This window comes from Zingiber officinale, chromosome 4B (assembly GCF_018446385.1).
Source record: "Zingiber officinale cultivar Zhangliang chromosome 4B, Zo_v1.1, whole genome shotgun sequence".
NCBI classification, from domain to species: Eukaryota; Viridiplantae; Streptophyta; class Magnoliopsida; order Zingiberales; family Zingiberaceae; genus Zingiber; species Zingiber officinale.
Genome location: NC_055993.1, coordinates 33,785,867 through 33,857,955, shown reverse-complemented (window position 1 = coordinate 33,857,955; position 72,089 = coordinate 33,785,867). Strand labels below are relative to the sequence as shown.

Below are 72,089 nucleotides of genomic sequence, written 5' to 3'. Positions count from 1 at the left end.
GATGAACTCGAGTCAGATTCAGAAGAAGATCAGGAAGCATATATGGTAAGAAACTTTAAAAAGTTTTTTAGATCTAATAAGTTTAAAGAAATGCAGAATAAAAAGAATCCAAGAAATAGAAGAAGGATGTGTTGCTACCAGTGTCAAAGGGAAGGACACTTAAAAGAAGACTGCCCAGAACTAAAGAAGGACAAAGGCAAGATACCCAAGAAGCACAAGAATCTAAAAGCAACTTGGGACGATAGTTCATCATCTGAGTCTGAGATTCAAGAATATGTCGGGATAGCACTGATGACAAGTTATGAAGGGCAAAGTACATCAGAACCCAACATCGATAAAGGGGGAGCGACCTCAGATGAATGCAGCGAAGCAGGAGGAGAATCAGGCTTCAAGTCTGATATGATAAGTGAGGTATGCCTCTTACTTCAACTTTACTTTGATATTAAGGCTATGGCAAAATCCATGTATAAATTAGAAAATAAAAATAACAAATTAGAAAATGAAATTTTAGAAACCAAAAGAATTTTGGCAAAATCATGTCTAATAGAGGATTTTGATAAATTGAAACTTGAAAATAAAAAATTAAAAGAAGAAATAGAAAATTTGAAAAAGTCTACCTATTCAAATATTTCTTCTTTTAAGAATTATAGAGGACTAAACTGATACTAGGTTTCACCAGAGTCAAATTAGAAAAATATTAAAAGCTTATGTACCTAGGAAATACTTGGTTAACCCTATAGGTAGGAACCTCTATTGGGTTCCGAAAACATGTTTAACTTGAATTTAAAACTAAACTTAGCATCTTCAACGAGAAAGTTAAACAGATAATTTTTTTATGAGGCTTTGTCTAAGGAAGTGGTTATTGCTCCAATAACCAAGAAGGCCTAGTGCCTCGCCATAACCTGGAAGCCAAAATACTGAAATCAAATGTTTAATTAATTTTCTGGAAAAAGTATTAAAGTTAGAATTAAATAATACTTAAAAGTTTTTAAACATTTGTTTTGAAAATTGTGTTTAACTTAGAAAATGTTTATGTTGCAAATAATGCTTTAAAAGAGTTATTCAATTTGCTTTAGAAAATATATTCAAGAACTTAGAAAAAAAATTTTAGTTAGAAAATTTTTACGTAGCAAATTAAAATATTGTCTTAAAGTTTTTTTTAAAAAGATTTTTTGGTATCTATTTTGTCGCACAAAATTTTGTAGAAAGTCATTATTTTACTTAGAAATTTTTGCAAAATTTTTGAAAAATTAACACATTTTTTTTCTAACTAATTTTTTTTTAAAAAAACACTTAATTTTTTTTAAGTTAGAATTTACCTTAGACTTGTTGAAAGGAACCCCATTTTTTATGTGATCAAAGGGGGAGAAGAATGTTAAGGGGGCGTTTGGTTCTTTGTTAGGAATAGAAATCGGAATGGTAATCATTGTATTGTGGAATGGGAATGAGTATGAGCATGGATATCACACTTAAAAGCAATGTTTGGTTAGTTGCATATTTTCTATCGGAATAAATCAAAATTTCTTTTTTTACCCTTAAAGAAAAATAAGAGAAAAAATTAGATGTGAGAGATAGATAAATGTGAGAGAAAAATATAATGAAAGAGAAAGTGTGATGAGAAAGAATGAAGAGAGAGAAAGTGTGATGTGAAAGAATGAAGAGAGAGAAAGTGTGATGAGAGAAAATGAGAAAAGAGAGTGTGATAGGAGAGAGCATGATGAGAGAAGATGAGAGAGAAAATATGATGTGAGAGAAAGTACGATGGGAGAGGATGAAGAGAGAGAAAATGTAATGAGAAAAAATGAGGAGAGAGAGTGTGATGAGAGAGATTGAGGAGAGAGAAAGTATGGTGAGAGATAAAGTATGATGAGAGAGAAAGTGTGATGAAAAAAAGAGAACATTAAGTGTGATGGGAGAGATTGAGGAGAGAGAAAGTATGATGAGGGAGAAAGTATGATGAGAGAGAAAGTGTGTTGAGGAAAAAAAAGAGGGAGTGTGACAAGAGAGATTGAGGAGAGAGAAAGTGTGATGAGAGCGAAAGTGTAAATGAGAAAAAAAGATAAAAGGGAGTGTGATGGGAGAGATTGAGGAGAGAGAACGTATGATGAGAGAGAAAGTACGATGAGAAAAAAAAAGGAAGAGTACGATGGAAGAGATTGAGGAGAGAGAAAGTATGATGAGAGAGAAAGTGTAATGAGAAAAAAGGAAAGAGAGTGTGATAGGAGAGAGAAAGTGTGTGCTAAAATGATGAGAGAGAAAATATGATGAGAGAGAACAAGGAGAGAGAAGTGATATGAAAGAAAAAATAAATAAATATATTTTGATATTTGATATTAAGGAAGAAAATTTTAATTTTAGCTCAAGGGTATTTTTGGAATAAGGGAATATTTTGATTGATGAAAATAGGGTAATGGCTCATTGAAGGGGAGGTACATGGGAATGAGTTATTACCCAATTTCAAGGATTCATTCCCTTATTTGCATTCCTATTCCTATAATCCAAACATTAATAATGGGAATCAACGATTCCCATTCCCATTCCCCACTCCTATTCCCCTAAACCAAACGCCCCCTAAGTCTAGGGGGAGATATATATATTTCTTAAATATTGAAAAATCTTTGGACTTATTTGCAAATTAACAATTTTTATTACATATGTTTACCCTAACTTAACTTGGGTTGCTCACATCAAAAATGGGGAGATTGTTGGAACCTCAAGGTGTTTTGATGTGATCAAACAAGTTAAGTTAGGTTCTGTTTTGTCTAACCCTTGTGTCTAAGTGTGCAGGAGCTTAGAAACACAGGAAATCGAGCGGAAGACGTGGCTAACGAGAAGGACGGCATGGGGAGAGAGCCGACGGGCTCGGTGCGTTTGAGGGGCGAGGTGACCGCGGAAGAGTACACCGGTGGACGAGAAGAACATGCGCAGCGTTCGAGAGATGAGAAACTGGGAAGAAAGGCTACTCGAGGAGAAGGCCGGAACTTGGGTTCGGGTGAGCCCTATTCCGGATGGCCGGGATCACCCAAGCTAACAGAGCCGGAACAGAAGACCCGGACCGAGACGAGCTAAATCGGAGCAGTGGAATCAGACCATAAAAAGTCAACTGGGTTAACTTAAGTGGTCTGGGCGGCCGGAAGTGGATTTTGACCAGATCGAGTTTTGACTCGATCTGAACGTTGGGGGATAAAATCTTATCCCCGAGGGCGCCCGGATCCTTCAGGGGTGCCCCGACCAGTGCTATAAATATAACACTGATTAGCACAGATTTTTTAACTTACTTGTAATCAGTTTCTTAGTGCTTTACTTTTCTGTCTATGCTCTCAACGCTGTAAGAGGCTACTCCGCCCAGAGGAGATCATCAGATACTGCGCCTTCTTTTCCTTGGATTAGCAATCCCCTGATTGCAAACCAAGTAAACCCTCTGTGTCTAATCTCTTTTAATTAGTCTTGTCTTTTTTTTATTACAAGTGTTTGTTAATTAGTCGATATATCTGAGAAAGGTTAGATTTAATTTGTAGGGCAATTCACCCCTCCCCTCTTATCGGCCTCAAAAGGGATCAACACTTAGGAACCTAACATCTATAGTTTATAGGAACCAATAAATTCATAAGATGGGAAGAACATGCCTTCAACTCATTTTTGCTACTAAACCTCTTCTTCTTCACCTCTCCTTATGGCTAGGTCCGGCGGTGGTGGAAGCTAGGTCGGCGGTGGTGAGAGCTAGGGGTTGGCGAAAAGTTGCAAAACAATATTCGAGCCCCCCTTTTGTTTCTAAGGGTGTATATATATATTGGTGGTGCTAAGTCCATTCCAAATATACATTTGAATGATTCCATAATAAACTAAATTTCTATACATATTAATCTTTATATCAAGCTCCTATGGGAAACAAATTCAAATTTACATATATTCATATATCAATTTATTACATACCATATATGTGTGTAAAATTTTTTATACATTTGAAAGATACTAAAATTTTTTATACACATTAATTTCCATTCTTTTTTTTATCAATTTTCCTATGGAAAATTTGGATTACCATATCCTCATATTTATATTTATATACATATATATACACCTTAATAAAGTTTACAAAAAAAAAAAGAATCAATCTATATATATATATATATATATATATATATATATATATATATATATATATATATATCCTAATTAAATTTCCTACATAAAATTCCATATGTAATAAATTTTATACAAATTTATGTCCATGAGTTATTTAAATTTTTTATAACATGGGTTTTATAAATTTTATATTCTTACTAAGCCCTATAAATCTTATATATGCCTATTTGGATTTAAAATAAACTTTATACATATTTATATCCAACAGTTATAATTGGTCAATCCAAATTTCGTAAATGTGAACTAACTTAATTAATTTAATCTAACTAAATCTATTTATTTAAATTATTCAATTAAATCTGAATTAATCAAATAAATCCTCTTAATTAAAATGCTTTGGTTTCGGACACTACATACAAAAACCAAATCTTACTAGAACAATTAGAAATAGCACCATCAAAATCTAACCTCCTAGTGATAAAATTAGCATCAAGAGGAATGAAAGGCTCCAAGATCTCCATAAAATTAATATGATGCAACTTCTTCAAATACAACAACCTCCTAAGAGAGGCATTATTGCCTAACCTCCTTATATTCCATATTAAATATGGCATTTAAAAATTAGAGGAAGAAGGAACCTCAGGTACCTGTGATTTGCTTCTAGTAACCATTCGAGTAACCCCCAATGGTATATTAATAAAAGAAGTCTTCAGCAGATCCTTAGCATCAGAAGCCTGAGGAAAAGATGAGGATAGCTCTGAATCCACTGCTTCTTCATAATCTGAATCATCCTCATCCATAAAAGACTTAGACACCTCATTTGCTTCAGATTCATCCTGCACACCTGCATATGAAGAATTTTCCCACTGTCCAGAATCTAAATTCTCTTGATTCAGAGCACAAAGCCCCAATAGCTCCTTCGATTTTTTCCCAAACACCTCAGAACCCCTTGTAACAATATCTTGCTATTTGAACACCCTTGGCTCAGTACAAATTTTAGTTCTAACAGTTAAAGTGGCAGTCATCCCCACAGCATCTTGTATTCTTGCCAATCCCACAAAACCAACTTGACTCTTTAAAGAAAGAACACCACCTCCTGCTGAAACCTTCTGCCTGGGATTTAACATAATTTGCACCTTCCGATTTGCCACCTGTCCAACCAGTTTGGAACCTGCAGCCACCTTCAAGATTGGCTTGATCTTATTTTGAGCTGGAACATGACTCTACCCCTTCTGATTGTTTTTCCCCGCAATGAGATTCTTAACCTGCACAGCCTACTGGGATGCCTTCTGATTTACAACTTCAACCATTGATTTCCCCTTATCCCATCACTTACTACATTGCTTCGATTGTCAACAGGAACCAAACCCAAAATAGCAGCTAGATGAGCATCCGACTCATCTAAATCTTGTTCCTCTTCTTCCAAAATGCTTTCTATGACTATATGCAGCCCCTCTAAATCACCCTTACCTCCTTTTACACCAGAGCCCATTTCATCCACCACCTATTCCACTGTCTCTTCTGAGTTTCTCTTTTCCTCCTCCTCCTCCAAACCATTCAAAAGATGAAACATATTCTCTGTCACACCACCATCTTTGTTCTTCTTTACCTAATCAATCGAGTTTTCTTTCTTTGGCATCCAAACCTACTTTTCTACTCTCTGTAAACCTTCTGCCCTTGGCTCAAAAGAAGACTCAACATCCCCCTTTTCTGTACTAAATGGCTTTTGTCTATTTAACAACTCTCTTAAGTCTTTGCCACCAGCTTTAGTGTCGAAATTTACAACCCTCCATGGAGGTCTTTCATTGTTTCCTTTAGCATAGTAATCCTCAATAGAATGTCCTAGATACAAACATTGAATACAATAATTGGGATGCTTTTCAAATTCCACTCTTTGTAACCTCTTCTCTTCTCCTATTCCAATCCAGAAATCCTCAATCTTTGGTTTAAGCAAATCAATTTCCACACACACCCTTGCTACTGATAATCTCAAGCAATCTGTCTTAGCTTCATCTATTTTGATCGGCTTCCCTATAATGCTAGCAGCAAAGAAAAGGCTCACCTTGTTAAACATATGGACTGGAAGGTCTGAAAAGCGCACCCACACAGGCACTATAGAAGATTCAGCAGCATAAGAAAAGTGTGGCGTCCACTTGAAGATTCTCAACGACACACCTTCAATGAACCATACACCCTGGAGCCACACACGAGCCATATCCTTACTTGATGTGAGGTGCAAAAACACATAACCAGATCTAAGAAATAGGATGTTAAGGAAACTCGAAAGACCAAGATTTTGAAACGCTTAAAAAACTACCGCATAAGGTGGGTGAAATTCGGAGAATTTTCCAATCAAAGAGAACTCAAAAGGTTTAGCCAAAGATGAAACTTCTTCTTCCGTGTAGAAAATACTTGGCTTGTTATTGTAGATGATCGTTGGCTTGAAGTCCTCTCTAGCGTCCTCAAAATTTTTCTTGGATGCTCGGGGAGACAGTAGCCTTAGTACCGCCACATAAGAAACCTTAGGGGGAGCATTTTCCGCCATTTACAACTCTCTAGGAATCACTTTTCCAGGATCTGCCCCCACCATCGAGGGTATAGGAAGCAATGTAGTGAGAAGGGGGAAGTGGGAAGGGTCTGTAGCCGACGGCAAAGAGCTGTCGGCGGCCATTGCCTCCGGAAAAAGGCCGCCAACGTCCGATCACCCAAGAAATCGCCCAAAAAAGACAGAGACAGGAGAGAAACGGGGGTGATTTTGTTAGGAGGGGAGGAATATAGAGTTTAAGTTAAGAATTCTCCATATTCAAATGGGGAGAATGTGAAACTCTCATGTTAAAGAGGAGAATGTAGGAAATCTTCATTCATATTTTGACATGAAGAAGAAGTTGAGGTTAATATGGATTAGCCTAACTTAAATATATTATCAAATATCAAAAAGGGGATATTGTTGGTGTAATTATTCCTGGGTTAAAGTTGGCTTGTTTGACTCAAACTTAAGTTTTGATGTTTGACAATATATGGAGATTGTAGGTGCAATTATTCATTTGAAAGATTATTAGTATAATTCTCCACTGATCAAAGGTTGACTAATTTGATATAGGAAAGTAATCAATAAAGTTAAGGTTGATTGAATACTTGACTGGAAAAGTCCTAATTAGAGGTTAAGCAAGAGTAAAATTAACAGGATGGTTGGTAAAAGAAGAAAAACTAAATAGGTCAATGTTAACAGGACACTTGGTGTGGAAAGTTCTTCTGAGTGAAGTCAGGTAGTGAGGAGGAAAGTTCTGATAAGTGAAGTTAGATAGATGAAAAGTCTTAGTGAGTGAAGCTAGGTAGGTGATGGAAAGTCCTGATGAATGAAGCCAGGCAGATGGAAAGTCCTGGTGAGTGAAGCCAAATAGTTGAAAAGTCTTGGTGAGTGAAGCCAATCAGATAGAAAGTTCTAGTGAGTAAAGTCAGATAGTTGAAACGTCCTGGTGAGTGAAGTCAGGCAGTTGAGAAAGTCCTGGTGAGTGAAGCTGAGCAGATAGAAAATTCTAGTGAGTGAAGCCAAGCAACTGGGAAGCCCTAGTGAGTGAAGCTAGGCATTGAGGAAATTTTGATGAGTGAAGCAGAGTGGGAAAATCCTAGTGAGTGAAGCTAGGTAGTGAAAAGTCCTGGTGAGTGAAGCCAGACATTGAAAAATCTAGGTGAATAAAAGGTTGATTGGACACCTAGTGTTTGGAAGTCCAAGTGGATCATGGAAGACCGCACGTTGGCAAGGTAAAGTCATAACTGTGGTTAGGTAAGAGAAAAATCTAAGTGGGTCAAGGAAGACCGCACTTGGTGATCATAAGTCTAATGGGAAGTTAATAAAGTCCAAATGGGTCAAAAGGTTGACCAGACAAGTGGTGGAGAAGTCTAAATAGGCCACAGTTGATTGGAGTTTGGATAAGAGAACCCTAGATTGGGTTAAGCAAGTTAAGGTTGTGCAATGGATCAAGTGATCAATTGAGTGTTGTGCCAATTGATCAGGTTGATTGATCGCATTTCTCCGTGACACAGAGAAGTTCTCAGTCGATTAGGTGATCGATTGGGCACATTTTTTTCCTGATGCATAAAGGCGTTCCCAATTGATTACTTGATCGATTGGGAGGAGAAAATCGTGATGCACAGTGAGAGTATAGAGGCAATATGGATCGATTGGGTGATCGATCTAGAAGTGTTTAATCGATGAGATGATTGATTGGGAGAAAGGAACAAGAGTCGTTGTGAGGTTTAGACGGCTGGATATGCTCAGATGTGACTTGGTAATCAATTAGTCGATGGGGGAGCCCTAATCCGTGGGATATAAAGTCGACGACGAAGATTCAAACGCAAGTTCTTCTCTCCGATTCTCACCGCTGTTTCTTGGAAGATTCAAGGCAAAGTGTTGTTGTATATCTGAGTCTACAAGAGGTATCTACAAATTACAAGAGATCAAGCAAGGTGTTCATTGTATTGTTCATTTATTTCCTTATTGTATTTTCTTGTTGAGAGTTTGTATGAGACTTCTCCACCTCCAGAGTATTTCCAAGAAGGAGTATTTTCATAGTGGAGAGCGTACTCTATGTGGATCCTTAGATTAGTCACCTCGTTGAGGTGGATACTAAGTAAATCCTTGTGTTAGTTTTGGAGAGTTGTTCGGTTCGAGTATTCTGCTGCAAGATCATCTTTGTTGAAGTGAGTGAGCTATTCACCCTCCCCCCCTTCCCTCAAGTCCCCTTGGTCCTAACACATTTCATATCTCAACTGGAGATTCAATTAAATTGTAGAAATCCTAGAGTCTATTAGAGAGAGTGTTGAGAATGTGACCATGACATATCACCATGTCTTCTTCATGCTTCTTCCATGTAATCTTGACCATATCAGAATCATCATCTTTTGGTTTTATAAATAGCTCCAACTTTGGATCAAGAACATATGCAATCTTAAGAACAGTAAGTAGAAAGAATAATTTTCCTTTCTAGTGAGTAAAATTGGTGTCATCGAATTAATCGAGTTGAACATTTGGAATGAGAAATGATGTCATATTCTTTTCAATTTCCATTGCAGACATAAAACATTAAAGATTGTTGGTGTAATATATGAGTAAGAAAATTGGGAAAAAAAACCTCAAAAATGAAGAACTATAAAGGTCGAATGGATTGGAAGTGTATCGAAATGTTTGGATTTAGGTGTATGGAAAAATTTTACTTTAAGATTTTATTTGTCTTCACTATTCAAAGTTTACTAATGAGTTTTATTAGTAGATCACCTCAAGATACAACAACCATTTCAACACGATATCTACAAAAAATATCAAGTTGTTAAACATGTAGAAATCTATAGAAATCTGAATATTTATAGATAGATTGGTGTCTTTTCGTGAATCAATGTGTCTAAAATCAAATGATACAATCATCACAAGATACCTCTTCATCTAAATAACTGTCAAAGTTAATTATAGATGAAGTCATTGAACTAAGAGAGACATTGGTTCAAGAACAATTCAAATGAAATGACTCAACTGAGAGACACATTAGTTCAACTCAAACTTTCACATATATTATAATCTCTTACACTTTTAAAGACTAACAGGTACTCACATATTACGTATAATGAGAAAAAAAACTTATGGTGATGACGTGATGGATGTTTGAGGTGTCTTACTCACAAAGAGAGCACACACCAAGTATTTATTTTTATAATGACACAAATACAAAAGACATAAATAAATACCATAAAAATAATAATAATTGAAAAATATTATTGGTGCAATTCAAAGTCCTCCTAATTGGGCACCGGTGTTGAAACTACTTCCATTGACATGGATGGACTTGCGTAGATTAACACAAGTTAGAGAGCACGTGGAGTCTTCCAACAAAGCCCCTTTGATTCTTAAGTTAATCTCAAATGATGAATCTTAAATGACAAAATGAAATATAAAGAGAAAAAGTCTCATTACAACAATTTTCACTTTTTGGCAACCTGTTATTATATTATCTTTGATGCACATCACACGACAGCGTGTGGTGCACGTTATAGTTAAGATTATTCACGGCATACAAAGTGTGTTATTAATGATGTGCTTGTGTTAAGATTATTCATGTTGTGTGTGTTGAACACTGCAGTTAGTTTTATTCATAGCATACAAAGTGTATTGTAAATGTGTGTTTGTGTTAAGATTATTCATTGCATGTGTTGTGCGCTGTAGTTCGGTTTATTCACAATGTGTAGAGTGTGTTGCTAACATTGTATATTAATATCATGAACTAAAATTGAAACAAAAATAAAATCAAAACCTAAAAAGTTATCATATCACATTCAACCGTTAACACCACACTTAAGCAAAATAATAAGATATCACATAAAGACTAATTAATGTCAATTCTCCATTATCTAATAAGAGGGGAAAAAATTAATAAAGTAATAAAAATCACTTAGTAACATGATTTTTTTTCTTTAAAAAATATATGACTTTAAAGTAAGTAGAATCTATCAATCACATGAATTTATATATTTAGATCACTACAAGATTATTCATCGTTAATCGGTCACTAATTGAACATGGTGAGGGATTAACTATTGATTATTACCGTCGATATAAAATGGATCGCTGATGTCATTTAATGATGGGATTTAACTGTCTTTCGCTAATAGCAATAGAATTTAATGTCCATTGCTAAACTTAATGATAAAATTTTGTCGCTAAATTCATTAACGGTTCTATCATAGCTTTAGTCAAACTTGGTGAAGGATACGTAAAATTCCGTTGCTAACTAGAGACGAAAAATTAAAATTTCGTCACTAGTTGGTGACAGAATATTAAAATATCATCGCTAATTAGAGATGAAATATTAAAATTCTGTCTCTAATTAATAATGAAATATTAAACATTTGTTGTTAATTAACGACTAAATTTTAAAATTTCATCGCTAATTAGCGTGAAAATTCCAACAGAGCCTCCATGTTTTCACATTTTTCCATGTTTACATATAAATCAATCAACACCATCATAAACAATGATTTTCACAACACATTCACAAACATACATTACGCATTCACAAACATAACATAAGATTCACATTACACATTATAACAACACAACATAACAAATGATACAATCAAATCTAATCTAATCAAATATCAAATTCAATCCAACAACAAAATAAAGATAAATATCTAGACATCTCAAATTTTACTAATAAATATTTGAATCTAATAAATCAAAATACAAAACCTCCTAGCGAAGACAATCAATCCCACTCCAAAACTATCTAGTAGTATTCCTGCAGAAAGTATAATATATAATCAGAATTATGATTAACAAATTGAATTTAAACTAAACAAGTTTAAGAATTTAATAAAACAATGTAACTAGACAATATTTTTACAAGTTAAAAAAAAACCTAAATGCTAGTTTAGATATTTGCTGATGGTGACATATAAATATACTATTATCTAGAATGTTCTTAAAAAGATATAATACAATTAGAGATGCATCAAATATTAAAATTAATAAATCTATTTTACATGTTTCATGAGTTATAAATAAAAAAAAAAGTAAAAGGTTAACACATCTCTCAGTTAGCTACTGATCAATATCCTAAGGATCCTGAGTCTTTTGAAAGTCAAACTCATGTGGCGTTTGACTCATTCATGTTGGTGCAACCTTAGGTCAAGGTTGACCTGGTTGACCCGACTCGAGTTGACCTGACTCGAGTTGTATTTTGATGTTTGACGAGAATAGAAAAGTTGTATCTTGATGTTTGACAAGAATACAAACTTGGGAGATTGTGGGTGCAACCTTCGGTCAAGGTTGACCTGGTTGACCCGACTCGAGTTGACCTGACTCGAGTTGTATTTTGATGTTTGACGAGAATAGAAAAGTTGTATCTTGATGTTTGACAAGAATACAAACTTGGGAGATTGTGGGTGCAACCTTCGGTCAGGGTTGACCTGGTTGACCCGACTTGAGTTGACTTGATTCGGTAAAGTCCAAGCAGGGAGCTTGGCACGGGAAAAGCCCAAGTATGGAGACTTGGCACGGAAAAGTCCAAGTATGGAGACTTGGCACGGAAAAGTCCAAGCAGGGAGCTTGGCACGGGAAAAGTCCAAGTATGGAAGCTTGGCATGGGAAGTCAGAGAGGGCTCGGTAGCTCGTTCTCTGAACCGGATGTGGAAGTCGGAGAGGGCTCGGTAGCTCGTTCTCCGAACTAGGTCAGAGAGGGCTAGGGAGCTCGTTCTCTGGACCGGACGAAGTCGGAGAGGGCTCGATAGCTCGTTCTCTGGACTAGGTCAGAGAGGGCTCGGTAGCTCGTTCTCTGGACTGGATGAGGAAGTCAGAGAGGGCTCGGTAGCTCGTTCTCCGGACTAGATCAGAGAGGGCTCGGTAGCTCGTTCTCTAGACCGGGAAGACTTTAGGTTTAAGGCTGGGAAATTGGATCAGTCTGCAGACCGATCCAGTGATACTATGGGTTATCTGATCGGTCTGGTGACCGATCAGTAACCAAACAGTGGCTCACTGTAAGGTATCTGATCGGTCACCAGACCGATCAGGAAATAATCAGGAGGCAGAGAAGGTAGGGGGATCGGTCTGTTTACGTCCACAGACCGATCAGGCTTCGGAACCGACTCTCACAGAGAGTTGGGGATCGGTCTGGGGACCGATCAGCCTAGGGCCTGATCGGTCCACAGACCGATCAGGAGTCTCCCAGACCGATCAGGTTGGAGCCTGATCGGTCCAGGCCTAGCCGTTGAGATACAACGGCTAGATTCTGTGTCTTCTTTGTCTTCTTCGCAGGTGCAGGTTATAAGACCTCTACAGTAGACGAAGGAATTGGTTCCTCTTTCTCACGAGACTGTGATTTGAGCTTTGCTGAGCTCTGTGTTTTCTGAAGCTTCGTGTGAGCTTCCCTCGGCTGGTTTGCTGATCAGTTGCTGCTGGCATCGTGAAGTTGTTGCTTCATCGAACTCCAGTCGACAAGAAGGCAAGCAAAGTGTTGTTACATTCATATTCTTCTTGTTTTCTTGCTCTATCTTGTACTCCTTTATTGCTGTTGCAAAAGAGTTTGTGGTGAGGTTTCTCCACCCAGAAGGAGTTGTTGTTAGCCGGTTTTCCGGGGTCTCATCCACCGACGGATTGATAGGCTTCGTCCACCTTACGGACACGCCAAGGAGTAGGAGTATCATCTTCGAACCTCGTTACATCATCGTGTTTGAGGTTTGATCTTCTCCACTTTCGTTTCTACATTGTATTTCCGCTGCGCTAACCTAAATTGTAGGAAGAAACGATAATTTGAGGTCGGCTATTGACACCCCCCCTCTCTAGCCGCTATCCAAAGGTCCTAACAATTCAAGTCATAATTCCTATATTTCCCATCTAATTTGCTTATATCTTATTTGGGTTTACAGAGACTCTTCGAATTCTTTCTCTAATGTCATAGTCGATTCTTCAAATCTTGGTTTTCTTACTCTAAGACTTCTACTCTAGTAGATGATCCACTGGATGACCCCTAGGAGTCATCACACGATCATATACGACGCCTAGGACCTAAGACCATAGAGGGAGGAGATCTTTTTCTTTCCACCGACCATATCATAATAAATCTCATTCAACTGGTAGGTGGATAGAATTTGTGGCTCATCTCCCTCTCTAGCAAGCTGAAACACCTATGCAACTCTAGCAAGCTGAAACACCTATGCAACTCTAGCAAGCTGAAACACCTATGCAACTCTAGCTAGCAGTTATTTCTTCCTATTTAAATAAAAAATTATTCATATCAGATATATAATTAGAATAGCTAATCATTAATAAGAAAAGTTCAAGGTATTCAAGTTTATATTCTCACGTTTATTATCTTTGATTTACGATGAATAAATATGTCATCCTCTGACTTGTGTGTCTTGCAAAATATCTCCTAACAAGTAGGAGGACGTTATAGTTCGTCTGCCTAAATATTAAATAATATAATTAAATCAAAATAAATTCATTGATAATTAAAGAATTATTGTATAACTTTGTTAATTGTAAACTCACCTAGTTTATGGCATGCCCTATGATCGATCAAGATCCAATTGTATGCTTTGTGGATCTGATGTTAGGGCCGGCCAGCTCAATGTTTCTGTTGGCTTGAGTTGTCGCTGAATTTAACCGTAATCTTTCTATATCCCAGATGACTCGTCATGCATCCCAAATATCTTCTAGTACAGAAGATGGTTTTGTACCCTTTTGTCTACATTTTGTGAGGTTCTTGAGCCCCAAAACAACACAAGCATAGCAGAATAAATATAAGACCCTTTCTCGAAGATCCATGCGAAGAAAATCGTATACTAGTTGTGATGAGAGTTATACCTTTGTTGTATAAACATGAACTCTCGACAGCAACTTTGTCCTCGTTGGATCTCAACACGATCAGGTGTTCGCGCCCCTTTCGGTATCCACACAAACACGTTCCGTCCATCTTACAAACTCACAAACTCGGAGGAGAAAAATCACCTTAGATTGTACTAGCAACCAAACTAGGAGGTTTCGACCAAAGAGGAAGAAGAAGAAGAAGAAGAAGAAGAGCAAGAACACAAGTGTATCTTCATGAAATGAATCAAAAATCCTTTTGTATTCATTCAATCAATTACTTTAATGTTAATTGCCTTAATTGACATTAATATTTATCTTCATCCAATGCATAATCAATTCAAAATTGACCATCTTTTTGCTCTTCATCCAATGCATGATCAATTCTAAATTGAACACTTATCTTCCTTGATGAATTCAAATTCACCAAATCACTCAATGAGTCTAACTCATTAATCCTCATCAATCCGAATTGACTCAATTGTTGGGGTTGCAAGGTTGCAAACATAGTCCCACATTGAAAACACATGGGAAAGATCATGGGTTTATAAGAGAAAAGATATCTCCATTGGTATGAGGTCTTTTGGGTAGAACCCAAGAGCAAAATCATAAGGGCTTAGGCTCAAAGTGGACAATATGATATCATTGTGGAGATATCTAAATTCTTTTCGATCCAACATTAATAAGTCTAATTTGAATTAGACTTAATCTAATAATTGGATTTAATTGAGTTTAACTCAATGAATTTAATTTGGATCAGACTTAATCGATCCATAATATGAACTCATCTTCAAATTAACATATTCTTTGTGTGTGTGTGACACATAGATTCTTGTAACGTTGACAATATCTCTAAAATCATTTAAATATATAAGTAATGAGTGACATCTAATAAGATATCATTGCTACTTAAGTGACGAGAATATCGAGATTCGACCTACTCTTTCCATGTCTATTATCTTGTATGACTCAATCCTTCTATCCTTGATATCTAGATTTATTAATGAGGCATAGACAGTGTCATCCTTTTATCAATCTTTGTATTTTTTAATCTCTAAGTAGACATACTCAATCGAATAAGCTCAATATCTCATATTAACTTATTTGAGCATGATCATGCATTCTTGTGTCCTACTAATCAAGGGGCTCACAGATATCGTTTTCGTCGTATGGAAGGGATAGATTTCATTTACATCACTCACATCCCTATGCAAAACTTATTGCATACCAGTAATCAATTTTATAGTCCACCTTGTTATAGGTGACATTTGTCGATACCAAAGTACACAACTCCTTATGTAGGGAACCGTAGTGACTTCAAGTCTAAGGACTATTCATACTAATAGTTACTATGAGAATGTTTATGACACTCATATAACGATCCATGAAACATTCTCATGACGGGTCATTCAGTACATATTCTCTAATATATACCCATGTGTCAACCTGATATCTCATATCTATGACTTGTGAGATTAAGTCATCCATTGACCTACATGCTAGTCTCAACGTATTAATATTATCCTTATATATTAATACTTAATTAGGAATAGTTAAGAGTAGTATTCTATATATATCTATAATATTTCACTATCAATTCAACTAATTAATATGTTGTAGATTAAAACCTACTACCTTAGGATATTATTATACTTATTTATTCGACACTGAACTAAAGTAAATATAATAACCAGCTTTAGCTTTTATTAATTAATAAAATATCATATAAAAAGTGTCCTTATCAATCATCTCATAATTGGTACTAGGGCTAATACTAACACATTTGTATAGCATATCTTTGTAAAGTTTGGCACAAGCAATGTTCCAAGTTACATAAAATGTTACCTCATGCTCTGCCTCCTTAATATATTTTCTCAACAACAATAAGTTCATAAATTAGTATAAAAATCTTGATAATAAAAATTACTTATAAAAAATTCCTCATAATAAGAATCTCTCATCCCCTGGTCTACATGTCCCCATGTAGTAGCAGATGTGTGCATACTCGTTCTTTAAATTTTGACAATATGTACACCGCTACTTGATGACCATCTGGGGTAAAACTGTATCAAAAAAATATAAATATTTGAAATATGTTACAAATAAAAAAAATAGATGTAATGGAAATTAAATGACTAATAACATCAATACTAACCAACACCCAATAATCCACAACATAGTCTGACCACTGAGTGCTGCTGCCAGATCCAACATGTCTATATCTGCAAAATTACATTATAACACATACACATTCATAATAATAATCAAATCAGAATAATAATAATTTATAGGGTAAAACTAGTAAAATTTAAATCTAAACAGGAATTACTTTAACATTAATAGCTTATAGAGTAGAACTAGTGAGATTTAAGAATTTGAATCATTAACATTAATATTTTGTAGGTCCTACTCGCTAGACTCTGTTAGTTCAACAGGCTCTTCATGCTGGATATTTCTTCATCATCCATTTCCTCATAAGATGCATTAACATCTATAAATAATTAAGATATTGATTAAATATGAGAATCTACTAAATATATCTCCACTTTTTTCATTTTAAAATGCATCATGATTTTGAATTGTGATAGAGTTTGGTATTTGGTCAAATCTACTGAATCTATTGAAATGCATCGATAATCAATGACATTACTTCTTATTGCATCGTCGATAAAAAATATTTTATCATTTGATCGAATTAGATTCACCTTCTCAAAAAAAAAAAAAAAAGACTCTATTAACCTAAACTTTCTAATTAAATCTACCAAAAAGAACATGATGCACTTTTACTTTTGGATTTGTGGATGCAATTAGAACTTTTGCAACAACTTCATCAACACACCAATGAAGCAGCTTACATTTAGTATTATCACGGATATCTCCACGACTCACATTCTTCAATTTTGATTATATAATAATGCAAAGTTATTAATTTTACCATGCCTATGTTTATAACAAATTTGTTATTTAGAAAACCCACAATTTTAAGATAGTTACATGAGATGCAACTAGATGTTAGTTAATATTACCAACATTACCATTTTTTTACAACATTGATATCACTACAACTACCAACATCATTCCCAATTCCTTTATCAATGCCACTACTAACAAAAATATTGTCACCATAAGATAATTTTACAAAAAAAAGAAGTGTCAAGTAATATATTGTCACCATAAGATAATTTTACTAACAAAAAAAATCAAAATAACTAAGAATTATCGATTTTGGAATTCTCTTCTTGATAAACACTAGAATAGAAATAGCAATCATCCTCTCCTTAAATTCACAGACAAATCTCTTAAACACCTAGATCAAAGACAAGAAAAATAACCACAAATTCATGTAAAAAATCTCTCAAAAACAGAGAGAAACAGAAATAACATCATCAACTACTTTGAATCATCATGTTAAAATTATTAATATGTTCTTGCTTATTTGTTGCCTCATATTTTAAAAAAATATAGACCTTTATTTCTTGCATTTCTTGTTGAAGGTTATACATAATACTTTGAAGTTATTTAATAGTTTCATTTTATTATACAAAAGCTCCAACTTTCAGTGGTGTAACTCTAAAGCTCATTCTGCGCACTCTATCTCAAGCTTCCTTGTCAAATACAAGACTAATTGTATCATCAACAATGTTAGTTGTGTTTTAAGATTCCGATGAATATTTTTCTATTTCTTTCTACAATTAACAAGGGATAAAGTGTGGCTCATTATGTGAATGTGGTCTTACTCCTCATTGCTCTAAATTAAAGTGTGGCGATGGCAATGAATATCGATTGAAGCGAGATCTATGAAGGAATACATAAAGGGCAACCACCACAAGAAAAGGAGAGAAAATGAAACTAACCTTCACAGCCTAAAGTAAACGGTGGAAGGCTAGGGAGAGAGAGCGAAAGCTCAGTTGCATGCTCCTTGGAAGATGAAACTGCCCATCGCGAAGCAATGAGATTTGGAGGTTTGTTGCTCACCGATTGAGTGTTCGGCGGTCGAAAGAAAAAAGTTTTGCAGTGCAATGTGATTTTTTGATGCTCGCCGTGAAAATAAATTTATTGTAAGACCATTAACATTGTGCTCTATGTGTCGTGACAATTAAGTTTTAATAGAGTGCTCTACGCACTGTTAATATTAAAATTTAAAAGCGTTTAGTTTTATATGTCATAGAAATATTTATTGATAGTGTATTTTTTATTTTTTACATGTGATTTGTATAAGCATAAGGATATTAACAACGCATATAAATGAGTATGACATAGATAATAATATTAATGAGTGCAGTTGATGCCCACCATGAAAATTCAAATTTATTGTAGTTGCCCTCTTTTCTAATCATATGCATGTCATTTATAAGTGGAGGTAAATGGGAGATTATACCTAAATGAGAGTTGATCTTGCTCAAGTATGAAACAAGATGATATAGTAGGTGGGAGGTCATACCTAAGTAAAACTTGTACTTGCAATGGGGCCATATCCAAGTAGGACTTGGGATGGTATGGGGACCATATCCAAGTTACGAGTAGGTGTGATGGGAGGTCAGGCATAGAAAAGGTCAGGTGAACATATGTCAAAAGCTCACAAAAAGTCAACTCGAACTCACTCAACTCGGATTAACTCAGTCTAGCTCAATGCTGACTTAGTATATTTCAACATTGACTCGCTTTGGAGTGACTTGGCATGGACTCAACCTCAACTTAGCTCCGAATGACTCCAGAGGTTAGGCCTTGAGGTCTCAAATATATTGTGTTATCATGGAAAAGCCACGAAGGCATAATGTCTTGGCCTTATTAACCAGGGGTATCACTTATAAAAGAACTTAGTATGACTTGGGGATCATATTCATATAATGACCAGGAACAAGTGGAATGGAAGGCCACACCTAAGGAAGGTTACGTGGACAATCATCAAAAGTTTGGGCAAACTCACTCAACTCATATTGACTCGGCCTAGCTCAATCACTACAAGAAAAATGGTCTATCGTGACACACATAAATGTCCTTATAGCATATTTAAGGTGACATTAACGCTTTGGTGACATCTATCAAAAACGCCCTATAAAGTGATGTCGTCTTAGACCCTCCTCAATTTCCTGACATTCTATAATGTCGTTAAACAATATCGATGCTAACATCAAAAGTGTCCTAATTTAAAGATATAACGACACTATAAAATGTCAAGAAAAGTCTTTTTAAGGACATTTATATATGTCGTGTTATCATCATAACAGTGATAAAGTTAAATGTCAACAAAACTCATTTATTATGATATTTATATTTGCTATAAGGACAATAAAAAATGTCAGTAAAGTTAATTTATAAAATCATTTTAAATGTCACCTTAACTAATATATTATGACACTAACAAATGTCATTATAATAATTGCATAAATATATTTAAAATGATCATTAATATTTATATAGAATATATAACATGAATTCAATATTTGCACATCATCACAATCCATCCACCATTTACAATAGAAAACAATTATAAAATATTATTTAAAGTGCAAATAGATAATCTAATTCATCCAACAACTATTTGAGTCAAAGTTACAAATGCAAACTAACGACAAGTTCTTTACATCCAAAACTAACAACACACTACACTCAAAATATTAAGTTTTAGAACATAATCTTATAAAATAAAAACTAACTAGGCAGACCATCTTCAACCGTCGTATTGCTTTACAAAAATCCAAGTATCTATCACCTACAAATACAATGAATAAATCTGTATTAGTGAAATAAAACAATGAAGACAAAAAGTTAATAGAAATAATGATAAAGATTAAATATCATACCAAACGAGAAAATGTAAAGTATCATTTCATATTCACCTAATAGTAATCTTCGCTTACTATTAACTGCAAATGCATTTCATATTTATTTAAAATTAAATATTTATTATGTGTGAAACGCATAATAAAAATGAAATTAAATAAACCTTACTCGTAAAGATGGATGATGAGGAACAGACATTTGTGGATTGCTATTTGGTGATGGTTGCTGATTGCTATTGTAATTTGAAAAATGACTCTGGTTTGATTGATCAGAAATTTTAGCTTCTAACATTGCAATATGTTGGCCTTGCTTTTTAATTTGCTCATCAATTTTTTCTAATTTTGTCTGTTGTTCCATCACTAGTCGATTGCATGTGTCACGACTAGGAACTTCTCCCCATAAATCAGATGGACTAACACCATCACCAAGCGTACGTACTCGACCAGGTCTATCTGGTCCCATGATTTGAGCAAATATATCATTCTGATTCACTGGATCATTAGAATCTTCAGGAAGTTGATTTGTTAATTCATTCATTGCAGCCTTTATCAAAACATAACATGTTGATGCTTATTAAATACATAATGATAATTAAAATAAATTATTTTTGCTACAACATAGTTGAAGAGTATAAAATAGCTTACCAATCTTTCTGCTACAATATTACTTGAAGGACTTCCATTGGCATGAGTAAAGCAAGCCTGGAATAATTCAACTCGTGATGGAGGGTGTCCCTTTTCTTTTTCCTGCAAATATTCAAGTTCATCCCAATATAATAAGCATGTTTTCCACCTTCAGTTACTTCAATAAAACTAATTAATAAAATCTAGTAAAGCTAATCAATAGAAGCATGTTTTCCAAAGAGCATCAAACTTGCACAAAAAAAAATACCATTTACTTGAAGCAGTTAGATGGGAACAGCAGCAGCAAAAAAAATATATATATCCATGCATAGACTGACGATCTAGTTCAGCAACTATTTTAGTCCCATGCTTTGTTTACCAGATGTTCTCATACCATTTACTTGAAGCATGAAATATTTTCAATCTTAGCAGTTTTCAATCTTAGCAGCATGAAACATTTTCCAGAAGTCAAATGTGTACCTTACTACTAAGGTCGAGCACTCATAATATACAGACAAAAGCACAGATATTGTAAATTATTCTCTAAAGCATTTTAAGTTTGGGGATAGTAAAACTCGTATAGAATTATAATATGAATAAGAAGAATTACCAATTTATGTTGCACTTGAGCAAAAGATGTCCTTCCAGTGGTTTGATGCATTATCTTGTGCTTTCTGGCAGCTTTATTTTTTGCACACATTTCCTAATATATTGAAATGCACACATGTTACTCAAAATAAAAATCTACATACGATTATAATCAAATTCTAAATAAAAAAATATTGTCTACCTTTGATTTTTCTTTGTTCCAAAAAGTAATTAGTCCCATATACTGTTCGGCATGAGCTCTTTCATCTCTCTGTTCTAAGAGGACTTGAATTGATAATTCAGGATTATAGTATAATCTAGAATGTAAAGGTTCCTTTGTATGTTTAGTTGCAGCAACTTCTTACTACTATATTACAGAAAATGAGGAGAGGGATACTTACATAAACTGTCCTTATATATATATAGTCACAACACACATGTATAAAACGTTGGCATGTATAATAGGGGCACACACACACACTACAAGCAGATTTATAGAATGTTGGCATGTATAAACAGATTTATAGAACAGATTACAACAACATTTCTTCACAAAACAAAGAAATTTTTTGTATAAAAGAAAATATAATTAGAGAGCAATTAGATGTTACTTCAATTGATGATAAACTAAGATAAATAGATTTACATGGTTGACATGTTCAAAGGCAATTAATTTTTTTTCAGCAAGAAAATATGGAAGAATTGATCGATCCTAACTCTAATGAAAAGCATGTCCTATGGCAGCACATCCAGTAGTATGATCTTAAATTGGTTGATCAAAATAAGTACAATATTGGTTTAATGACTTGTTTCAAAGTTCAACCTAAAATTTTCAGCAAGCAGGTATGCATTAGTATTGGAGTCATCACCACCAATAACAACAAGTCCATCCAAAACAAGTTCCTTATTACATTTTCTAACATGCATGATTCATTTACTAAAGCAATGATTCATGAAGCAGGGATTCAATTACTGAAGCAAGGATTCATGAAGCAAGGAATCTATGTAGCAGATGATGTAAAAGGTTTTAATAACATGCACAAATCAAATTCTATTATTAGGTCTTCAAGCTACATAGGGATTAGGCAAACTAAGGATATAACTAAAGCATGATTCATGAATTCAACAAGTATCCTAATTGTTAGAAAAAAATAAAAACCTTAGCGAAGACTAATGGTGGCTTCGGCACAGTGCTGAGGAGAATAGAACTGCGTCTTGTGGAAAAAGGGGAGACCTGCAGCAGAGATAAAGCTCGACAGTAGCGGAGACGGGGCACAGTGGCAAAGATGGGGCGCGACACTGGCAGAGATAGGGCACGACAGAGGAGACGGGCACAGCGACAGCGATGAGGCGCAGCCCTAAACTACGATTTCACTGCAGTGAGGGAAGCGACAAAGGAATATGGGGTGCAACAATGACAGAGATGGGGCACGGCGGTGGAGACTGGCCGCAGATGTGGAGACGAGGCGCAGCGACAAAGGCGATCTCGTCGCAGCGGCGGAGACGATCAAGGTGTAGCAGCAGAGACGATTGAGGAGCAACGGCGCCGGTGGAGACAGGGCACACGCGCGTTTGGGGAAAAGTCGATCGAGTACTTTGCGGCGGTGGAGACGGGGCACGAGCGCGTTTGGGGAAAAGTCGATCGAGTACCTTGCGGCGGTGGAGACGGGGCACGAGCGCGTTTGGGAAAAGTTGATCTCTAGGTTAACGTTATATGATATAAATTATATTAATATATTTAATATTGATGATGACATTTATAAAATGTGTCAAGATAAAAGATCTAATCAGATATTATAGTTTTAAAATTAATTAGTGTTAATAAATGTCATTATAAAGGGTTTATAATGACATTTTATAATAAGTGTCGTAAAGAAAATGTCCTAATAGACCATTTTTCTTGTAGTGAATGTTGACTCAGCATAGCTTGGCACAGGCTTGAGTTGGTATGACTTAGTTTGGAGTGACTTAGACTCAACTCTGACTTAACTCTGAATGATTCTAGAAGTTGGGTTTTGAGATCTAGAAACATATGGTGTCATAATGGAAAAGTCATGTAGGTGTGAAATATTGAAATATAACAGCACTCGCCCTGACACCTTTTGATAAATTTCATAAAGTCTTAGCTAAAATCTCTATGAAATACCCTATAGAGTTTTTATTTGTATCCTAAACTTATTAATTAGTTGGCTAGTTGTTTGTTGTCCTATAGTGACTACTAACTAATCAATTGAGTACTAGCTAGCCTCCTCCTAATCGACTAATCCATTATAGACGATAACAATTCGACCATTGTGGAAGTTGTATCCGAATCTCATCTCCTCAACAAATTCATATTTTACCATCAATTTATTGAATAAATCAACTAACTATACTAATCAAGTACCACAATCAACTATAAAACTTTTTATTAAGTTTCATTTTGACTTGAGTTAACTACCCAGTTGAATGTCATTACATTAGTTGATTGCCTCAGATGATTGCAAAACTTTCTATTTATTTTCAACTTATTTTATCATTTTGTGCTAAAAATACTATTCTCATTCTATTGAAAATATCATTCTCAAGTGACTAATGAAAATCAAGTCGACTAATATTATTCACAGTTGATTTGTATTAATAATACTATTCTTTATTGGACAATCTTCTATTCAGAACTTGCTGAGTCACCCCGAGTGTCGAAGTCAAGATGTTCGAACCAAGGTTGAGATGTCCGAGACCGAGATGTCTAATACCTAGGTCAAGATGTCTGAGGCCAAGGCTAAGATGTCCAAGAATGAGGACGAGATGTCCAAGACAACAAAGTGTCGAGACTTGTATCTAACGTAGTTTTCTTAAAATAGATTCATCCCTCTCAGACGGTGCTTCGAGATTATGATGGACATTTGTTTCCCAAGATATAACAGAAAGATCACATCGACAACCAAGCATTGGTTGTTTGTAGCGAACTGAGTGAGTACTTGACTGTTATCATGGATAAAGCTGCTGAACGAGTGTATGATAGAGAGAAAGAATGGAGGAATGAAGGTGAAGGAGTTTCTTTAGTTCTGCACCTTATTTTGCTCTTAGTTACAACTTCCTTATATAAGAGCTTAGACTCTCATCCGACTAAAAACGCCCTGAGGTTACAGATTCTCCATTAATCAATGATTAATGTATCTGTTACATTTGAGCAACTAGCAAAAAAAAAAAATTCAAGTGGCAAAACACAAGTTGATTCACTTAGACAACTTTTGCCTCGACCAGTCCAACATTTGACGCAAATATGTCATGCTCGCACATGAATCACCTTTGGGCCAATGCAATCTGAACCTTGAATTTGCACCTTCATGCAGGCCCATGCGTGAGAGAAAAATCTCTTTTCATATATTTGTTCACAACATCAATATTTGTGAATTAATATAAATCAACCAACATGTCTTGAAACTCTCAATATGAGACTAAAATTTCATTCACAATGAAGTCTCTTTCCTTTTTACGTCTTTTTCATTCACATATATTCAACAAATCTCCTACATAAATAGAAATATGGTATGTAATAGCATTCAATAGTTAAGTCAAGTATATGATAGGTAGATTTTACCATTTGAACATTCTCTTGTAAAGATCTATTTGATTACTAGCTGACAGTAGACATGATGTTTTAAAACTATTTTGCTATATAAGTATTGACATATTTCACCCAGAACTCTCCCTAATACAACTCAATTATCATAAGTGTGTTCATTCTTAGCTATAAACATGTCTAGTGTTGTGAGAAGTTCCAAGAATTGTGCTTTCAATTCTCTTCGAAGTGACCCTATTTCTTTCTCATATAGGTGATCTCTTAGAAGTATTCCACATTACTCTATTGAATCATTAAAAGTTATACGCTTAACCACCATCTTTAATTGGGTAGTTCCCCCACTTAGTCGGTATAGTTAGGTTGTCTTATTAAACATAGTTCTTGAGATCTCGAGTCTGTATAGATTGGGTTTCCTTTGCACCAATATTTTTCATCGGCATCAAGTACATCGCTCACGATGAGCTTGCAACTAACTCTTGGTTTAACCCTTTGGTTAGTGGATCCATTAGATTATCCTTTAAGTTCACATAGTTAACCGTGATAATTGTCATTGAGAGTATTTGTCTAATGATATTGTTTCTACAACGTATATACCTAGACTTACCGTTATACAAATGACTTTATGTCTAACTAATTGTCGATTGACTATCGTAATGTATGCAATTATCGACATAGGTTTCAGCATCTATGAACATCTTTTAAGAATTGTCATAGTCATTCAGCTTCTTCACCACATTTATCAAGAGATATAAACTCATATTTTATTATGTATCTGGTTATTACGGATTGCTTAGAAGATTTCCACAATATACCTGCGCCTCTTAGAGTGAATACATCATACCCACTCATAGACTTTGAGTCTTTCATGTCAGATATTCAATTCGCATCACTCTATCCTTCAATCATAGAAGAATATCTCGTATAGTGCAATCCATATTCACGAGTATACCTTAAGTACTTCAATACCCTTGTTATCCCTTTTTAGTGCTCAACACTGAGATTACTCGTGTACCTGCTCAGTTTACTTCTTGTGTAAGCTAAGTCTAATCTGTTAGTACTCTAAAGTAGTTTTGATGTGATCAACCAAATTATGTTAGATCTTGTTGGTACTTAACCTTTATGTCTAAGTGTGCAGGAACTTAGGAGCACAGGAAGTCGAGCGAAAGATGCAGCTAGCAAGAAGGCCGACATTGGAGAGAGCTGACCGGCTTGATGCATCCGAGGGATGAGGCACTGCAAAAGAATACGCTGGCGAACGAGAAGGAGGCACGCAGCGTTTCTGAGGGATGAGAAGCCGGAGCGGAAGACTGCTTGCAGGTCAGAAAATGGGTTCGGGTAAGCCCTATTCCAGATGGCCGAAATCATCCAAGCAAGTGGAATCAGAGCGGAAGATCCGGATTAATGCGAGCGGAATTAGAGCGGAAGACCGGGACCAAAAGTCAACAGGAAGTTGACTTTCTCGATCCAGACCCTTGGAATCCTTCGAGGCACCCGGACTAGGAACTTCATCTAAACATGAAGTGACATGTTCTGTTAGAACGGGGATAAAAGTTTATCCCCCTCTAGGCGCCTAGAACCCTTCGAAGCGCCCGACCAGGGCTATAAATACAGTCCTGGTCCCAGTAGCTTAGAATAACACTTGTAATTGATTCCAATTAATTTTATCTTTGTAGTTGTAAGATTTGACTACTGTAAGAGGCTTCTCCGTCCAGAGGAGATTTTAGTGAGTCTTCAACTTTCTTGGATTAGCAATCCCCTGATTCCAAACCGAGTAACTCTTATTGTGCCTCGTCTTTCTTTAATTAACTTTTTAATCCTTTTATGCAAGTGTTAGTTTAATCAAGTCTGTAAAGTTCGAGAAAGGTTCTGTTTTTTGTTATACATGCTATTCACCCCCTCTAGCTGCCTGCTAAGGGACCATTTTGATCGTGTGCAACTCAAGAGATATATAGACTTGTAATTACTTTAGAGTACTTTATCTGAGAGATACTCTCTCCTTGATTTTTTAATAGATGTTGACTCATATCTATCGAAGTCCATACCAATGAATATCAACTTTAGTGAATTTGTCAAGAATTTTATCCACATAATGAGACTGATTTAGAATAAATCCTTTTGATGTTATGAGAATTTTGATTTTTAGAATCACATCAGCTAAGTTCATATCTTTTATGTCAAAACTTGAGTTCAACATATTTTTAGTGGATTTTACTATCTTATCATTACTCCTAACGATAAGTATGTCATATACATAGAGGCATAAGATGACATAGTCATTCTCTGTAAATTTCATGTAGACACATTTATCACATTCATTGATTTTAAATTCACGTTCCTTCATGGCAATGTAAAATTTCTCAAACTCCTCCCACCCTCTAATCACTTGGCGGTCGGCTATTAGCTGATTCCGTGATTTACCTCTTTTCACATAACCTGGGGATGGGTTGTGAGGGGCGCCTGAGATAAGCGTAATCACCTTTTACTACAATTGTCAAATTTTTCATGTCATTGTTTTATCTCTTGTTTCAAGTCGTATAATAACTTCACCTATCTATAAACCTTATTTTTTTTGCCTTGTCATAGAAAACCCTTTAGGTTGTTTCATATAAATTTTCTCTTTTAAATTTTTATTTAGAAAGACCATCTTTATATCCGTCTGATATATTTTCAGATTTCATAGAGAGACGATAGCTAACAAAACTCTAATAAAAGTTATTCTTAACATCAAAGAATATGTATCAAAATAATCAATGTATTCTTGTTGTTAGTAATCTTTAATTACCAATCTAATCTTGTACTTATCAATGATGTCAACTGATTTTATTATCTTCTTAAAGATCCACTTGTAACTGAGTAGTTTACTTTTCAGAGGAAGATTCATAAGTTTCTAAGTGTGATTTTATAAGATAGAATCCATCTCAAATGCAATTGTCTCTTTCTATGGAGATCCATCAGAAGAGCTTATTGCTTCTGAATAACTTTTGGATACACTTTTCAACATGAAAGTGATAAAATTCTTTCCGTAAAATTTTTCCACCTGAGCTCTTTTACTTTATCTAGGCTCAATTTCAACTGGTTTATCTTCTTCTTCTTGTGTTTCATATATCTATTTTGAAGAACTTGTTTCCTCTCGGATTTTATACAGAAATACATGTTCAAAGAACGAGGCATTCTCAATTCTATTATTGAGTTCTTATATATATTTGATATTTGTGACTCATACGTAAAAAATCAATACGCATTGTTGTTATGTATATAACCAATAAATATGCAATTAATAATTTTTTACCCTATCATAATCCGTTTTGGATTAGGTACAAAAACTTTGACAAAGAATCAATAAATATGCGAATATGGGGGTGTCTTGCAATCAACAATCTCCCAAACTCAAGCTTTGTCAACCTTGACTAGAGATTGATTGTACCAACACAAAGTAAGCCTTGATTGGATACTTGACAATTAGAGAAGTTCAACGGATATTGGTAAAGGAGAAGTCCAAGACGACCATAGTAGAGAAGTCCGAGTAAGTTAAGGGTGACTAGGTGTTTGATAGTAGAAGTCCAAATAGGTTAAAGATAATTGAATACTTAGCCGTAGACAAGGAAGATCAAAGATGAGGTCTCTTGGTAGATAAAACTCTTTAGTTAGTTGTGAGATTCCAAGTGACGTGTATTTTGGAGTTTCAGTAGATTTTGACTTATGTGATAACTCAATCATAGTTTGTTTGTAGTTGATGATCCAATCGACTGATGTGAGTATAATTGGCTAGGCAGTTGATTAGATCCCTTATAAAAATAATCAAAATGTGATCAACAAAGAAAGACAACTGTTAGTTGTCTTTACATGATGAAAAAGATTAGTGGTTTTAAAAAAGGTTGAGTTGACTGTAATATCCATTACAAGATAGAACATTCGACTAAAATCAAATGGAGTTGATAAAAGTATTCATTATTAGGTACATGTATACGCGATCACAAAAATAGTAGATTGGATTAGTAAAGAATAATAGTTTACTGAATACAACAATGGAAGCTTGTAAAAGCTAGTAGAAAGGCTTGAAAAGACTAGAGAAAACATTTTGCACATTTAAGATTGCTTCTTTTATTTTGTTTGTCTTATTGTTGAATAAGACTATTAAGTTAATAGAGAAAGCTAGCAACCATCAGATGGCTTACTTGATTAAGTAAACCCATCGACTAGAGAAAGTTTGAGTCGACTAAAATATATGTTGCTAATTACATAATTGACCAAATTAGGTGGAGTTGATAGAAGGATTCATTGCCAGCAAAAGCTTATGTGATCATCAAAATATTCAATTGGAAAAAGAAATAGTTGATTGGACTTAAGTAGTTTGAAGACAACCAATTCAAAGCTACAAATAAAGGGGCAAGGCGAAAAAGACTTGAGAAGAGAGAAAGTGCTCCTCATTCAAGATTGCTTTTTTTTTTTTTTAATTTTGATTTAGTCTTATTCTTGTTTACTTACGAGCTTGACTAATTGTATTGTTTCATTGTAAGAAATTTCTTTGCCTCTGAAAAGGAGAAAGATAGTAGAATTCTAAGGGTAACTATCTTTACAAGTCATAAACTATGAATAAAAACTTTAGGAGTTCTAAATCGTATAAAATTGTAATGTTAGTCATGCTTATTTTTATTGTTGCACGTTATATTCCCACGGTGTAACTAACAACTAACTAACAGTGATCTTGAGTTTAAGATTTATAATTATTCAACTCACCCTCTCTAGCAACTACGTACATTTTTCTACATGAACACAAAAAACAAAGATATAGAACAAGTCTAGAGGTTTGTACAATTAAGGAATACAATCGAGTATTTGTTTGTACAATTTGACCAATGCAGATCTCTATAGTAAATTTGACCAATTTGTACAATTTGGCCAATGCAAATCTCCCACATGTAATGCTTTTATCCAAAACTTCTAGCTTAGACGACCTTCTAGGACTACAATAATGGAATGACTTGAGGTTTCAATAAAAAAATAAACCTTAAAATTGAATAGAGTATGTGACAAACATAAACCCTAAAATTCATCGTTATGAAATAATATCTTAAATCCTTAAACTATAAAATTTTTTAGGCATTTCAGCTCCCAAGGCACAGCACACACAATGAACATATGACATTTCTGATATAATGATCATGAGTCGATTCTCAAGAATTAACAATCTAAGATTTACCCCACCATGTGTCTATGATCTATTTATGTATCTGTATTTACCTCTTTTCATATCTATGAGACCAACACTAGAGGACCACTAAGATGACAGATCTACTTTTTTTTTAGGCATTTCACACTAACCTTTGATGGATGGTTCAAAATGTTAAGGTGTTTTCCTTGCACATTATGAAACTTTGTCTTGTTTAAAGTCTAAAAGAATCTTGTCGAGTGAACAATATAAGTTGAAGAAATACTGGATAATAGTGCCGAAGCTTGGGCGATGGATTTGCCAATAAGATAATTGGACGATCGATTACAGTTTGGATCTCTTGGACTACTTAGCCTAGTCCCCTCTCGGTCTAGTCCAAAATGATATACTTCAGATACCGTTTCATTTACGCTCAAACTTTTCTAACGGAAACTAAGATGATTGAGTTGTGTTCATATGTCATCGGAGCTTGGGTCGTCATGGGAGGGTTGCGAGATGTTGTTGCGGGTCGGTCAAAGGTCGTTCGATCAGCGATGGATTGTCGCAGAAGGTCATTGGTCGTGGAGTTGCGTTTTGCATTTTGAAATAGGCCGCATGCCTTTCTTTCAGAAAAGTTTGAGTGTAAATAAAATGATATCTGAAATGTATCATTTTGGACTAGACTAGAAGGGGACTAGGGTGGCAGGGTAGATGGTACACGAGATGTGAACTTTTAATGGTTTGAGTGAAGGATAAATTTAGCTAAAATAATGGATGACTTTTGATAATAAATTTAAAAGTCATAAAATTTGATGATTTAAAAAAGAGGGAAATTAAAAAGGTCAGTTTTGAAGAGAGTGTCTTTTTTAAAAAAAAAATCAAAACAACACTCGACCATATTTATCATCTCTAAAACACTCTTATTCTAGTGTTATTGTAGCAATTATGTTATAATTCCTAACTACACATAGTAACTACTACATATCTATTACAACATGTTAAATGAATTGATTAAAAATAAAAAATTAAAAATTAAAAATACTATACATGGAGCATTGTGCATCAAAATACTTTGGGTTAAATTTATATAAATGTGATCAAAATCATTTTAACTTTGTCAAAATCATTTAAAATTACTATAGCAATTATGACATAGCTACTACAGTTGTTAAAAATTATAGCAATTATGATGTATATATTATAATTATAACAGATATGGACAATAATTTTTTTTATCAATAATATTTTCCTGATTTTGATCAAATTGAAGTGATTTTAATCCATTTGAATAATTTTGATTGAATTAGTAAAGAGTTTTGATATAAAAGTATTTCATATATGTTAATTTTTATTAAGTTAGAGCAATATTGCTCAATGTTATATGAAAAATATATGGAGACCTTATTTTATTTTTTAAAAATATTTTTTTTATGAAAATAATAATAATGGAAGTTTTTTTTTTTAAAAAAAATTATGCTTAAAAACATTTTAAAAAAAGTTTCAAAAAGAGGAAAATAACCCAATGGATCGTAGTGGATCATAATGGGAGATGTAATGGTTGCTAGGTTACTATTTGGTCATGGCAAAGTCATCGGCGATTAGGCCTTGTCAAGCTCCTCTGCGCTGAGCAAAAACTACGGCATCTCCAGCAGCGACACTGCCTTCTATAGCAAGGCCCCAAGGCCCCCAACCATGGCCATTTCCGGAGATCTCAATTTGGTTTTTGGCTCCTTGCATTCGCCTCCCAACCACCGGCCCTTCCTGCCTACCATCCTTTCTTCCAAGGTGGGTTCCCTACTTTTCTCCTCGGTGATTTGATTAGCTTTACTTGCTGCAATGCTGCTGATTTCGGTAGATTTCGCGCTTTGGATGCATAAGATTTGTTCTTTCTGGTTCTAGCGTTACTCTCAGTCGGATCGAGTTGCTTAGATCTGCAGCTCGCAGTTCTTTACTTCTTTTGCGCTTTTAGATTCTTTGTTTTTTGAGCCTATCGATGGACGAGGATACGTCGATTAGTTAGATTTAGGAAAAAGACTGATCCTGTTGTAAGATGGTGATGCAAATATTGCAAATCATTGCTTCAACGTTTCAAGATCAAAAACCCATATGGCTTCCTAATTATTTTGTACAGGAACTTATGATTTTCACCCATACAAGTGTAAACTCCTGCAGGGATTCCTCATGTAGAGCTCAATGGCTGGTAAAACGTTCTATGTACCCAAGACATTCGTACTAGTGTTTCTTCTCATGTGCGTGCGTTATATTCAGGTCGGTGGAGATGTTCTGCAATCTCACTTTGACATCTTGGAGGAATTAAAGGAGCCACTGCTATTGTACTACTACTAGTCTATCATATCATGTGGATTCTTTGAGGATCTAAAGTCAAATAATCAGGAAGTCTTGGACTATATGATTATCCATGCTGTCAACAATTCAAGTATCCTACTATAATCTAACTTAAACTGTCTTATCTGGAGTTCAATAGTGGCTAGATTTAAAGAGGTTAATGAACTTGTACTAGGGAACACATGTATCTACTATACCTTGAATTCTTAGTATCATCCTCTTTGTTTATCTAGATAATTGCTCCTCAATTGACACAAATTCCTAGTGGGACAAGATCCATGTAGCTAATTATAAAGAATTCCAAGACCATAAAATTAGGTATTACCATTTTTTTTACTCGATAGCTTATACCTGTTTGATGTTGAAATTTACTCGTGAGATGGATGTAAAGGTGGAAGTGACGATATGGAGTTTGCGGATAAGGCAAGTGCTGAGGTAGAGTGTGGTCCAACCTGCACGGTGTCTAGCCTAATCTGCACACAATAAAGCAAATATTAGAGGCACCAAAAGCTGTTTCTGGCAAGGTTCCTTTGATGTTTAAGTCACTAAGGGTGTAGTGAATAGTAGAGTGTGCAAAAGCGAGAGAGATTAGTCCCTAAAAGAGAAACATATCTGAGTATTTATAAGTATAAGGCCGAGAGATGCATGTGGATATTGTGCCTACGATTTTAGGGAAACATCGAACCCTAGCTTGATAACCATTAACTTTAGTTCCATCCATTAAAGTCAACCATTTTTGTTAGTGGCCATTAACTTCAGAAATGATGATCATGGAGGGACCACATAGGGATCGTGGAAGGACTATTCAAGGAGCATGGGTCATGCCTGTGGCATGCTGTAGTGAGAGGTGTATAACTATGAAAACTAAGCTCGAGGCGGATAGCTCACAGAATTGAGTTCATAGTAGAGAAGTCAGGGAGTTGGGTTTGAGTAGAGAGTTTTGGGTGCTGAGCTCGGAGTGGAGAGCTTGGGGAGTCAAGCTCATCCTTAGCATAGCCAATGGTGTCTAAGGTTCTAAATTTCGCTAGGCACTAGTCAGGCAGCAGACCAGCGTCTAGTGCCTAGGCTGCCTAGGCAGGGACTAGGCGTCGCTAGGCGAATTCTTCTGTATCCTTTGATTTATGTGGATTGTGGACAATGTCATATGTAAATCTGAATGTTGTCTTAAACAATTTCATAGCAATGGAGATCAATGCATATTTTTCAATACCAAAAAATGAAAAACTAGAAAAGAAAACTAACAGTTTTGTGCAAAGAAAATATAATAGACTCAGTAAATATGAGCAAAAGAAACAGTTGAACAGTAGAACATGCAGTAAGTCATCATAATCATGTAGTAAATAGTAGAACATTTATCCAACTCGAATTTTAAAACTTTGCTATAAGGTAAAACAACTTTAGTGGTGGAAAACATTAGAAAATAGTAGCAAGAGTTCAATTTAAGATTACATCATTGTGAACCACTAAGCAAAATATAATTGTTGAATAACATAAGTCATGCCTTAACAAAATGAGTTCAAAATTACACAATTAATAATATCTCATTGACTTATATTTATTCTTCTTCTTTTTCTCCATAATTTTCAATAACTTGTTCTTCATCAGACACAAACTCAATATCATTATTGTGATCCTCCTCTTTTTCTTCGGATGCAAAATCATCTTCATGAAGTTCTCTCACTCTAAAGCTTCTTTGTGGTTGTAGATTTTCATTTGCTCCACTTGCTTTATTAACCATTTGTCAAGTGAGCCCGGAACCTAGTTCAACTTCTTCATCTTTCCTACCATCCACAATCTATCCTTGAGCATTTGAAGCATCTTTTGTAAGAAGGACATCGACATTCCTTTCTTTTTCTCTTTTTTGTTTGCTCAACAATCTAGTATTAAATTGGATAAATACTAGATTGTTCAATCTGTTGATATCCAATCTATTTCTTTTCTTTGTATGAATCTAAAAAAAAAGAGAAAGTAAATATTATAGTTAGTACATGAATATAAACTTTAAAAATTGTAGCTACTTTAATTAAAGATTGAAAGTTTAAAACTTACTCCTTCAAATGTACTCCAATTTCTTTCACACCTAGATGAACTTGTAGTTAATGAAAGTATCCTCAATGCCACCCTTAGCAAGTTGGGTGTATGAGCACCGTATGTACTCCACCATGCACATAGATCAAATGTATCATTATTTTTTTTTCACATGCTTTTGCTGCCAATGCTTTTCCAAATAACCTAGTCTTATCTCTATATTTTGCAAATCCCTTATTAATAATTGTATCATGTAGATATAACTCATTGGCATGCAAAATTTTTCATGCATTCAAAAATCCCATAAAGCGTAGTAGAACTATCTTTATAGTAAAAATAGGGATACAACAAAAAGGCAGTGGTATGCAATGATGTATCAAATCTGTCTTTCATTTTTGACTCAATAATGACTATGATAGGCTGATAATTTGATTCCACGTTGTTCAGAGCCACCTTGATATCTTCTTTAGCTTGAAGAAACTCCCCATATAGAAATTCCATCGATGGCTTTCTATCTCCATCTACTAATCGAAGAACTCTTACTAAAGAAGCAAATATTTTCAAACAAAGTGTCACACCATTTCAAAAACTCATGCTCATTACTATAGAGTAAGCCAATTTCCCTTTGTTTATTTTTGACCATTTACATTTCTCCCACATATCACTTGTAAACATGACCCTTAAGCTAGTTTTTTTTCTTCAATCAAACCTTGTAATGTGAGGAAATTTGATGCAAACCTGTTAACTCCTGGTCGGACTATGTCTCTCTTCTTCGTGAAACTTTTCATCAATGATAAAGTCTTATGGTGAGCATAGATGAAAATAGTAAAAGACTTGGCTTGCTCAATAACTTTTTTATATCGTGGTAGCTTGCTAATATTTTCAAGCATGAGATTAACGGTGTGAGTTGCACATGAATTCCAAAAGATCCCATGTCGTTTTTCTCTCATCAATTTAGCTGTAGCCATATTACTAGTGGCATTGCCTGTTACAATTTGAATAATATTCTGAGCTTCTACTTGTTCAACACACTTGTTAACATACTCAAAAATAAGTTCAATTGTATGTGCTTCGTTTGAAGATTCCTTAGACTTTAAAAATGTAGTACCCAACTTGCAATTAACATACATATTTAAGATGCTTCTTCTTTTCTATCATTCCATGCATTTGTCATGATCGAGCACCCATTCTTTGCCCATTCTTCTTCATGTTTCTTTAGCAGTTACTTTGCCCTTTCAACTTTGGTTTTCAACAGTGGCTCCCTAAGTTGATATTGAGTTGAAGGCTTAAATCCTGGTTCAAATTGACCCACTGCCTCCATTTGCTTGAAGCTATCATTATCAACAACATTGCATGAGATTCTATTTTCATAAACCCATCTCCCAACATATTATTAAACTTATTTAGTTCTCTCTTTGAAAAGAGCCTCATTTATATTTTTTTGGCGAAACACTTTACTCCCACTTTGCATTTTCTGGAGCAATTGACGATGCATATTTATCCATGGGGCCAAGTAGAAGAAGTTTTTTAATTCCATCTATCCCTTCAATTTCAGGACCTTCTGCTTCGTCAAAAGAAATAGTCACCTCTGCTCTGCAACTTTGTTCTTCCATTATGTTCTTCTTTATGTTCCTCTCTTAAAATAGTCTATTTGCACTTATTTTTGTCTTCTTGAGATGCTTTTCGACAACCAGATACATTTCCAGGTATATTTGCTATGTGCTCTTTGATCCTATGCACTCCCTCCGACATCGTTTTTTCACATAACTTGCATTTAATTTTGTTGAGGTTCTTAGGATCAATCAACATCTTAAACTTCCATCCAATATCATTTGACTTTCTTCTAAGAATCCCGAATTCAGGTTGAGTGACAGATGCTGTCAAAGATGAATTGCTTGTCATTATGATAACCTAAAAAAATTATATATAACATAATAAAATTTAATTATACAATATAAAATATAGCATTAACAATTCTTAGAATATTTTTTATATATCTTAATCTAATTAATAAAATTTATTAGATATTTATTAAAAGGATTAAAGTTTAAATATAATTTTTAAAATTTTAAATCTGATTTATATCAATTAATAATATTTATTGGAATTTTTTAAATTTTAATATAAATTTTATATTTCAAAATATGATTTATATAAATTAATAATATATAAAATTTATAAATCTGATTAATATAAATTAATAATATTTATTAGAATTTTTTAAATTTTAAATATAATTTTTATATTTTTAAATCTGATTTATATAAATTAGTAATATTTATCAAAAAATAAAAATTTAAATATATTATTTATATATTTAAATCTGATTATATAAATTAATTATGTTTATTAGAATTTTAAATATATTTTTTATATATTTAAATCTGTTTTATATAAATTAATAATATTTATTAAAAAAAATTTAAATTATAAATATATTTAATTGGGATAATTTAATTAGGCTTTATGAAGTCCTATTGAAATTATCCCAGTTTGGAGTTGTTTTATTTTATTAAATCCTAAGCATAGTATTGTGGTCATGCGAAACCACGCCAAGCGACGACCGCTACCATCGACGCTTCACGGGAGGCATCCTGAGCTGCCGGAAGTGCCTCTGGATGCATCCGGTGAAGTCCGACGTTGCTTCCAGCGGCGCTGAAAGCGTCGCGGAAAGCTTCCGGCGTCGCAGATGCCACCGAACGAGTCCTGCGACGCTTCCAGCGGCTATGGATGCTTCTGGCGGCTATGGACGCGTCCCGCGACACGTCCAGCGCCGTGGGAGACATGCCGCAACGATGACTCACCAGGAAAACAAAAAAAAAGTAAAAATTTACGTAAAGCGACAAAGCCGCGGCGATGAGAGAAGACGAAGAGTCTCTTCACGCAAACATGCAAACGAGCAAATTAGGATTTTAGATTTATAACCATATTAAAACTTAAAAAGGGCAGCCCGGTGCACGAAGTGTTGGATCGCAGCGGTCGGCTAGAAGGGGGGTTGAATAACCCTGCAAAAATAAAAACAACCATTCTCGAACTTTCAACAGAACACTTGCATAAATTCTAAAAGTAATAAATTAAAATAGAAAAGAAGAGGCACAAGATGTTTACTTGGTTACAACCGGGGAGGTTGTTAATCCAAGGAAAATGTTGCACTAGTATCTCCTTCAGGCGGAGAAGCCTCTTACAGTAGTGAAAACATAAAAAGACAGAAGCTAAACTAATAAGGAAGCGCACAAATGTTGGAATACAGAATTCTTGAGATGATATGAAGCTTTTGGACCAAGGTTGTATTTATAGCCTTGGTCGGGGCGCCTGGAAAGGTTCCAGGCGCCTGGGAAGGGATAAACTTTTATCCCTTTCGCAACGGATCGCGTTTGACGCGATCCTGGTCAAAGCTCAACTCCGGGCGCCCGGAATGGCTGCGAGCGCCCGGACGGTCCGGGTGCTCGGACCACTAAAGTCAACAAGGTTGACTTTTGGTTTGGTCCCTCTGCTCCAGTGTTGCTCGCCTCGGTCCGGGTTTTTCGTTCCGGCTCCGTTCGCTTGGGTGATTTCGGCCAACCAAAATAAGGTTCACCCAAACCCAATTTCGGCCTTCTCGAGCAACCTTTCGCTCCGGCTTCCCGTCCTTCGGAAACGCCGCGCGCCTCATTCTCATCCGCTCGCGTACTCTTCCGCAGCGCCTCGTACCTCAGACGCACCGAGCCCGTCGGCTCCCTCCCGTGCCGTCCTTCTTGCTAACTGCGTCTTTTGCTCGACTCCCTGTGCTCTTAAGCTCCTGCACACTTAGACAAAAGGTTAAAAACACGTCAGGACTTAACTTGTTGATCACATCAAAACAACCTTGGGGTTTCAACACGAAGCTCCCGTCATGTGGGGTCTAGGGAAGGATCCATTGTATGCAGCCTTACCCTACTTTTTGCAAGAGGTTGTTTCCAGGATTCGAACCCGTGACCTTTTGGTCACATGACAACAACTTTACCGTTGCACCAAGGCTCCCCTTCAACCATATTAAAACTTAAAGCCCTAAAATATCATCGTTGCGAGGCCCGTCGAAGCTCGTCGAGGCCGTTGAGAGCCGCTGAGGACTGCCTAGGTCACCCACCTTTTAAGTTTCCAGCGCTGCTTGCCGTTGCATAGTGCCTAGGCGGCGCTTAGGCGGCCGCTGAGGGCGTTTTTTCGAACACTGTGGCTACCCGTAGAACTCTAGAAGGATCCGACATGCCGACTTGGTCCAAGAGGTCAACACTCTAGCTTGAGGTCTTTGAGCATGTAAGTTATATGCGGATCTAGAGCGGGGTCACATAAGTATAGCCTGTTGACCTAGGGTAAGTTCGTTACCTTGGAGTATCACTAGTCCCTTTCAAATTGAGTTGAGATATATGAGACTCGATTCAGGTAGTCATGTCAGCAAAATGCTGATGTGAGAGAATCTGAGATTCGAATGACCCTAACTTTTTACTCGAGTATCAGAATGTGACGATCTATGAGCCAAATTGAAGCTCATTCAGAGATCTACATTTGTTACTGAGTGGACCCATACTGGTAGTCTTAGGCCTAAAAAATACCGTTTAATCCTTTTCGGAGGCTCCAAATGTTTTTGTTACTATTTTTGGGGTTCAAGGGTATTTCCGTCTTTTACAAGTTAGGGTTTTAGTCTATTTAAATGTCTGTTTAGTTGTTTTAGACATTATCTTTTGTTTTGAAAATAGAACTTTTTTCGTTTAAACCTAGAGGTGGCTCATTTTCGTTTACCGAATTCTCTACGTCTTTCTGCAATTTCTCTGAGGAAATGAGCTTGCAGAATAATCATTATTCTGTCCAATGTCAGAGCCCCTATGAGCAGCTGGGCTAAGCTTGGGCTAAGCTAGAAGGAAACATTAAAGATGAGAGGTCAGTCGTTGAAGAGAAGATTTCGCATAGTGGAGTTAAAAGGGTGCTAGGTCGAGCTAGTTGACCTGTAATTTCAAATTGGTTTTGTTGCGAATTGAGGTGCTTGAAATTTCAAATTGGGTGCTCGTAATTTCAAGTTTGTTATCATTCTCTACATGATTATCACATAATCTCTAACAACGACAAAAATGACACTTAATCTTCCTGACATCTTTCTACTATGTTGGATCAAGTTAGAATTGACCGCAAGCCTTTGCTTCCTTTCTTGAGCCTTCGCCTCTCGTCGATAAATCACCCTTTCCTTGATCTTGTTGCTTTCACTTAGACCATGTCCTTTAGAGTTGAGGCCCTCGGTCCTGTTGGTGGATTTGAGGAAGAGTCGCTGGGAGTCACCGAGGTGGCTCCCTCCTCTGAGGTACGCCTGACACTTGCCAAGAGACCTTGGTTCAAAACTCTGAGGTCCTTTGCTCCGCTGACGATGCACTAGCGATCCAAGAAGGGTATGAGATTCCTTAGAGTTTCAAGATAATATTCTCGAGGTTAGGCGACCAACCTCATCTCCCTCTCTCAAGATTAGTCGTCAATGAGTTGGAGGGTGGCCTGCGTATTTTGGCCTGTCTTTGAGTCAACTCAAACTGATCTCCAACTCTTTTTTGCCTATTTTGGAGTTGATGAACACTAACAACTAAATTGTCGTCATTAATGGAAGTAGTTAAAGTTAATGATTATCATGCTGAGAGTAATGGCTAAAATGACTAAACTGTTCTTGATTTCTCAGAGATTGTGGCTACGATCTGTGTAGGTATCTCTCAACCTCATAAATAGGAGGTATGTTTTTTTTGGGGGCTAATTGCTCTCATTTTTGCACTCTTTACTATGTACGACACCATTAGTGACTTAAGCGTTGGAGGGGTTTCATTGGTAATAACTACGGCTGCCTCTTCGCCCGTCCTATGACATTTGCTCTAGTGTGCGTAGGTCTGGCTAGATCGTGCAGGTCATACCACGCTATGCATGTCAGATTATGCCTTCACCTCAACATGCTCCTCATCGGTAGACCTCTGCATCATCACTTTCACCTCCACATCCATCTTAACCAGATCTTAATTGATAAGTTAAATTTAGTCCAGAAAGTTGGTTTACCTCCACATCCATCTTAACCAGATCTTAATTGATAAGTTAAATTTAGTCCAGAAAGTTGGTTTGCTTTGGCTTGTGATTAGTGAAATATAAGACTGATCTTTATGTATTATTATCATTCGACCAGAACTCACTTCTTTCCAATCTAGCTGCATTCTAGTGACACTTATTTGTTGCCTGAAAGGAAGTATTCTTAGTCGGACAGAGTCACGGAAGAAGTTCTGTTCTTGGTAACAAGGGTTTTTGACATTGTTGTATATGCCAAAACTAGCTGTGCAAACAGAGTCTTGGAAGTTATTAAAGATTGTGTGGCAATTTTTTACATTTACAAGTTGATGTGGAATGAAATATTCTTCCTGTTAACTAGTGGTGTTTCTCAATTATGGTGTATAGAAAGGGAAAGGGAAGGAAGGGAGCAGAAGGGAAGGGATGGGAAAGGGTCAGAGCAAGGAAGGGGCATCGAAAATAATCCATCCCATGTTACATTCGAATAATTTAAATGGGAGTAACACAGTTAGGTGTATTTAGTCATGCATCTATTGTATGTCTAGTAGCTTCTGGATTATGAATATGAATATAGACATGAGGCTATCTTCTTGTAGGTAAAATGAACAATGTTCATACTTGATAACATGTTGGATATGTTGAAACTCTGGTAATCGGTAGGATTTATAATCTTTTGGGAGTATCACATGATTAAAACCCTGGAGAGATTTTTTAAAGAAATGGTTTAGTCTTGGGGAGACTGAAATTTTGCCAATGAGAATGAATAATCTGCATACAAAATAATGGAATTTTCTGCCTATTATCACTGTAATTGAAAATCACTCTCTGGCTTGCTAATGTAGGTACACTTTCATCATTTTCGAAGTGGAGCTAGTGATCTCAAGGTTGCACCCAAATGGCTGCAGATGAAACTGCCAAATATAAATTCCAGGAACCGGAGCCATATGTGCTTTGGGATGGGAGAAAACAAGTTGAAGCCAACTGTAAACCAAGATGCTGAAGTATTTCTTCTAAATGTTGTTAACATGAGCTTCCTCGACAGACTTAGTTTGGCCTGGAGGATGCTGTTTCCCACAGCCAAAGTAAGAAAGAATTCCAATGCAAAAATTGCAAAGCAGAGGCTTAAGATGATATTATTCTCTGATAGGTGCGATATCAGTGATGAGGCAAAGCAAAAGATAATTAACAATGTTATCGGTGCACTCTCTGAATTTGTTGAGATTGACTCCCAGGATAAGGTTCAACTCAATGTTTCCACAGGCACAGATCTCGGCACTCTTTATTCAGTAACCATTCCAGTCCGTCGTGTACGGCCAGAGTACCAAGATTCCGAGGAGGATTACATTGGAAACATATCAAACATTGAGTATAAAGACACTGGTGAAAAATCAGGCAATATCGATGTTAAATTTGATTTCTTCCTACCAAGTGACCAATCGAAGAGCGTGAATTGGATATCTGGCAATTAAGTTTGTTGGTCAAGAAAGAACTCTGCTGCCGTTTGGATCTCTGATTCTGTAAATATTTGGATTTAGAATGTTGCTTGCAGGATCTTGTTGAAACTGTATGCATTTAGTTCCAACTTTTGAAGAGTTGGCAGATACAATTTGAATGCCTATTTGGACGTTGAGTTGCATAGTGCACTAACCTCTCTTGGTAAAACAACCTTATTGTTTTTGCCATGCCCATGATAGTCTCTCTAAGACCAGTGTTGCTCCAACCAAAATTTTAAAGTTGAGCTTTTCGCCGAGTCAGGTCTGGCCAAAATTTGTTGCAATAGTTGGTCCATCATTACTTCGAAGATGTAAACTTAAAACTTGTTCAAAACTTTCAAGCTGCCAAAATTGTAGCAAATGTTTTCTCAATTTGAGTGTATTTGACTCCAACATTCTCCAAGGTATAACTTTTGCTCCTCTTTAATAGAATCTTGATGACCACTGGACTAGGAGCTGCCAGATAGAGCAGAAGGGCATCTCCATCAGATGGACTGATGTGCGCAAAAGGCTGGCTAAGGTATGACTTCTGTGCCTGGAAGGCTTGATCATAAGCTCTCCAGCACAAGTAAAGATTCTTTGTGCTCAACTTTGACACCGTGGAAAAGGGTAAGCATTTTTTTCACTAGTTAACTTTTGATCTCTTGAAAATGGGTAAGCAAGCATCTTTTCATGGTTTTTTTTTTATATCAATAAATATGTATGTATATATATGAGTAAAAATGTATAATGTTGGCTCTAAAGTCTACTCATGCCTAAGTAGGCATCCAAGGTTCGATATAGATGTACCTACACTCACATGAAAATCCACTTTATGTTAATTCTGTCTCCCTCAAAATAACTACGATTCCTTGCCAGCCATATATAATGTATCATAGCAGATATAGCAAGGTTCATCAAGAGGCCCCGCAATAATGGTACTTAAAAACCCTAAGCATTTGTCTGTAAGTATGCGTCCACTGTGACATGTGTAGTCACTCCCGAATCTACCTCCTTAACGCAACAACTGGAGCACACCCAAAGAAAACACGCTCCAACATCGCATGCAGTCCACAAAAATTACATCATCTGTCCTCATAGTACTCCTACCTGGCTCTCGTGGGGAGCCTCCCATGCCGTCTTTGGACTTGTCCTCTTAGAGAGTCACAAGCTCTACTCACTCCACCATCCATCTTGCCAAACCAGCTTGCCATCATCTGAATAACACCCTCTAGAGACCCAGTAGCACCTAACACTTGATCTTGTATGTGCAACAACATTAGAGGGGAATTTGTATGCTTTGCCTTCTAGGCCCATAAACGATATTGATAGGGAGGGGTAAATAATCTTTATTAATAGATGATACTGATGGGGATAGATAATGCTAAATTTTTCTCACAACTAATAAAAACCGAATAAATTTTTTGAATAAATTGTTAACAGAATATACGTGCATGTGATAATTTTTGTTTAGATGCATTTGTGTGAAAGCAATTAAAATGAAATCAATAGACAAGTAAAAAATAGTAGGATTTAATATAATTCAAATATGGCTATTCCGGGCCCTCGAGGTAATGGTGTAGCAATGTGTTTTCTTAGTTTTTCAGACATATAAGGGTCAAGTTTCAGTTTCGGTGAATTAACGGATGAGTTTTCTTTAATGGATGAATGATCTAAGAACGTTGAGTTGATAGAAAATCCGTTGCGAGCGCTTCATGATTTATCACTTCTGTGGGGTCAGATCGATCATCCCCAAGATTAATACGTAAGCTGAATACTTATTGTTAAATAAAATAAATAATTAAAAAAATGCTTATTCCTATTATTGGAACAATGATAATCCAATTAGATGGAAGTGAAAGCGAATAGATGGTTTTTTTTTTGAACTTAAGTATCCAACTTTACGAATTGATTAATCTTGGAGATAACTTATTCGATTCCATGTAAGTTTTTCATCTGCCATCAGAATAAATTCAAGAAGCATAGATGAGTCCTGATTCTTGATAGACGATCTAACATCACGAGTGATTTAAATAATGCAGTCATGATTCAAATAAAGGGTTTAAATTTCTCGTAGGGCATATCACGAGTGATTCCTATCTCTTACCCTCTTTTGATTTGTATAATATACAAACTCAAACATGATATTAAATACAAGAGTGTCTATAATTTTTTTTAATCGATATTAGGTATTCAGTTTACGCTGACTAATTTTGGGGTGATCAAATTGATCTCACGAAAATTTTCCATTTGCCATCAGGATAAATCGAAAAGTGTTTATAGCGGACGACCTATTAACTTAATGTTCTTAGATCAACCGCTCATTAAAAAAAATTCATTCGTTAATTCACGGACTCGATCCTAGAGGCGCTTTGCCACTACACCTTTGCTCTTGGAGCAAGAGTGCGTGCATTTGATAAATATAAAGTGAGTCTCCATAGGTTGACGCGGAAAGTTCACGTAGAGATAATTGTCAAAGATAAGTCTGGATGTGGAAATTATTATGTCTAATGAACATATGTGGGTTGAAACCTGTTTTGCTTATATTCTCCTTGGAGGCTACCAACCTGACATGTAAATGTTTATCGTAGCCATTTTTGCTCAAAGGAAAAAAACTTATTATAGTTCATTTTCATAGGCACTCCATTCAACCATGATATAGATTACCGTCATTGCTCGTTTATATTTACACCTCTCAAATTGGTAAGTTTACAACTGAACTCTAATCTATTTAAAATTTTATACATAACATTTCCCTGTAAGTTCAAAAATATCGTAAACCCCCAACTTATTATATAGATATACTCAATTTTATGGCCTCTCAGCGAACTGATTATTGGAACTAACCATAGAGATGAAATTATCTTTGGATTGTACCTTTTAAATTGGCAAAGAGAGAAAGATTTCACTAAATTGTATATTCTTGGATAAAATGACCATCCATCTCAATCAACTGAGATTTTCCGGTCCACTTTTACAGACTAAAGGATGATTCTTTTACATGTATTGGTAGAGATTAATAGCTCTCACCTGTAAAATAGATGGGAATTATCAATTTTCATCAATATAATGTATATAAATGGATCATCTCCTAATCCATAAAATGTGGACCGAGGATCCGACCTTTATCTCAATTGCTTGATGAAGTGTCGAATGATTTATGTCTTTTTAGGAATTAAGGGGCCGCCCCTACAGGTGACAAATTCACCATTGCCACGTATAAATATAAAGTGAGATGTATGCAGTAGAAATAAAGAATAATTATTCATAAGGCAAACAAATATACATAATGTGGTTTAAAAACCCTACTCCTACTGTACATCCTATGTTGTACTTGGTGTTTCATCATCAAATCCACTAATCCACCACACCCCTTTAAATTAATGATAAATTATCCTAAAATCTTTAATAGCAAATTCAATTTCTTTCTTAGTTTATATGTCAAAAAAAATTTATTCTCATTCCTTATATATAATTATTTTTTACTTCAACGTCCTAATGCACATTGATTTATCTAATTGTCCTCATTTCTTTCAGGTATAAAAAGTTTAAAATGAAATATAATTCCTCCTAAATATAACACATTTAAATTAGAATTTAGTATATTTTTTATTAAATTGATTACGATTTTTTTTTCACTTGACTAATTGATTGACATACTCGATTCTAATTAAATGATGTTGAATTTTGAAAAAATTATACCTCATTTTGGATTTTTTTAACCTATAAAAAATAATGAAGGATTATGTTCTATAAAAATAATAGTATAATTCTTCCTACATTCACAACCATTTAACTAGAATCAAGTATATCAATTGATTGGTCAGGCGAAAAAAGAGTTGTGCTCAATTTGATAGAAAATACACTAGATTCTAGTTTAAATGTGTTGAATTTAGAAAAAATTATACATCATTTTAGATTTTTTGTACCTAAAAAAATTGAGACCAATTAGGTAAATCGGCGTGCATTTGGGAGTTGAAGTAAAGAAAAGTTTACGTGTAGGGAGTGAGAACAAATTTTTTTTATGCAAAAACGGACAAAGAAGTTGAGTTTGCATGCAGAGAGTTTAAAACAATTTATCCGAATATAATTAATGAGATAAGCCTCTGCAAGTGTGTATAGTATAATGCTAGAACTTACATAAGTGCAAGAGAAAATATATTTGTGTCCTTGGGATGGTCAGTTAGTTAGCATATGGGATGTTGTCATTATAAGGTCTGCGATCAATTTTTAACTTGAAGCGATGTTCTTGCCCTCCCCTATGTACTGATCACTGCTCGGGCTAGTAACCATCTGTGATTTACCTCTCTTCAAATAACTTATGCACGGACTGTAAAGGACGCCTGGGGTGAGTGTTATTACCTTTACCACCCAGAGGAAATATATTTGCATGTCAAGAAATTATTCACTCATCCCACTTTATAGTCAACATCTTTTGATTATCCGTCATTGGTGGACTCGATGACGGTTCGGAACCATTAGTTTGGAACTGTCAATTTGGAACCATTGGTTCGCCGGTTCAGAACTGTCGGTTTGGAACGTCAACTCTTAATCTTAACTATCAAAGATAGTTATAATTCACGGTTCAGAACTATCGATTCATGCTTCGATTCGTAGTTAGTGATGATTTGTGATTATTATTATTTTTCAAAAAAGTTATTTAAAAATTATAAATTTAGAAAAAAAATTAAATGGTCAGAACTAACCCGTAGATCCGCTTATAAGTTTGAGTCGAGTCTAGATATATAATTAGTTTAAATAATATTGAACCACGACATTAATATTATTAAAATATTATAAATATATTAAATAAAAAATTATAATTTTAAAATTTAAACAAAATATAAAAAATAAAAAAATAATGAAACTGCCAGTTCAAATCAGCAGATGAATCAGTAATTCAATTACCAATTCGTCGGTTAATTGGGGGTCCAATCCGTAATCGACCCATCTTTAGACAAGCCAGTTATAGGTTGGACCCTTGATTAATTGGGTGAATGGATAACTAATCTATTGATCCAGTTATGGGTTTAATTAGGACTCAACCTATGAGCAAGTCTAACAATCGGTAACAAAGTGGTTTTGCGAGGAATCACCCAAAGAAAGCAATGCCTATAACAAATTTTTTAGAAGGCTCGAGTGATATTTCTAAATTGGCGTCAACATGCAATAACAAAGGACTTAGTAGATTGAGCTTCGTGTGTGCATTGAATCTACAAGAACTTAGTATATTGCACGTGTTATTGATGGACCAAAAGTTTTGGAGGCAAGGCCTTTGAAAAAAGTGATAAAATCCCAAAGCAAGGTTTTGGGGGTTAATTCGATCTTATCTGTGTCAGTACCTGCAGAGGACTTAAGGGTGGGTCCCACCGACCCCCTAGTGGGCTCCACGCACCCATTAGTCCTGTGCAGTCACTTAATCAATTTTTGAGCGAGTAGAGGAAGTTTGGAAGTGTTATTATATTTAGGGTGTGTTTGGTTGGAGAGAATGGAAGTGAGGAATGAGAATAAGATTAAAAGTTAGTATTTGGTTTGGGATATTGATGATAGATCCCATGGATTTAAACTCTTAAATATGGGATTGGGACATTACCAAGTAAAATGGGGGGAATGAGAATGGTGGGTTCCACTGTGTTCAAAACTTCCCATTCCCATTCTTTATTTTAATGAATCTCATTCCTATTCCCATTCCCTTCCGTAAACCAAACGCCCCTTTAGACTTTGGAAGCAAACGAAAACCTGTAAGAGCACATGTGGAAGACTAGCAAGCTTGATTTTTGTGTAAATTGGTAAAGAGTTGAAGGTAGTTATCGGAAAAAAAAATCTAATAAATTTAGTTAGTCTTGATTATTTTTAGAGAGATTAGTTGGTATCATAGAAATTTTCTATCGATTATTAAGGTAAATTAAGAAATGCATATAGCGATCAACTCAAAAGCCCAGTATCTTTTGGTTGTATTCCTCATTTAGAGAAAAAATTTCTATAAATACATCATAATTGAGGATCGAAACATAGATACCTGAGTGACAATCTGGATATCTTACCGTGACACCATAGTCCCGGGAATAGATAGTTACTAGAAGCATATGTGGAAGTAAGCAATGGTGGATCTAGGAATTCAAGTATGGAGGGGGCGATCGTGATCTGAGCTGAGAGTGACTAATTTTTTTAATAGTTTATTAATTATATATAATTAAAAAAAAAATTTAAATAACTTTACATACATGAGAAAAAAGTATAATATTATGAAAAAATTGATAGTCTACTAATAAATATATGACAATTGCGTTATTCAAGATTTCATTTTCTAAAACCGCTACAAAATTAACTCATTGTCGATAGTATTAAAAATATCTTTCTCTATATAGATTATCAAACTATCATTCATCCATTCATCTTTAATTCTGTTTCGCAAATCTATTTTGACAATATTCATTGTCGAAGACACCCTTTAAATAGTTACAGTAATAACTGAAAGAAGTAAGACTAGCTTCATCATTTGATAAACTAAAGGAAACACAATAAAGGTAATTATTGATCCATCCATCCATCCATAGATCCAGTTCAGTTAATTTATTCCCTGTGATAGAGTTTAGAGTGTGTCGTCCACAAATATGTAGTGGATGTTGCCCGCTTTCTCTGCCTAGTTGTGATGAGCTGATTGACCAGTGGGATACGTCGGCGGTGATAGGTAAGGAAGTAGATGTTTGCGTTGATTTGTAGAACTTCACCGGAGATGTCATTTCCTAGATTGCTTTTAGTAGCAGTCTTGAGGAAGGAAGGAGAATTTTCTAGCTTCATGATGAGCAGGCGTTGTTTGTCGCCGGTGCCCTATCGAAAGCACTTATGCCAGGTTACAAGTGAGCACCAATTACAGTGACAATGTGATCTCTTTCGATGTAGAATTAAAATCATGGATTTAATTTTCCTAGAGTTAATTATCTACTGATCTACTGATACATGTATTTGCCCACCCGAACAAACACTAGAGTGAAAGCAATCGATAAAGAGGTGAAAGATATTTTTCTGCGCATAATCAAAAATAGAGAGGAGAGCATGAAATCAGGTGACGCAAAGAACGACGACCTTTTGGGCATGTTGCTAGAGTCCAATCAACAACACCTCCAAGAGCACAAGGACGCTGGGTTGAGATGTCATTTGCTTAAAGCAGATGACGTGTAGGGGGCGTTCAACGTGTTTAAAAGAGAAAAAAAATACTTCAAATGAAGCAAACGATGGTATCCTCCATCTCCGTTGGTGGAACCCCATAATACTAGGGGTTCCACCGCTGGTAGGGGGCGACCGCCGCTGTCGCTGTCGAAGTGGATCCGCCCCTGGAAATAAGCTCACATGTTTATGGCAAAACCATTCAGACGACAAATATGAGTTAACTAGGGAGAGGGCACTTTAATTTGGTTTTGAGGAACTCTTTGATTAAGGAACAAGAGTTCCTATCTGGGTGGGATCGTCCTTGTTAAAATAACGACTTCCTATTTGTAGTTGTAGTTGGTATTCAAGCTTAAGGATCTAAGAGATTTATGATTTATGGAGGCTTATAGAAGTGCAAGCAAGTAAAGTCGAATGAAATCCACTTCTCACAGACAAAATACTCTCTGTTGAGCCAGAGTTGAATGAATAACATTCAAGTTGACTGAACTATTGATAAGATTCCTGAAATAATGATGTAGCGGCATAATACTTTCTTAGTTTTCTAAATATTTTAGGATCGAGTTTTAGTTTCGATTAATTAATGAATGAATTTTCTTTAATAAATGGTTGACTTAAAAATATTGGATTGACAGGTCACATGATGTGAGCATTGAGACTTCTCTGTACAAGAATCGTCAAATCTCCTTTACTCTAAAAGATTTTCAGAAAAAATATTGAACTAGGTAACATTGAACCTAGGACGACCAGTTAGACTCTATAGAAGTTTCCGAACAACCTCTAGAGTAAATCGGGAAGCGCTCGTGGAGAGCGGCCTAGAAGCCAACATCTAACGATTGTGTGCCCCATTTGAAGGAAAAATCTCTATAAATGCATTGTGGCTAGGGATTGAATCATGGATACTAGATTTCTTTCCATTACAAAGTAGCCTGAGGTTATAACCCTCTGTTTGGATGGGGTGAGCGAAGTTCATTAACGGAAGGGGACGAGAGGGGAAGGGAGGGGAAGTAAAGTATTTATATTTTCCTTGTTTGGAAGGGAGGGAAGGTTTATTAACACAATATGTGTTACCATGTTGATGTACGTAGATTATATATATTTTTATGCATACTTTGACGCACATCTACTTGTACTTCATGCATATAATGTATGCTTATTGCACTTTATTTCATTATAATGTCATACTTCCATTACATTTTATTCGGAGATATACTCTTTGCATATTTTGATTGACAGGACGTGATTTGGAGCAAAAACGGAGTTTAAATAGAGTCTAGAGCTTCCAAAATGCCTGAGCTGTGCTTATGAGGCATGAATGTGTGAAAATATGGCACAAAACAAGGTTCACACGGCCTGGCCGTGTCAATTTTACATGGGTGTATCAATTCCATATAGCCATATTATTTTCTGTACTACAGACTAAAAGTAAAATGACCATAACTTTCTACTCGGTTGATGTTATGAGTCATTCCAGATATCAAAATGTAGATAACTTCAAGATCTACAACTCTTATGAAGACTTCAACCAGAGAAAACCACGTCTTGAAGGTCTAAAATATGTTTCTATGAGACATGGCCTTGGCACACAGTCGTGTCAAATCCTACACTGCACACCAAGAGTAAAATGGACATAACTTTGTGTTCAGTTGGAGTTTCAGGATGTTATTTATACTAAATTGTAGCTAACTTCAAGATCTACAACTTTGCTAAAGATCACAACTCAAGAATACCAAGATAAGAGGTGCTAAAATGGCCTACAAGTGTACACATCCTTGACACACGGCCAAAAACAGTTAGGCCGTGTGAGCCACACGGTCGTGTCACTCCACTAGCATAACCAAAGCATGGCCGTGTGAGCCACACGACCATGCAATATTTCCATAGAGTAAGTAGTGGTGGGCCGTGTGAGCCATACGACCGTACAACATTTTCAGAGGTCAAAAAGAGCATGGTTGTGTGAGCCACACAGTCGTGTAGCTTATCCAAAACTAAAGCAGAACATGGTCGTGTGAGCCACACGTCCGTGTCACCTTCGCCAAAAGCAAGATGTATGAGGCTGTGTGGATCCACACAGTCGTCTCACGGGCCGCGTGGTGCCATATCCTGCTCTATAAAAAAGGTTTTTCTCTCCTTTTCACTTATCTTTGGCTTGTGGCTCACCCCCATTCCTTGGGGAAGGGTTCTCCCCTTTGGGGAGGCCCTAGATCTCCATCTTCGTCGATCCATCCTCCTCCGGAGCAAGGGAGCGCTTCTAAGGATGCTACGTTTCAAAGATAAGCATTCTCTTCTCTCTATCTCCATGTATTGAGTCGTGGTTTGCTTTACTTATCGTATTTGGTTGTAATTCCCTTGTAATGGAGTAGATCTCTAGATCTAGGATGTAGGAAGTATTTGTGATATGTTGTGATGTATGAACTATGTATTTGGACATTTTTCTATGCAATGAAGTGTTTATATCATCATCTATGTATGTTGTGTTTTGTATGCGTTTGACGAAATGTGTGTGAGGTAAATCCATGTAGATGTAGGGTTAGATCACCATGTAGAGGAAGAGCTTTGGAATGTAAGATCATGAGACTTTGTGACAGAAGGTATTCCTTACTTTCTACGGCAGTTCCTTGAAACGGGGATCGACTCTCTACTAGGAAAACTAATTAGAGTTTAAAGGATTCTCCTAAATTAATGTTAGAAAGTGACTTGTGTAATATAGGAACGTGGACCGTGGGCCCTTGTGTGAGAAGAATGTTCCCTATAATCAGACTTCCTAAATTACATCTTCTACTTAATTGTATTAATCTACCGTTAGGAAGTGATCTGTATAATCTAGGAACGTAGACTGTCGGCCTTGGTGACAGAAGGATGTTTCCTTATTATCAAACTTTCTAAATTATCTCTTCTACTTAATGGCGGTAGAACTTGGGTAAACTCTTCAATGCGATCTTTGCGGGATAGTACTGGACTTTAGTTAGAACTCCTACACGAGTGTAAGCATGGAGTTAGGTAGATGAACAATGCATAAGGACATTAACTAGCATCGCAACGAAACCCAAATCCTAGTATCTATTCCCCTTCATTCACTTACGCTCTTTTCTCTCTCTCATTTTTTTCTTTCTCTCTAGCGTTTGTGAACCATTTTAGATTATCTAGATAATTCGACGTGTGAAGTTGACTGGTGCTTAATCAATAGTCCCCGTGGGATCGATAATCTTTTGTATTACTGACGACGTAACCGTGCACTTGCGATGACGTAACACGTGTTTTGGAAGAAAGTGAGGATAATGAAAGTTAAATATATAAAGTTACAAAATTACCCTCACTTTTATTAAAAATTTACGCGTTCAAAATCTAGTGTATCTTACATACATTTATTGGTTAAGTCTTACACATTCACACATTTGTAGCTCATTTGTTAAAGTCGACGTCGGCGTCAAAGTCGGTGTCGGCATTGACATTGGCGTCGACATCGAAGTAGACATCGAAGTTGGCATCAAAGTCATAGTTGGCGTCGACGTCGACGTCGATGGAGTGTGAGCATCGGGCGGTGCAAGTAGAGCGGTGTGAATATTTTTCATCATGATACAAAGAATATATAAAATAATGATTTTTAAAATTAATATAATAAAATAGGGATACAATTAAAATACAAAGTTTTTAAAATTCCTTTACCTTTCCTCACTCTAAATTAAAGTATTAAAAATTCTTTCGTTGCATGGATAAAGAAAATTAAAACATACTCTTCCTTATCTTTTCTTTCCTTAGCTCATTTTCTTCCAAACATCATTTAAAATTTTTCTCTCTCTTCTTTGTCCTTCTCTTCCCTCAGCTCAGCTCAGCTCAGCTCAGTTCAGCTCAACTCTCATGCAAATAGTGCGTAAAAGATTTTCAGGTTAACCGTTTCAATTTATTCAAATTTGTTAATAAAGCATTAATATTAACGCCGAAGTAGGGCCACGTTGAGGCCGCTTAGGGCCTGTTGATACCGTAATTGGACCACATTGAGCCCGCTTAGGGACTGAAAAACACACTGTAACAGGGCAATATCGAGCCCTGCCATATCTCATTCCTTTCTCCTCGATCGAACGCATTCACGATCACACAGAGCGATAGAAGAAGAGAGCAATCGATGACGGAATCCAACGACAATAACTCAATGGCGCAGCAACAGCAGCTTCTCATACAGCAGCACCAGCAGAAGCTCTTTCTCATGCAGCAGCAACAGCTCCATCTCCAACAGCAGCAACAGCTACAACGCCAGAAGCAACAGCAGCAGAGGCAGCAATCGCAGCCATCGGCTCAGCATCAATCGCCTTATAGCCTCCTGCAGCAGCAGCAGCAGGCCATCTCCCGCTTCCCCTCCAACATCGACGCCCACCTCCGCGCCCCTGGCTTGCGATCCCTTCACTTCCAGGGCCCTGCCGTTTCGCCTTCCGCCTCACAGCTGCCTTCAGCTGCTAATCTCCACCATCACCCTCCTCAGTCCCAGCCGGCGCGATCATCAGGCTTAGGGGTAGGTGTCGGAAGGCCCGGGAACCCCTTGGAGGTGGAAATGGCCCAGAAGGATGCCATGATGGTCTGCAGCCCTGACTTCAAGCGCCCTTTTGCCTCCGTCGACGATGCTGTGCTCAGGTATTTCCTCTTCCTAGTGCTTTGCCTTTTTCGGATTGCACCTTTTATCCTCCTTCACATCTTAGGGTTTCTATGCATCTTTTTCCTTTCCATACAATAATCGATCTTAGTGTTGTGTTGGTAAAGGAAATAACTTGCATGTTACACTGCATATATTCTGAAAGGATTGGGAATTATGGCCTGTTAAAGTGGATGATGCAGAATCTGAAAAACTGGAATTAGGATTCTCACAGGATAACAAAATATCATATCTCCCTAGGATCTGGTTTCATTGTTCAAATACATCACAGGTCAGATTGTAAGTGAGGAAAAGTATAGCGATTATGTTTCTAGATTTGGAATTCATTATGAAAAATAAGATATTTTCTGGTATCAACCAAGGGTGAGAATCTTACATGGTTAACTGCCGATACATTAAAAAGCAACTCAAGCTAGAGTGGTAGATAAAACAAAGGAGTTGGCTATAGTTGTAGGACCATGTATGTATTCTAAAATAGCTGTTTGCTTATCTGAACCACTGTGCTTCATTGTTCTTTACATTGAAATTCTGAGCTCCATTTGCTTGTTTATTAGCTGTTTGCTTACACTTGATGCATGATCATAGTGTTTCATTCAAATGCCTAGCAGAGCACTACATTCATCTCTGCATAGCTGCACAAACCATCTCCTAATAGATATTTATATTATGCCAATATTCTTCAACCTTTATATTCCCTTTGACACTATTTTTTTGTTTTTTCAGCTTTCGTACATCTAGGAATATCCTTCCTCATGCAAGTCTCTATTAGTGCCACAAGGATCACTATAAGTGTCTGGATTAGATGATGATAAAACTAGCATTTGTAGGATCTGTTAATTGATAGAAATTAAATTTAAAATTTGCATTAAGTTAAAATGCATAAAAATTCGAATTAGGAAGTGAAAGAACAAATCAAGGGAACAAAATTAGCCTTGTTTCTGTATTATTTAACCTGCAAAACCTATTAAATTGTTATTAATTTTTCCCAATAGGCAGGTCATGATATGTATATCAAAAGAACCTTACTCCTAGACTTCTTCAAGGGACCCAATATGAAGGAGCTATTTGTTTCAGTGAGTCTTCTTTAGGCCTCACAAGTAGGATGATTTTTGGTGTCAAGCCAAGACTTAACTGAAGTAAGGAGCATATGTCACTTTTTAGTCTCATAAAGAATTTTTAGATTTTTAGGTCATTTATGTCTGGATAGAGGCCTTGATGCGAGACTTCTTGGAAGAACTAGTATTGACCTAAACTTGAGCATTTTCCTGTTCATGTTTTTTCATCCTTGTACTTTATTATTGACTATAATTATCAGCATAGTAAGGCTATTGGATTATGGATCATCATTATCTGTTTAATGATAAATGAACTACCTTAGCATTGTTTTCTCTTACTATGATTAGCATTGTTATGTTCTGCAGAAATGGTCATGCATATTTAATTTTATGTGAAAGTGTTTTTGGCTAACTCAAAATTATAATTTATGCTGAAGAACTAGCTTGGTCAACATTCGAGTTGTCTCTCTCAATCTTTTTCACTCAAGATATCAACATGATCATTTATGTAGTTAGATTGCTACACCACTGGAGGAAAAATTTTAGCCTTTGAAATAAAAATTGAAAAACCATTATTTTGTTTGCTTAAATTATAAAGTGACCTTGTGATTAATATCTCTTTATTTGGCTGAGTAATTGTGGGTTTTGACACGGGACCATGGACATTTGAGTTATGATAGGATCAGTTAATTGTCCTTTACATCCCGCTCTTGTATATTTGATTCTCTAGGTCCTTTTCATAATGACACAAGCAAGGTTCAAAATCTTGAGCTGTGATGGAGTTTCGGTCTTTGATTAGAATAATGTCATTTCGGTATTGTGCCGACGTTTTGATGCATAGTGCCATTGACTAATTGGAAGTTGAAGGAAGAAGGAGATGAAGTAAAGATTGTATGTGCCGAGTGATATCAAGTTTCGGTATTTTATTGGAGCAATACGTTTTTACCATTTCGCTTGGTATGGTACGAGATTTCATACCATGAACACAAGGATAGTGGTTAGGAAGTATTATGTCATTTTTAGGGGATTTAATTGTGAGCTAATTAGACAAAAATATTACACATTGACGAGGTCAGGTTCACTCCTTTTCCAAGTCATTCTATACTGTTACTTAGAGAATAATTAGTGTGGAAATTATTATGTCTAATGAACATAGGTGGTTGAAACCTGTTTTGCTTATATTCTCCTTGGAGGCTACCAACATGCCATGTAAATGTTCACGCAGCCATTTTTGCTCAAAGGAAAAAAAGTATTAGGGCTCATTTTCTTAGCCAGTGCATTCTACCATGATATAGATTACCGTCATTGCTCATTTATATTTACACCTCTCAGATTGGTAAGTTTACAACTGAGCTCTAATCTATTTAAAATTTTATACGTAACGTTTCCCTTTACGTTCAAAAATATCATAAAACCCCAACTTATTATATAGATATACTCAATGTTATGGCCTCTCAGCTAACTAATTATTGGAACTAACAAAAGAGATGAAATAATCTTTGGACTATGCTTTTTCTTGGATGAAGTGACAAAAGAGAAAGATTTCACTAAACTGCACTTTTCTTGGATAAAGTGACAATCAATCTCAATATATTTCCTTCTTCAATTAAAAATAAGATTGGAAGCAACATTCATGGCAGCTTGAGTTTGACAATATAATTACTCAAATTTCATAACTTAATTGTTAACTCTTTGAGCCAAATAAATTCACATGTAGTTAGAGCTATGACTTTATATTCTACTTTTGCACTCTACTTGGTTCCAACAATTTGCTTATTGTCCTTTCAAGATATTATGTTGTCTCTAAGTAGAATGCAATTCTCGATGAGGATTTTCTATCTGTAGAGAGCATACTCATATCTAGATTTTGTATACAACACAATTTATAGATGTCCATGGTCACATTATATGAGTGCTGAAAAACCTATCCTAGAACATTCTTAAGATATAGAACTCTCAAGGCTGGTTCTCAGTTATGGTACAAACCTTATGGAATTAACTAATCACACTTGAAAAAAAATAATGAGAGATCATCTCTCAATGACTGTAAGGTAATGCAATTTTCCAACTAGTCTTTTGTACTTCTCAAAATTTGATAACAATTTCTTTTGTATTAGTCTTGCATTAAGGTCTAGGGGAGTATCAACTAGTATTGATCTTAATATACCAGCCTTCTTGAGCTTTAGGTTGCTATGATCTTTAATTTTAAACTACTGGTGAAGATTTGTTTTCAATCTTGTGATTCTGATATAGTTATCATCGAGAAGTAATGATGATACCATTCACATAAGTGATAAGTATGATGTTTTGCAAGGGAAGAAGTATGATAAAATACAGACGGATTTATATTTGTAATCACCCAAGATGAAAAAGAGTATAGCTGAGTTTACCAGACTATACTAAAATAGATTTCTTCAGCCCATATAAGTACTTCAATTTATAGGTCAAATTAATCTCCCTCTGAGCAACAAAAGCAAGGCGGGTAGTTTATATAGAAATTATTCTTGATGTTTAATTGATGTGATGACCACTGAAATATAGTTGCCAATGTAAAAAAGCAAAGGTAATAACAATGTAACAAGTAATCAACTCCATAAATTTGAGTGTTATTTAGTCACCAAGTGAACTCTCAATTGATCCATAATTTCTCTTGGGAGGATCTGTCTAATGAATACCCAATTACAACAATTATTGATTTTGTGGAGGAAAGAGGAACCAACTTCTAAGTCTATGTAAGACTATCTCATCAATTATAGTATATTGTCATCATGAATAAGGCAAACCCTTTGGAACAATTTAAAGAAGAATGTGAAGTGAAGGAAGAAATAAGGTAGAATAGCTAGGTAAAATAAGAGACATATCTAAAAAGAGGATGTGAAGTAGTGAACTTAGGAGCCAGGAATACCTTTTTGAAAAGCTATAGGGAGATCAAGATGAGTGACAAGTTCTGAGATAGTCTATGGTGCTGGAAAAGCTAGAGAATCTTGAGGAGTGGTTGTAACAGGCTCAATTTTTGACCTTTTACTATAAGTCCTTAAATGGGTGAGGCTTTGATATTACTATTTCTATAGGAGAGGATGATGAAGTAGGGACGCATAATCAAGGAACAAGAAGAATTAGATTAGGAACTGGAAGAACTTTTAAAACAAACAGAAGAACAAAATAAAGTTAAAGAATGTTACGACTATTAAAATAAAAACCTGTTACAACCCAAGAGAATGACATTGATATTTTCTTACATGTGAGAATAGCTAAAAAAAATACATATTTGATAGATCTAGTAGACAATTTTTCTCTACCTGGAGATACAAGATAAACAAAACAAGCATATGCAAACACACATAGTGGGAGTAAGTAAAGGGAATCACAAATTGTGAAGAGGCTTTGACTATGAAGCTTTGGGAAAGATATGGTATTTATAAAGTAACATGCAATGAGAATGACAATTCCAAAGTTAAGTACATGTGAAGTTGTAATATACAATTGTTTTAACAGGATGTCTAGTTTGTCTTTCGGCAATATTATTTTTTGAGTGTATGGCAACATGAAGATTGATTATCAGATACATTGGCTAGAACGGAAGGATTTAAAAGGATTTGAAATATATCCTTCATGGAGTGTGAATGACAACTAGGTGTCTATTTTTCTCTGTGTAATATATGCTATTAGGGTGTATGGGAACATGGAGATTAATAAGTATATTTTGGCTAGAAAGGAAGGATTGAGAAGTATTTAAAAATTATTCTTTAGCTTTTGTCACTTCTCAATTTTTTTTTTATAAATATTTCAAACTGTCTTCTAATTTCGGCATGGCAAGAAGAGAGACAACTAAAAAGAATTCAGAATGCTGTTTTTATAAGAAGTCAACTCATTCTAGAGTAGTAATCAAAGTAGGTAATTTAAAATCAAACTTTGAGTATGCACGACCAAATATCAGACTATACTAAGAAAATTAGTAACAAATCACATTTTAGATATTGAGTTGACAGGACTTAACATTAAAGACAATATCTAATAGACTAGTCTTTTCTAGGTTTTATGTTTTTTTACTCATTTTTGTTAATATATACACATATATGTTTAAATATTGACTGCATGGACCACATACTACTTGCATACACATTTTCTAAAACCTTGTATTACCAAATTTTATAGGACCAATGTATGTTGTATACTAGAATCATAGAATTAAAGTTCTGATTGGTAGAGGGAGATCTAAGAATATGCTGTCCAGAGCAATTAGCATTGATTTTAAACATTTTACTTTTGCATAGAGTTAAATAACACAATAAGATCCTATGTAGTTGACCGCTTTATGGTTAGCAGTTAAGGGCCCCCCATCCAGCCCTGGGGACCACTTCCGAAGTTGGGGATCTTTTGAGTTTATAGTCAAGAATATTTTCCAAACCAAGTCCTGCTTTTTGAAACACTTGCCTTTTACCATTTTGTTATAGGTTGTTGTTAATTTGTGATCTATGTTCCCGGTGAGAAGAATTTTTAGGTTTCTTTTTCTACTTGCTTTTTGTGACCCTTGAAATTCCTGAGTTTTAGAATAACACAATCTATGCATTTGTGGATCTGAAAGTTTGATTACTAGGCATAATGAATTATGTCTACGACGCTGCACTTAGTTGTCTAAGCTTAATTCCACTTGAACTCTGATAATCACATGGTCGACGAGATGTGAGCTGATGACAAAAGTATAAGAAATTTGAGATTAAATTTTAGAATCTAGAGATAAGTTCAGTAAATCTAAAACTGAATATATGAAATATTATTTTAATAATGTGAAAAGAAACAAGGAAATATTTGAGATGGAATGACATGAAATTGTTGTGAAATTTCTTGGATATATCATTCACCTAGATATTGATGAAGAAACATTTAATAGAACAAAGAGCAGGTGCTTGAAATGAAATGGAACTATTAATGCTCCTCTTTAATTAAAAAGAAGATTTTACGAGTGATATGAGAACCAAAGTTTAAAATTTCGACCCGTATCAAGATTTTAGTCATGGACCGGAACGATATGGTTTCGTATCATACCGTGCCGATATGATTTCGGTATTTTTTTAATTATAAAATATATTAATTATGAATAAAAAATAATTTAAATATTTAAAATACAAAAATAAAAATAAAATATTTTTTTACAAAATATATATAATTAATGAGATAATTTTATTAGAGTTTAATTAAATCTATTTAAATTATTCCTACTATAGCTAGGAGTTAGATTGAAATTATTAAACTATTTTTATTTAATCTTTACTGTGTTTGAACTGTTGTGCTGGTTGCGTGATTGTCGCTGCCGCGGGCCTCGTGCGACGAGTCCACCGCGGTCGTGCGACGAGTTCATTGCGGCTGGGCTCTCGCAATGATCCCGCCGCGACTGCTGAGCTCTTGCGACGAGTCCGTTGCGGCCGTGGGCCTTGCGGCATGAGTTCGCTGCGGCCGCAGGAGCAGGGCTCGCGCGATGAGTCTGCCGTGAGTGCTGTTGTCAGTTTCGGTTTGCAAGCGGAACGATATTTTAAACCCTGGTATGAACTAGAGTGTCATATGTTTAGATCTATTTGTGGAATTAATAGCAAAGCTAGAATAATAAATATTAATATCCAACTATAGTCTAGTTTAGTTTTACTAATAAAATTAGCCAATAAAAAATGAGTTCGGATCCTCTAGTCCGCTTTTCCATGGTCCCCTCTCGGTCCCCTTCGTAATTGCGACTGGATCGCGGCTAGAATCCGGCCACAATTGACTGCGATCCCTCTCTGGGTTCACATTTCCACCCAGGTTATAGTTTGGATTAGGGAAAGCTGCTGGAGGCCGCTGGCAGTGGGCGGGAGGCCGTGCTATCGGGCGCCAAGCAGGGGCGGCCTCCAGGCGCATGCCCCGATCAAACTATAACCTGGGTGGGAATGTGAATCCAGGGAGGGATCGCAGTCAATTGCGGATGGATTCCAGCAATGATCTAGCCGCAATTGCGAAGGGGACCAGGAGGGGACTATGAAAAAGCGGACATGAAGATCTGTCCTAATAGAAAATAGGCTAAGATGGTTCAAACATATTTAATTGAATTGATAGAGTTAAAAGTGAAAAAGCTCGAGAGAGGTCCAAAACAACTCTAGTTAATGTAATTATTTGTAATTTATGAAATTTAGAAATTGCTAGTGAATTATGTTGCATAGGTTTTGGATAATAATTATGTAGCCAAGTTGAAATAGTCAGGAATAACATGGCCTGATGATTTCTTAGTAATCTCCTTGCTAAAAGTGCATGGGTTAAAATGTTTATGTTTTTCAATGATGACGATGATCCTTGAGCTGCTGGAACTTAGATAAGATGATTTCTCGTCTCTATAATCTTCGTCTTAAAAATATATGGGTTGAAAATCTCTGTTTTTTTTCTCCCTTGCAAGAGAGAAGGCTTTGGAAACTAGGCAAAAAGCAATAAGGATCTTTTGAGTCACAGAGGTTCAATTAAGATAATATCCTCTTCCCAGTAATCACGGTGTGTTCAAAATACATGGGTGAAGAATCCTTTTTTTTATTCTCCTTTTTATGAGAGTAGGTTTAGAAACCCAGACAATAAGCAATGAGGCAAGAGGTTCGCTAATAGGTCATGATTGTCTTTGTGGATAGATAATATATAGATAAATTTGCTCTTAAATCTTTTTGGAAAGGCCATCAGTTAGCCCACAGAAAATAAAATAGAATTATTACAAGTTTTCATCTCAAAAAGATAGGTACTAAAAGATAGGGGGAAATGGTTGATAAACAGAGGCTTTGCTTAATCTACTCTTTTCTTTTCTTATTTTAAGATTTAGTACCACATTGAATTTAATAAAATTTTATCCATTGATAAAGCTTGTGGTTCTATTTGTTTCTTTAATATTCGAAAATCAAATTATAGAAATTAAATAAAAATATTTGCAAGTCTTTTCAAGGCTTCTTTATATATATATGCCTAGAAAATAAGCTGAGATCCTGGTCCATACAGTGCCAACAATGTAACCAGTGTCTGTGGTAATTAATAGATGTTTTCGGATACTCTGTTAGCTGTTATGCAATATTTTCTTTGTTATTGGTGCATGAAACCACAAACATATTTTGAAATGTCCAAGATGAAAAACCATTTGGAAATATATGAAGTCAAGAATGGATCTTAGCTGATTAAGCTTCACTTTCTATGTAGATTTATGGTGATTTGTTTAAAATTGAAGTCAACATAGATTAGTTATGGCCTACAGGTTTTAGAATTGGTTACATAAGCACATTTTCTGTTATTCTTTTTTTTTGTTGTTCATTGTTATTTTTCGATAAACTATTTCTGCAGTGACATTAGTACGAATGTTCTATCAATAAGATTGTTTGTTGATACAATTGCCATTGCCAATTCAGAACCTTTGTTGTCATCATGTCTCATAATTGTACTTTTAATTAACTCTGTTTGGTTTATGGTCAGTGGTAAGGGACATTAGATAAGTTCTTCCACGGTAGAACATCCAAGTTGTCACTCAGGCACCCGCAGTTTGAACTCTAGCTACGGCGTATTTGGAGGAATTTTTTCTTCAAATGGGGGGCGTAACTAAAGGATGCTGGGTTTCTGGGCTAGCCGCTGTGTGCGCTTCCCGATTTACCCTGGTGATCGGTGAGAAACTTCCGTGGAACCAGGCCGGTCACCCCAGAGATAGTCAATGAGACTAATTGGGATTATCATTTTTTTTTTTCTTTTTAAAGATATTTCTCCAACCCTGTCTACATAAACATAAGAATCGATAACTGGACTTTTAAATGTTGTTAACCATTATCAAGCCTTTAAGGATCTGCTCACTGACTTTGCAAGTGTTCAATGTGCTTCTATTGTGGAAAAACTGTCTGAATGTGTCATTGTCAAAAATAGTCCATGGATAGAGGATTGACCTCCAGTCAATTGCCCCATTAGGCAGCATCGCAACTGCAGCATCAATCAAGCGGTTCTTTAGTATTCCACATTCCAATGGTTCACTATAGTTGAGTTCCTTGCTATGTTGCATGGATATGAATATCGTATCAGATACGACACGGATACGGCGATACGAAAATTTTTGAAAATATAAGACACGACATAGCTAGGATACGACGATTATTAAAAAATAAAAAATGTTATATATATATATATCGTATTAAAAATTAAAAATCCTAGAATAGAAAACCATGCTCATATTATATTAACCATAATATCCATTACAAACAAAAAGTAAACATAACAAAATGCAACACACCAAATACATCTTAAATAAACAAGTAAAAAAAATCAAACATCCATATCTCATCACCAACACCGTCTTCGTCAATAACTAAGACTGACTCCAATTCAGGTTCATCAAAAGAGGCAATTTCAAGGATGGTAGCACCCTCTATACCCATGGAATCAAATCCATTTGCTCCAACATCCCACATCTTACCTTCTCCTTCATTATAATGTGGACTCCTAGATAAAAGACGAAGATTATAGTGAATATATACCAAATCTTCCGCTCTTTGTGGTGTTATCTTGTTCCTCTTCAATGAGTGTATGATTGTAGATGCTCCAATTTCTCTCACAACAAGAAGAAGATAGATGCCCAAGTAGCTTTAAAGCTAAATTTTGAAGAGTTGGTGTAGAAGCACCATGGATAACCCACCATTTTGTTGGAGACATCAAACCTCGATCACACATTGAATCATTATCAGAAAAATCATCAATGGCAGCTGACAAAGAGGCAAACTCATTAACACTTATTCGTTCGGATGAATTGGAGTAATATCTTTCAATGCACCTTTTCCTTTCCCTTGAAACTTCAATGTCCCTATGAGAAAGACAATTAGGAGATTCTTGGAGCCACTCATGGCTATAATACCTACATAAAAAGATTGATAGTTTAACATCATTCATGAACTAATATTTCTAATTTGCTAAAACTTAGAAAGTTAAAAATTTTTAGAGCTTTACCTTGGATTCAAAGAATGCGCCAATCAATGAAGAGGTGTATTACTTTTATTATCGCTCCACTAGAATATATTATGAACAACCTCAAAACTTTGAAACTCCACTATAAGGTCCCTTTGAGATAGCAACTCTCATTTTTTTCTATCATTTCATCCTACCACTCATAGACTAAATGAAGACAAGGTTAATTAGTGTCTGCTTTCCTTAGCATCTCATAAATTGGACTTGTGAAAGCAAGTATATAATCAATTTTTTCCCAAAATTGATCATCCAATATCTTGTACTTCACTACTCTGACCTTCGCTACATCCTCCTCCTTGTACAAATCTCATCTTTCACTAATTACCATGTTTTCAAGAAATTTCTTGATTTGTCTGAACCTTTTAGGCATAATGATCGTGGAAGCAAATCGAGTATCTACAATTGATAGCATCTTCAAGTTTGAGTTATCGTTGAACATCGATAATCTCATATTGTGATTCATGATAAAATTCTTGATCATTGAAGCATGATTTGCTACTTCTGCTATCCACTTGCACTCATCAAAGGCTTCTTTGTTTTATAGAGTCAGTCGGTGCACAAATATTCTTCAAAGCAAGATTCAATGTGTGCACAACGCAAGGAGTCCAAAATATGTGTGGGTACTTTGCTTCAACGAATAACCCAACTTTGCAAACAGGAGCATTATCGGTGACCACTTGGACAACATTATGATGTCCCACTTCATTTATGGCATTAATGAACAACTTAGAGATGAAAGCTTTATCCTTGTACTCACCTTCACAATTTATCGCCTTCAAAAATATAAGACCACTTTCACACACAACCATGATATTAATTAGCGGTCTTCTTTGCACATCCAATCACCCATCACTACAAATACTAACTCCCTTTTGTTTCCAAGCAACTTTTGTTGGCTCCAAAAGCTTTCCAATATGAGCTTTTTCTTTTTGAAGAAGTGAAGTTCTCAATAAATTGTATCTAGGTGGAAGAAAATCTGGAATTGTTCATTGAGTAGCCAAACTGAAAGCACAACATAATGATGATTCCTAACAATATTGAAAGATAATCCCCCGATGTAAACAACCTTGCAATTTCAGAGTGGAGTTTATCTCTGGCATTCAAGTTAAAAGTTTTCTCAAGCGGGCCAAGTGGTCCTTTCCTCTTCTTTGTTGGATCATCATTTTGCAAAATACCACTAAACAAAATGAGGATTTTGAAGCCATATTTGATGATGCAGATGACGAAGGCAACAGAACTTCTTTCTGTTAAGAATTCTTCTTTCTCAATTCCGCATTATCAATAAGTTGTTGCATACGCTTCATTTGATCTATTGTAACAGCCGTAAAACCAGCAATTCCAGCATCTTTTTGTCTTAACAGGCGTGCTTTCACCCTTGAATATGATCTTTTGCACACTTTACTACATATATTGCATGACCAAGTGACATTTCCTCCTCCAACTGCCTTTCCACCTTGGTTACAAATTTCCGCAAAGGCGAATAATCATCAACATTCTCCTGTCTCCTGTGCACTCTCATTTTGAAAACTTTCCATGACAAATAGGCTGAAAATAACAATTAAGAAGTAGTGGAGGGGGGCCTATTGTAAAACTTACCAGAAACTTACCAAAAGCAAAAACAAATTCGTGATCTCAGAAGAAAAAACAAAAAAGTAAACTTACCAGAAAGAGGGCGATGGCGGGCTGCTACTGAGCAGCGGCGGGCTTCTGTGAGCAGCGGCGGGCTTTTGCGAGCAGCGACAGGCTGTTGTTGAGCAGCGGCGGGCTTCTGCGAGCAGCGGCGGGCTCCTGCTGAGCACCGGCGGGCTGCTGCGAGCACCGGCAGGCTGCTGCGGAGCATCAGCGGGCTGCTGCGGAGCATCAGCGGGCTGCTGCGGAGCACCGGCGGGCTGTTGCGGAACACCGACGGGCTGCTTCGAGCAGTGGCGAGCTCCTGCGAACAGCGGTAGGCGACGGAGAGAGGCGGAGAGCGTAGGAGAGAGGCGGAGAGTGTAGGCGAGCAGCTGAGAGCGATGGTGAGTAGCGAAGAGCGTGGGCGAGCAGCAGAGAGCACGGGCAACGGCGGCACAGGTGACAGCCGCGATGAAGAAAGGTCGCGTTGCGATGAAAAGAGAGAATTAGGAGTAGAGAGTAATTTAGGGTTTTTTTTATTTGAATAAGTAGTCCTCATAATTTTATTATTTTTCAATTTACCCTCGAAATTTTTAATTTTTTTGCAATTAAGCCCAAACTTGTCCGGAAATGTGTCTCATCCGTGTTCTAGCCGTATTTGACTAGTCAAACTTGTAAAAAGTCAACGACGTGGTTTTTGCCGTGTCCGACATGCGTATTTGTGTGTCGTGTCCATGTCGTGTCTGTTTCGACACTTCCAAAAAAAATATTTTTGGAAGTGTCCGTGCTACACTGGTTCCTTGTACTTGTGTGTTCCCTCTATTCTCTCCATTCTTCCTAAATTTTCCACATTTATGGTGACATTTTGCCTACTAGTTCTTCTCTGGAATCATTTCATACAATATTCTATGTTTTATCATGCTAAAAACATAAAATTTAAGATAAAATTCTTTATGCATACCATGAATGACTGGTTTCTCAATTTCCTCTGCACCTAGAATCATGAATGACCTGATTCATAGTTTGCTCGACCTTTTAGGCTTCTGCCCTATCATGTGGTATCTGATTATGAGGCAGAAGAAGATGACAGAATTCTTGATAGTGATACCACGGGCCAAATATTTTCACGGATTCAGCAATGGGATAATAACATTCTTGCAAAGATTGCAGAGTTCGCCACAACATTTGAGAAGCAAGTCCTTGCTTTCGACATAATGACACAGAAGAGAGCCCAAGGAGAATTCAGGTCAGAGGAGAGACTTATGATTGAGCAGGCATTGCTACAAGAAGAGAAGCAGGCTCTGTTGGGAATCAGAGTCAGAGCAGAATTAGAGTCTAAGGAGAATGCTGGAAGGGAAGCAGCAGAGGCCAAAGTACAGGTAGCGACGGCTCAGGTTGAACATGCTCGAGCAGAGGCACAAGAACGTGCAGAAATGTATGCTCATGCCTCAATGAGGGTGGGCTCAGCTGCCCTCTCCGAAGCAGGTCCTGGTCTCGATATTGTGCCAGAACAGGGTGGTAACATGGACAAAATTCATCAGTGGGGAAATGCTCAAAGAGAAGATGAAGAGCCGTCTGAGGATTTCTTGAATGATGAGAATGAACCGGAAAACAGAGACACTGGCACACAAGGTGAGTGGCGAGAAGCAGGGAAGCTGGACTTAAATTCTAGGTGATAATAATACAAGTTGGCTGATGCTTTCTAGTTTGCATACCTCATGGGACTGTGCCCTGAAACAATGTCTTGGCTGATTACAAACTGTAGCAGGATTGGCTGCTTGTTCCAAAGCAAGAAAGTGCATTTACTGAATTCAGACAACAGATTATATAGAAGTGCACCCCTCACCTTATTTATGCTGCTATTTTTATTTTGTTTAAAGATTCAACTTTTTGGTAACATTGTTTTTGGAAGCAGAAGTCATGCACCTTTCAATGTTGTTATGCTTGAACTCTGTGGAAACACTACACTTTAGTGCTAACTTGTCAGCGAGGAAGATAGCGAAGGTTGGAGATTCAGGATCTCAATACATTAAATGGTAATGGTCATGAAAGAATATACTTTCCCAATGAGAGTGCATCGATTGATTTGATGTGATCTCGTGTCTTTGGCCTCTGGTGGTCGTGGTGGTGCTGGTGGTTTAAGATAGGTCCATGTCTCTTTTTTTGTTTGGATATAAGAGAGTTTAAGTTCCCTAATTCTTCATCTCTGACTTTCCACGGGAAGAATGTGTTGATATAGGACTCAATGCTGTTGTACATGGACAAAATTTCATTGTTGGCCTGAGTACCTCTTTTTTCACATTATGCTTGGTTTCAAGAGTGGACATATTCGAAAGTAATTAGTATTCATTACTTTGGATTAATACCTTAGACGCCTAGGGGATCCTTCTGCATTTTGATTACTGGAGAAATACTAATGTCAGTCGAGTATCTCAGGAAAAGAAGATTATTTTTTTTTTGAAAAATGTGAATGTGTTTGATAATGAGTAAAAACAATAAAGTATCCCCTTTGAGACCCCATGATTGTTGGAGAAATATTGATTAGATACCCTTTTTAGATCTAGTGGTTACTGAAGAAATATCTAGCTGACCTCGAGATCGAGTGTTCTTTTGAGATCTTATATGTAAAATTAATGCAGAACGTGATAACACCGACGCCAAGTGCCCCTTGTCGCTAGCCCCATAGCGAGATGAATGAAGGTAAATCAGGTGCTGAAATGGTTATTTGTCGCAGCTGCAATGGGAACATAATGAAATGATGATTGATAATTAGAGTTGAGTCACATTTGCACAACTTTTAGATTAGGCCACAGTGATATGATTTGTATATCTTTGCTCATTAATAGAATTACTAGATGAGATTAGATGAACTTTCTGGGATGATGATGTTTCATTCACACATATTAGTTTTAATTGTTGGTTTTGCCTGTCTCATACGAATATTTTTGGTTTTATTTTGAATGCATTTCCTACATTACATCAGCATATTCATATTAACTTCTAGTATTTTCATCTTTTTGGTTCGGAAGATTACTCTTTTATATTTTATGTTAATAGGACGTGAAGATTTTGACATTTGGGCACGTTTGGAGGTGGAACAAACATCGGAGCAACACACCAGGAGTCCAGCATAGAACATGGGTTGGCTATGCCACCTGACAGGCTGACACGCCCATGTCTTGTGCTGTTAACGTTCTAGAAAGCAACACGACCTAGCCATGTTTCTCACCATGGCCGTGTTCAGCGCTGTGGGTTTGATGATGAGGTTCCAGAGTGCAACACGGCCAGGTAGGGTCCCTTTACATGGCCGTGACATGTGATATCCAATTGACGACGCCCCTAATTTTTAAAGTATTCCGTTGGAGACTTGGTAACTTTTTGAAAGCAATAAAAGGGCATAGAGGGTGCTAGCTAAAGGATCAACAAGGGTTTGTGTGTTAGACGTTGAGGAGACGAAGGGACGTCTCTTTCTTTTCATCTTCCTCATTGATGCAAACGTCAAGGAGACGAAGGGGTGTCCCTGCACCTTGGTCTTCCTCAATCTTCTTATATATAGGCGTCCAAGCTAGGGAGATCCAGATAGAAAAAATGAGAGGGTTTTGAGATGATCGAAGGCAAAGGAGAACGTTCTATGGAAATGGATTTGGCTCGTGAAATTCAAAGGCCTTTATGGTTTTATCCGTGATCATGCTTCCGACATCAAGCAGAGATTAAGATCGTCTCACGAGATCACTGTGAGTTCTATTTTATGTTTCATGCTATTAGAGATAACAATGGTATCAGAGCCAAACCTAAGCATGAAACTTGCCTTTTTGTCGAAAAAAATATCTCTTCCGTCGTTTCCAGGGAAGATTGCGACTGGGTCGTGATATGCCGTAGTTGTTGAGTCTCGAGAGGTTGCTGGCTATCGGCCTCCGAGGTCGGAGAGTGCCGGCGATTACGTCAGGAGTCCGATGATCGATAGTCACGTTAACCGTGTTCGTCACGGTAGAAGAAGAGAGTGTTGCGATCGTGACATGAAAGAGAAGAAGAACTTTAATCGATTAAAATATATTTTAATCAATTAAAAAAATGATTAAAAAAATTTTATTTAATCGATTAAATTGACAAAACATAATATTAACTGTGATTATGTAATCGATTATACAGAATTTAATCGATTCAAGGGAAAGCTTTCTGGTGTAAAAGGAAGCGTGAGAGTCAAACTTTCTGTTCTTTATTTTCCAAGCACGCAATTAAAAAAAATCAAACAGTATTTTGCATGAAAACGTTTGGTTAGTTTTAATTAAATGCATTTTTTAATTAATAAATGTATGTTTAGTTAATTTATGATTCAATTAATTATTGAATTAGATTAGCTTAGTCCAATCAAATTTAAGTCTGATTTAAATCATTAATTGATTTAAGTATATTAGTTTGATTCAATAATACTAAGGTCTGGTTCAGACCATTAGTTGATTTATTCAGATCAATTTATTATTGAATTAATTGGATTGGTTTAATTACATGAGTCAAGGTAACCAAATCAGATCAGATTCATTCTGATAGGTCAGATTTGGTCATATGAGTCAAATTACCTAATAGGTCAAGATTTGATAAAATGAGTTAGATATAAATCAGAACAAACATAGATAAGACATCCCTGCTCAATTAAATTAGTTCTGAATGAAAAATAGACCGAACACAGGAGATAGTCAATAGATTCAATATATCAGCCAACTGTGACTTTTCAAATAAAGAAAATTTATTTTACTTATTTGGTTATGTATTCTGTATATACTTGTTCCATGTATATAAAAGAATTGAATTTGACCGATTTTATTATTGGTTTGTCAGTTTTGTACTGACATCATTATTTTCAATTCTAGATACCACAAATAATATACACGATGATAGGTCGCTATGAATGACAACACGAGTTTTGGGAGGAGATCAAGGAGCTAGAATATGATCCGTATCACAGAGTCGGATGGTTTATTAGTTGGCTCGATCAGATATTCTAGAAACTCGAACTAGAAGAGTTTTTAGTCCAGGACAAAGACAGAAGATGTGCTCTTGTTTAGTCACTACCGTAACATCTCAGTGATATAACACACTAACTATGAGATCATTCTGAAGGGCACATCTCATATTCAGAGATGTGCAGGGAATTACTTAAATTGCAATGACATCTTGAAGAATCTGAAGATGATCCATATCCCGAAGAAATGGATCCTGTAGAATTTGAGGAAGATCCAGATCCCACAGAAATGGACATCAAAGAATTTAAGAGGATCCAGAAATAGACCTTGAAGAATTTGAGGATCCATAAATAAATTCCTCAGAGGATCAAGAGATGGATCCTGAAGAATCAGAGGAGGATCCAGAAGAGTGTGTGGAAGATCCAGAAATGTATCTAAATATGAATATGAAGGATGATTCTGAGGTTGATCTTGCCATCGTCGAGTCCGACATGAATGAGATAGTATTGCCCACTACACTAGTATATTTTCTAGTGGGAGTGGTTCTAGCCTATCTATGTTATTAGTATTCTGTCATTATATATGAACAATATTACTCATTTAGTTTTTTCTAAAAAGAATGTAGTGGAAACTATTATTTTGTACAAACAGTGCTATATTTTATGAAAAATAGTTATGTTGTGTTAACTAACTTGCTTATGATTAGTTCATAATCAATGATTAGTTCATGTGAAAATGATTAGCTCGTTTTATTTATGATTAGTTCATACATATGATTAGTTCATATGAAAATAATTAATTTATTAGATGAGATGTATGCAATATAATTGATCAATATTGATTGGATTGCCACATACAATTTGTTAGAGTGTATACTAAAAGCCTAGCCTTTTGTAAACATTTTATTGTGAAATAAAGAATCACATTGGTCAAATATCTACATTTATATGCTAAGTGTAGTTGTTCAATTAATTTATATTGTAGATAACATGGTGTGTGGTGTCACACACAGAAGATCATGGTTGGCAATTTATAATCCAATAACTCCCACGAAGCAACAAATGGAAATTAATAACACATTTTCTAATTCTAATAAGAGAAAGGAACCTTCGGAAATGAAGCAAATATATCTTTGGCATTTAAGGCTTGGTCATATTAACTTGAGTAGGATTCAAAGGCTTATAGCCGATGGACTCTTGGGTTCATTAGTGTTGGAAAATTTTTCAACTTGCGAATCTTGCTTGGAAGGTAAAATGACCAAGAGACCTTTTAAGGCCAAGGGGTATAGAGTCAAAGATGCGTTAGAACTAGTTCATTCTGATTTGTGTGGTCCTATGTCTATCCAGGCAAGAGGTGGTTACAAATATTTTATCTCTTTTATAGACGATTATTCGAGATACAGATACATTTACTTGATGCGTCGCAAGTCTGAATGCTTGGATAAGTTCAAAGAGTATAAGACTGATGTGGAGAAACGTCATGTAAAAGTATCAAGACACTACAGTCTGATCGTGGTGGCGAATACCTCTTTGGAGAGTTTATGAATTACTTATCAGAGGCTGAGATTCAATCCCAATTGTCTGCACCTGGTACACCTCAACAGAACGGTGTGGCAGAACAAAGGA

The 72,089-nt window shown here is 36.0% G+C and overlaps 2 protein-coding genes across 2 annotated transcripts; both read left to right on the top strand.

Annotated features, from left to right (window-relative positions):
* The first annotated feature begins 31,677 nt into the window (after positions 1-31,677).
* Positions 31,678-42,227, top strand: LOC121974933 (cell division topological specificity factor homolog, chloroplastic-like). Its single transcript, XM_042526222.1, has 2 exons — positions 31,678-31,934; positions 41,405-42,227. Exons 1-2 carry the CDS (start codon positions 31,842-31,844, stop codon positions 42,029-42,031), a joined length of 720 nt encoding a protein of 239 aa, XP_042382156.1. The 5' UTR covers positions 31,678-31,841; the 3' UTR covers positions 42,032-42,227.
* An 11,008-nt stretch (positions 42,228-53,235) lies between these two features.
* LOC121974932 (SWI/SNF chromatin-remodeling complex subunit SNF5-like) lies at positions 53,236-67,436 on the top strand. Its single transcript, XM_042526221.1, has 2 exons — positions 53,236-53,827; positions 66,543-67,436. Exons 1-2 carry the CDS (start codon positions 53,325-53,327, stop codon positions 67,177-67,179), a joined length of 1,140 nt encoding a protein of 379 aa, XP_042382155.1. The 5' UTR covers positions 53,236-53,324; the 3' UTR covers positions 67,180-67,436.
* Positions 67,437-72,089: the final 4,653 nt, after the last annotated feature.

Bases quoted from the DNA above. Each gene is read 5' to 3' on its own strand.
- LOC121974933 (XM_042526222.1), top strand. From the start codon at position 31,842: ATGGCCATTTCCGGAGATCTCAATTTGGTTTTTGGCTCCTTGCATTCG. The intron at 31,935-41,404 runs GTGGGTTCCCTA...TTGCTAATGTAG, and splicing joins CTACCATCCTTTCTTCCAAG to GTACACTTTCATCATTTTCG.
- LOC121974932 (XM_042526221.1), top strand. From the start codon at position 53,325: ATGACGGAATCCAACGACAATAACTCAATGGCGCAGCAACAGCAGCTT. The intron at 53,828-66,542 runs GTATTTCCTCTT...TCGACCTTTTAG, and splicing joins GTCGACGATGCTGTGCTCAG to GCTTCTGCCCTATCATGTGG.